The 72,089-nt window shown below is 36.3% G+C and overlaps 1 protein-coding gene across 3 annotated transcripts; it reads left to right on the top strand.

The window, feature by feature from the left end:
- The first annotated feature begins 61,260 nt into the window (after nucleotides 1–61,260).
- On the top strand, nucleotides 61,261–64,515 carry LOC110683829 (coiled-coil domain-containing protein 130-like). Of its 3 annotated transcripts, XM_021860243.1 has the most exons (4): nucleotides 61,450–61,678; nucleotides 61,924–62,021; nucleotides 63,735–63,819; nucleotides 63,910–64,515. In XM_021860243.1, the coding sequence occupies exons 2-4, from the start codon at nucleotides 61,945–61,947 to the stop codon at nucleotides 64,129–64,131; spliced, it is 384 nt and encodes a 127-aa protein (XP_021715935.1). In that variant the 5' UTR covers nucleotides 61,450–61,678; nucleotides 61,924–61,944; the 3' UTR covers nucleotides 64,132–64,515. The 3 variants fall into 3 exon arrangements, 1 of the variants encoding a protein (XP_021715935.1); XR_002503689.1 differs by lacking the exon at nucleotides 63,735–63,819 and having other exon boundaries at nucleotides 61,261–61,678; nucleotides 63,896–64,515; XR_002503688.1 differs by lacking the exon at nucleotides 63,735–63,819 and having other exon boundaries at nucleotides 61,486–61,678.
- The last annotated feature ends 7,574 nt before the right edge of the window (nucleotides 64,516–72,089 follow it).

Below are 72,089 nucleotides of genomic sequence, written 5' to 3'. Positions count from 1 at the left end.
TAGGGTGGTTTGGGCGGTTTCAAGCGACAATTCAAGCTAACACTTCAAGTGGTTTCAGGCAAATATTTGGTCAGATGCTCAGGCGCGCGAGTTGTTCAGGCGAAAATTCAGCCTGTATCTGGCAAAAATTCAGGCTATTCCTTTCGATTATTGGTGTAATTTTTGGGTGTTTCCTGTTGCAATTTTCAGGTCACTTCCAGGGCGTTTAGGCGGGGTTTCCATGCGACCGGTCGGTCCTTGGGTGGGGGAAGAGGGCTGCGTGTAGGGGAGGGGGAGAGGTGGCGGTGGTGGTGGGGAGGTGGTGGCAGGTTGGATTTTTTTTTTATCAAAAAATTAAAAGTTATTAAGTGGAGCGATTTCCGTAAATAATGCTAAAATAAAAAATAATTCCGTGTATACGTTGTTTTAAAAAAATATTTCCCACCAAACCGTCCACGTAGGCTCAGATTTTTGGCTTTTTTTTGCTATTAATAAACCGCTAATAAAGATTGCGGTTCTACACAAATTAAAACCGCTAATTGTATTAAAGGTTCTTCAAATAGAACCTCTAATACCATTAGCGGTTCTATTTGAATAACCTGAAATGGTTAGAGGCTCTTTAAATAGAACCTCTAATGGTATTAGCGGTTCTATTTGAATAACCTGAAATGGTTAGAGGCTCTTTAAATAGAACCTCTAATGGTATTAGCGGTTCTATTTGAATAACCTCTAATACCATTAGCGGTTCTATTTGAAGAACTTGTAATGGTTAGAGGATCTTTAAATGGAACCTCTAATGGTATTAGCGGTTCTATTTGAAGAACCTCTAATACCATTAGCGGTTCTATTTGAAGAATATAAACATTAAGCCTAATAAGTTACTGAGTATTTTAAGTATAAACCGCTAATGTCATTAGCGGCTTTAATAAATGAACCGCTAATGACATTAGCGGTTCTTTTTTAAAATCCGCTATTGTTATTAGCGGTTTATAGCCTTGGATTTTACAACCCTACACTAATACTACGTGTACGGTATCAAGGGAAATAGTTTTAAAAACTGACATACATACGGAATTATTTTTTATTTTAGCATTATTTATGGAAATCGCTCTATTAAGTGTTTAAAATTTTTTATTAAAATTTAAAACCTATTTTTTTTTTTAAATTTAAAACCAATTACATAACAACACGTGTCATGGTAACTGGTTTAACAGGTTACAAGTTTTTTGTCTTGTTAAAATTCAACACCCCCAAAGGTTGTAATATTAAAAAATAAACAAAAGGTAGTATTATTAAAAAAGAACCGGCCAAAGATTGTATTATTTTTTGCAATTTTTCCTATACAATTAGAGTGAAGAAAAGTATTTACTAGGGAATTTTAGTGTTGGGATTTCTGTGTTCAAGACTGGTAAGTTGCTTAGGCTCCGTTCTGTAGAGCTGCTGTGCCCAGCTCTACTATGCTCTAATCTGCTTTGCTCTAGATTAATAATACTCCTTCAGTCCCCGATTGATAGTCACTTTTGCTAAAAAAAAACACGGGAATTAAGGAGAAATACATTGAAAAAGTAAATTTACATTGGGTATGCAAAAAAAAATAGAGAGAGAAAGTAATTAAAGTACATAGGAAAGTTAAATTTGCACAAATATTTTTGCAAATGTTAAAGAATTTTGGTAAAAAAAATAATATTAATGGTACTTGAAAAAAGCAAATGTGACTAACATTTTGAGTCACCAAAAATGGCAAAAGTGACTATCAATCGGGGACGGAGGGAGTAGTTAATAATAGAAGTAAATGGTTAATTCACCACATTGTTAAAATTAAAAAAAAAAAAAGAAGACATATTTAAAAAAATGACATATAATCAAACAATTGACTAGCCTAAACATCATTCTGAGGTTAACATTTTAGAAAAAAAAATTATACTTCGTACTAAATTTTGAGTTAGAGGCTTTGTAGATTTTTGGTCGTAGTAGGTGCAAATAGGTGTGTGGTGATGATCAGATAAATTCATCATGTAATAAAATTAAGGTAGTAAGTGATGGGATCAAAAATATTTTTTAAAAAAAGTTTAATTTCATGTTAAACTTTAAACTTTAAGAGTTTTTATAGGCCATAGAGGAGAAAAAAAAATACGAAATTATTTGTGATATACGAAGTGCAATATATAATGATCATATTGTTATTATAATGGTAAACGTAAATATACTTCGTATTAAGTTAGAGATAGTCAATTAAAAGGCAAATTTTTATGGATGGCCACATCGTGTGGCAGAGGTTACTCGAATTACTTGGTCAAGGGTTACTTGAGGGGTTCGGTGAGAAGTTACTTGAGGGGATCGGTCAGGGGTTAGTTAAATATTCGGTCATGGGTTACTTAAGAGGTTACTCAGTCAGGGGTTACTCGGACATGAGTTACTCGAGTTACTCGGTCGAGGTTTACTCTAGGGGTTCGATCAGGGGTTACTTAAGGGCTCGGTCAGGGGTTAGTTACTCGGTCATGGGTTACTTAAGGGCCGGGATTACTCGGTCAGGTTTTATTCGAGCGGTTACTCGATCAGGGGTTACTCGAGGGGTTACTCGATTAGGGAATACTCGAGTTACTCGATCAAGGGTTTACTCGAGGGTTTAGTCAGGGGTCTCGAGTTACTCAGTCAGGGATTATTTAAGGGTTTACTCGGTCAGAAGTAACTCGGTCAAAGTAACTTGAGTAACCCCTGATTGATTAACTCGAGTAACCCCGAACACATGGTGCGACCAGCCACATAGAAAAAATCCCCCCATTTAAAAATGAGGTGGCCAGTGGCGCAAGTAGAAATGAGGGAAAAAAATATGAGTTAATTAATGTGCGTATTGATTGTTAATTCATTGAGTAGAATTATTTTTCAAATCTTTCCATACAATTTAAGAATTAAAAAAAATGTTGTTTACAAGTAGTATATAAGTAAATCAATTATTACTCATTTTATTTTAAAATTTGATGAAATGAATATGAATATCAAGATTTGTAAGTCGTACGTCGCACAAGTGCTATACTAGTATGTAATAATTTTTGCGTTCGCCACTAAATTTCGTGATTAGTCAATTAATTACATGGTTATGACACACACAAAATGTGAATAATTACAATTCTACATTGGAATTCTTCTTTGACTCAACTCAATCTATGAAAGAGTATTAAATTTACTTACTTTTTCCAATCCATAAATATGAGTGAGAAATAAATATAATCATGTTTCATAAATAATAAATGTAGCTCCTTCTTATAAAATTGAATTAAAATTACATTAATTTTTTCTTGTTACTTATGATTAAATAATTATATGATTCAGTTCACTTTTAATAAATGTATCATGTCATAATTATATTATCAATTCTTATCATGCTTGTAAATAATTCATTAAACAGAATTTATCAAACAATCCAAAAATCATAATCTTCTTACAATGATGTCACTTAATTTTCAAAGTATATATAAAATACCTAATATGATACCATACAAATATTAAAAAATTCATATATGCATACATACCAAATAAAATTATGGTGAATAGTCACAACCACTAAAAATCATCTCACTTGAATTCTTTATATCGTAAAAATAATGATTGTCAAAATAAACTTGCATAAATAAAATATTCTAAGCCTTAAACAAGAAAAAACCATCTCCTGTGAGAAAAAAAAAACTTGTAGAAAAACTTCTGAAACGACTACTATCATCAGTAACACATACACATCTAAATCCCTTCCAATTTAAAGTAGAATCTCGATTTTGATAACTTTGATATATATTAGGAAAAATTAGAAAATAACACCCAAAAATTGTCACAATTTTGATAATAACACCACAAAAAAAAGTCTTTATTATAACACCACAAAAAAAAAACCAAAAAATTGCTTTCACCACCACTTAACTTTGCCATCCAAAAAAAACCGTTAAGTGGGCTGACAAGGTAAAGTCGTATCCCCTAATCAAAAGTAATTCCTAAATCCTCTAACTAATGTAGATAGGGAAGTAGGGTCGAATCCACAGAGAAACGAGTCTTTCTACTTCTAATTAACTAATATAATCTAGATTATAAAGTAACCAATATATAAATTTGAATATGAAACTAAACTACGAAGATTAAGAATAGGGAGAAAACAATGAATAAAAGGATCTAGGGCATAGGTTCACCAATAAATAATATTCCAGGGTAGAATATAATAATCATTCATCAATGCATACATCAATCAGATTATAAAGGGCTTTCGCTACGTATTATAATCACACAATTAATTTACCGGTATTAAATCTCATCTTTCGAATCTCGACCTAACCATTTATAAATTAACATGCCTATTGAAACTAGACCTAAAAATCAATACTCATCTGTCGAATCTCGAATCAATATTGTCAAACTCATGCATAAAAGATCAGGTCTAATCTAGTCACAGAGCATTAAATCAATCAATAGGAAATTAATCTAGCATTGACAATCAACAACAATAAATTACCCCTTCATATTATTTATGGATCCCCTTAAACCCTAGAAAGAAAACTACTCACACATAATAGAAACTAAACTAATCAAAGCAATGAAGTAAGACACAATTAAAGGAATAGAATAAACAACTAAGAAGAAGAGAAGAGAAATAGTTACCAAACAAATCTGGAATTAAGAATGGATTAAGAACAAAGGTTTAAGAGGGAGAGAATCTAAGAAAACAATTAAGAGAGTAAAGAAAGAACAAGAGGAGAGAGAGAGCAAAAATCGTATTACGGAGGAGTATTTATACTCCGTACAAATCCTAAACTAAAACAAACTAAACGACGCTAATCGTCTCCTAATAAAAACACGCGCCCGATCGGGCGAGGCACCGCCCGATCGGGTGCGCCTTTTTGCTCGATGTACTAATCTCGCGCCCGGCAGAGCACGTCACCGGGCCCCAATCTTAGCTTCTCCCGCCCGGCCGGGCGCGCCTTCGGGCGCCAGCCTCTTTGGTCGGGCGACTCTCTTGGGCCACTAACTGGACTATGATTGGGCCCCAATTCTTCGTGCCAATCTGGGTTTCCTCTTCCGATCTTGAATACTCGGTCAAAATGCCCCGGTATCACCTATACCGAGCCCTTAATCACCGGTTCGATGGCTCTAACCGGCCCTGGGCTATAAAATCTGGTCGTGTTTCTCCAATGCTCGTGATTGCTCCAAAATATCTCGAGAAAATACTCCAAAAGCATAAATCCCTGCAAAAGTCAACCAAATCTACGAAAACACTAGAAAACACCAATTAGTAATAACAGTGGCTCTAAAGAGCCAAAAACACTACTAATTACGACCAAGGGACGGGGGTAAAATATTATATAAAATATACACATCATGGGCCCCACACAGTACACTTGTCAATCAACTATTGGATAAAAAATAAAAAAAAAATAAAAAAAAAAGAAAAACCCTATAATCCTAACCCGGCCACCACCACCACCATCGGCGCCCATGGCCGGCACCCCAACCCAGCCCCTAACTCGACCCTACCATGGTCGGCACCCCAACCCAGCCCCTATCACTGTCTCCCAGACATCGCCGAAGCACCAAGACCCCAAACCAGCCATCCCCCATCATCGTCTCACCGCCATTGCCGAACCACCCAGACCCCAACCCAAACCAGCCCAGTCTCCTTTATCGTCTCCCCGCCGTCGCCGAACCACCCAGACCCCAACCCAAACCAGCCCAACCCCTATTATCGTCTCCCTGACTCGAATCCATCGCCAAACCACCCAAATCCAATCCTAACCAGCCAGCCACCGTACTCCTCTACCAAACCCAACCAAAAGTCGTCGCCAAACCGCCGAAACCTCGACCCACCCATACCCAAACCCACTAACCGCCCTACTCCTCTCACCTTCACCTTGAACCAAATCGGGGTTCGGGTTCTTTCGTGGGTACGTTTAGGCTGATTTCGACAGTCAAGGGGTGGTCGGCTGGCTGGTTTTATGGGTCGAGGGTGGTCGGTTGGGATTGGGTGACGGCGGTGAAGGCTGGGTTGGAAACCGGCGGTAGGAATGGCGGCGCCAATGGTGGCTGGGTATTTTAAGGGTTTTCCTTTTTTTTTAATTTTCTTTTTTTTGTTTTTTTATTTATTTTAATCCAATGCACAATTGACACGTGTACAATGTGGGACCCACTAACGGTTTTTTGGATGAAAAGTTAAGTGGTGTTGAAATCAGAATTTTTGGTTTTTTGGTGGTGTTATAATCTAAGGTTGTTTTTTTTTTTTTTTTTTTTTTTTTTTTGTGGTGTTATTATCAAAATCGTGACAATTTTTGGGTGTTATTTTCTAATTTTTCCTATATATTATTAATATAAAAAATAACATTCATTAAGATATCTTTATTTAACTAAAGTTATAATAAATTATTTTATAATAAATCATTTTATAATCTAATCAGACATTTAATGCAACAAAAATAATCCCTTCATTTTTTAAAGTGTGCATCACTTTAATTAGCTTAATTTTTTAGGAGATTGACTTGAATTCTATAAATAATCAGAAAATTTGTAATTATTAATCCCAACTTTTGACGATTTACTTTCACTAATCCCAACTATCGATTATTTTTAAATAATCCCAACTTTGGGGGGCATCTTCTTTCATCAGGCCAAAACCGGTCAACGAAAGTCAATCACTTGTTATACCAGGTTATTGGACACGTGTTAACACTTAATTTGTCCAAAAAAAAATCAAAGTCTAAAAAAATAAAATCATAAAATGAAAAGAAAAAAAAAATCCTCCCTTAGCACCACCAAGAATCCAACCACCTTCATCCCACGTAGCCCCACCACCTCCTCCCTAGCAGCCACCGAAAACCACCATCTCCCTCCCGAAAACCAGGTTGATGGAAGAAGTTGAAAATGAAAATGACGAAGGTGGGCAATGATATCATTAATGTATAGTACTCATATGAACTACCAAAATATGTTAATTATACATATCAATAATAACATAATACTTTCACAGTTAGACATGGGAAATGACACATGTCTAGGGATGTCATTATATCAGTGAGGCGGGTCAAGTAGAAGACCCGCCCCAGCGGGGCGGGAATGAGTCTTGATTTAGCGGGTGATTGGGATTAAAAACCATACCCGCCATAGGTGATGGGGCGGGGTGGATTTTAGGTTGTACCCGCCCCATCCCCGCCCCTGCCCCACTTCGTACCCGTCCCGTCCCCATCTCGTACCCACATCTATAGGTCTTTTAAAACACAATTATATACCTTTATACTATTTTATAAAATATTTATGTAAAATAAAATATTAATTAATAATACTTTGTAATACACTTATATTTATAAACAAAAAATTGTGTAATATTGAGAATTTTTTTTTAATGTTATCTATATTAATTAGGTAGGATGTGTATTTGAAAGGTGGAGATTAGGTGGGTCTTGGATGGGGTTAGACGGGTCTTTGGCGGGGATTAGGTGGGGGTGGATATCCAAGTGAGGGGTGGGGCGGGGATGGTTTTGAAATTGTACCCGCCGGGGCGGAGATATGGATGAAATTAAGACCCACCACGGGGAAAGGGATGGGGATGAAAATGTTAGGATTTTTACATGTTTTTTTAATATCTATTCCGCCCCGCCTCATTATCATTATGAAATTTGTTAAGCTTTTTACATGTTTGTTTTAACCTTATTCCCACGTAGGACTCTTATATAATCCGCCCCTAATGCTTAGTTTGTTCGGCCAAAGGGCATAAATCGTGAAACATGCAATTAAAATTTTGTCACCATTACATGAATTAAGAATGCAAAAATTGACTCCGTAACTCAAAACTAATAGTGTGTTTGGATTACATTAGAGGAAGGAAAAGAAGGGGAGGGAGGAGAAGAGGAGGGGAGGGAAAATGAGGGGAGAGAAGAATTGTGAGTTTTCCTTCTAAGGAGGGACTATTTTCCTACAATTTAATCCATTTCTTCCTCATTTGGATAACATATCACATCTTTCCATTTCCCTCCGCTTCTTTTCCTTCCATTTCCTTCTATCCAAACACACCGTAAAAGATAATTCCATGGAGTTCAATTTACATTTGTTTTAAAAATAGTTTTGTTTGTTGAAAAATTTAAGGTATGTTTAATCATAGTATTAACATTCATAGTTTTGTTAATAATAATGTAATTCCTTATGTTATCTTATGAATGAACAATCTAACATACACCACAACAAACGAATTAACTGTTTAATTAATGACACAAAAACAATCATATTACACATAATGCATGAACCACCAACTCAATTAATCACACAATATAAACGATTGGTCGTAGTAATGGTCGGTATAAAATCAAAACTTTGTTAGCATCATTGTAGGTTCAATTACGCACATTCCTCTTATTGTTTGCTTTATTTTGCCTTATATACAAATAATTACTATTTCTCTACATAATTTAAAATGAATAATAAAAAAAAATTGTATTTGTTAATATTTTTATCATTTTATTAAAATAAATATTTTAACAAATACGATTAAACAAGTTAGCCGAAAAATTTAATGTCTGATCATACTACATGATGTTGATCAATCAATTTTCTAACATACTGTACTTAAAAATTTATTGTATAATATATTATATAAGTCAATAATATGTAATATAATATATATTATATAAGTCAATAATGTGAAATATAATATATATGTAATGTAATTTGTTAATTTATAAATAATTGTAATATAATTTATTTAATTTGAACCCATAGATTCGCCACTGCACTAAAAGTATTGAATGAAAAATGATGATAAAGTGATATTGATGCCAACAAATACGAAAATACGTATGAAAAGAAATGATATTTGTTTGTTTGAATAGAAAATTCTACTAATATTTTGATTTTATACATGTTTTTATTGTGTTCGGCCAAAGGTCATGAATCGTGAAATTTTCACCTAGAATTTTGTCATCATTACATAAATTCAGAATGCAAAAATTGACTCCGTAAGTCAAAACTAAAAGATAATTCCATGGAGGTCGGTTTACATTTATTCTAATAATAGTGCTGTTTGTTGAAAAATTTAAGGTATGTATAATAATAGTTTTAACATTCATAGTTTCGATTATAATAATATGATTCCTTAATTTCTCATATGAATCAACAATCTAACATACACAACAATAAATGAATCAACTATTTAATTAATCATACAAAAACAATTATATTACACATAACATGAATTACCAACTTAATTAATCTCACAAAATAAGCAATTGATCGTAGTAATGGTAAGTATAAAATCAAAACTTTGTTAGCATTATTGTAGGTTCAATTACGCATAATTTTCTTATATATACGTAATGTAATTTGTTAATTTATAAATAATTATAATATAATTTATTTAATTTAAACTTACGTATACAAAATGTTGAAATTTTCTTCCTGGAGGCGGATTCACCTTGCTTGGTGCATCCACCTCCTTTACGGATGGTTTTTCTTTTTTTTCATTTTTTTTAGAAAAAAAGAATCTCTGTTTTTTGTATACTATTAATTACTTGATTTTTGGATCTTGTTTATATATTAGGGGGCTAGAGCGCGCTACGCGCGCTTTTAGTTTGTATATCGATTTGTTTGACGTATTTAGAAATGTGGCAATGTTGGGGGTTTTTTAAATTTAAAATTTAAGTATGTTATGAGTTTGAATTGAAATGCAAAATGTGCAAGCTAGTTTAAGTCGTGTATTATTGTAATGTAAGAAATGAGTTCTCGTTAGAAAAATAAATGTATGTGTTAAATATTGTTTGGGGGTTAGTGAAAATAAATGTGCAAAATGAATACGGCTAATATTATTATTCATAATATAATTTAGGGATTAGGCCCTTATTTTTCATAATATAATTTTTATTTATAATTTCTACTATATAAGTATTGGTTAAATAATGTAAATGTGGTGTTTGTGAGATCAAAGTAAAAAATTGGGGGGGTTTTTTTTTTTGTTTATTAATAACAAAAGATGTTATGTAGACAACCTTAATATTAATACGTAATAAGGTTTGAGAAAGGTCACGCGTAAAAGGCCTATTGTAAAATATTATTAGAAGTAAGTCGAAATTTTAGTTTACCAATTTTTTAGTTTATGTTATATCATATTCGAGCTGAAAATTCGCTAATCATTTAATTAAATGGTCATTAGTTTAAGTGATAATTATAATTAGTTCCTTGTGATAAACAAATATATTTCATATAATCACATCTATTTCATGTTAAATTTGATTAATTCAATAACAAGTGATACAAGTCGGTTCAATTTTGATGGTAGAATTTATATAATTTAGTTTGTTATTTCAGGTAAGGTAATTTACAAAATTGAGAAAATAAACATGATTTTTTTTGTCATTTAACATGATTTAACTTTTAGGTTTTAAATTGAATTGATTACTTAAAATTCTTGGGTTAAATTATTACATGACTTTAGTATAGGTAGTTTTTCGTATGTGTGAAAAAATAAATATTTCTATTTTGGGATTATTCTTATGTAGTCCTTATGTGTAACAAGAAACCGAAGTGTATAGGCGGATTATGTGTATTAAAATGCAAAATTCACAATATGGGTTGCTCTTTCTTTTCTTTAGTGATTTTTTTTCTTGAGTGATTTTTCTTCTTAATTGATATAATTAGGGAGGGGCCTATTGTCACGAAATGCGCATCGAGGGCCAACAAATGTCCCCACAAACCAACACAAGTCCTTCCGGTGCATTTTGTCCTCACTCATGCACACCCCGAGAAAACTTCCCAGGAGGTCACTCATCCCAAGACTACTCCCAGCAAAGCAAGCTTAACTATGGAGTATTCTTAGCGTATGAGCTCCCTAAAAGGAAGATGCATCTTGTTGATATGAGTAGTATATCAAACTTCTTTAAAGCAATCATGAGGGGTATTACACATTAGCTAATCATCCTAATAGGTGATGGACCTTTCTTAAGTTGTCTCTCTCACTCATGGTTTCTTTCTCTCCCTCTCCTAAGCTAATTGCTCTAAGTTTTTCCAAAACTATTTGTTTATAATTACCCTAGTTTTTGAAGTTATCTTTCTTTCTTTAGTGATCTTTTTTCATGAGTGATCTTTCTTTTTCTTGAGTGAGTCTTCTTTCTTAAGTGGTCTCTCTCACTAATGGTTTCTTTCTTTTCCTCTCCTAAACTAAATGCTCTAAGCTTCTCACCTAAACTAATTGCCTTGATTTCTTTATCTTTTTAGGGATTTTTATGCTTAACCATTATTTCTTAAGTGGTCTCTCTTTATTTCTAGCATTTTAGTAACTTTTTTTTCTAACCTAATTTTTCTTATTTTCATAAGTTATCTTTTAAGTGGCTTCCCCCTCTCTTTGTTAAGTGATCTTTCTTAAGTGGTCTTTCTCAAATGAGTTTTCGTATATGTTCTCTCTAGTAGGTCGCTTCCCAAGCTAATTGCACTGATTTTAATTTCTTAAATGGTTTTTCCTCAGTGTTCTCTCTCTCTCTCTCTCTCTCATGTAATAAGTAACCCTTTTTCTAAGCTAATTGTGTTTTTCAAAGCTAATTGCCTCATTTTCCTTAAGTGGTCTTTCTTAAGTGGACCCTTTCTCTCTTTCTTTCTCCCTTATAAGCTAATTGCCTCGCTTTTGTGAATGATCTTTCTTAATTGGTCTTTCATCTCTCCAAAGCCAATTGTCCTTATTTTCAAAAATATTTTATGGTTGTTTTCTCCTTTTCTCTCTTAAAATAGGATATTTCATTTGTTAGTTGTCTATGATATTGCACTCGTGCTAATTAGTGTTGTAGCTTAGTTTCTTTCGATCTACTCAGTAATCAATCATATAGGGATTACGTAGTTAGGTTATAATACGTTGTGTCGAGATACAAGTTTTGTATAATAAATGATATTTAAAATGAAATTTGTGTAAATAATTATGATGAGTCAAATGTCGTTAATTGATTATGTTCTTGTTGTAATCCCCCGTATTTTTAAATATATTATAAATGAAATTATATATTATTTATAATATTTATTTGTATTTTTCCGGAATTTAATTTTAAAAGTTTCAATTTTTAATTTTGGGTCGAAAATTATTTTGGTACGAATTTTTATACATACCTTCATTCTATAATTCATGTCCAAACAACCAAAGTCAATCTCACTTTACATATTTAATTGGCCCATTAATTTTATGAGGCCCAATCTTACAACTTGCCTTACACCATTCTCTCTCCTATAAATACCCCATATACATCCCCAAAATTTTTCCCACACTAAAGGTTAGTCTTATTTTCTCTCCTCTTTATTTTATTTTCTTATTTTCCTTTTCTTTTTCCTTTTATTTTTTTTTATTTTATTTTCTTTTCTTTTCTTTCTTCTTTCTCCTTTCCTTACGTGAGTTTCACTCACACTCACCACCATTGCTGCCCCCACCGACTTCCACCGCCTGTCACTGGCGCTGCCCCCCCCCCGACCACCGGCGCACCACCAGCAGCGCGACCCTCGTGGCTGCTCCCTTCTCTCTTCCCTTTGATTTTCTTATTTTGCTTAAATTATTAATTTTGGTTTATGTTTTGATTTTATAGTATAAATTTTATATTTTTAGTATCAAAATCATATTTTTGATAGCTTAAACCTATAATTTCAGATTTTAATTATGTTATAAAATTTCAGATTTTATATTTTTAAAACCTAGGGTTTCAATTTATTTAAATTGGGATTTTAGGGTTCTTATGACTAATTAAATTAGGGCTTTTATTTTTTTGGATTTCTATTGATTAATTAAGCATAAAAACATGTTTTTAATGAAGTTTTAAGAACTTTTAATCAAATTTATATTGCTGGAAATTTGTTTAAGTGTTAATTTGTGATTATTGGTTGTTTTTCTAGGAGGTGATTATTCCTCAGGAGACTTTTAAGTGATTAAAAGTGGCACAAAGGATTGTTTATACGAGGTACGTAAATGTCTACTTCGTTGTAAGTAGCATCATGTTTAGGTACCAAAGAAAAGAACTTAGTTTCATGATTAGAGAACACTTGGATGAAAATTGTTTGGTTATACATTTAATTAATTCATATGCTTATGTTTATGAGACATGTTTTGGTGAATTGATTATGTTTGTATGGAATTATGGATGCAAACATGTTGAATTATATTGGATTAATTGTTTGTATGGAATGTTGATACAAGCATAATTTTATTGGATTGGTTTGTTAACCACATTTGGATTATTAAAGGGATTGGAATTGAATGGTTTAATTGGAATGAATTTATTAATTATTCCACAAGGTTGTTATTTATTTTATTACTTAATCATGACTTGTTAGTATGTTGAGTAAAGGTGGATTAAGCCGAAATGGCTAGGTGAGTTGACTATGTTCAACAATTTGGATAATTTGGAAGTTTAATGAAATTAAAGGTCAATTTGTGATGTGATCACCATTGTCCTAAATAAGATTAAAAATAAATTGATGTATGATTTTTATGTATGTTTTACTTGATTGAGTCGGCTATTAATTAAATTTGTAATCACGTAAAGTGAAACATGGATGAGCAATAAAACTCTGGAAAGTGTGCACTTCTAGAGTATTGACAATTATGGGTTGGGGTACACGGTGGTAGCCCGTGGCTTTCCGAGGATTGTTTGATCAACATGTCCTCTTCTCCTTTGGTATTTACATTTTTATTTTATAATGAAAGTTAGATGGGATCCTAGACTAACTTTGTGAGTCGCGCCCATTCTTGCATCGCGCTAAACTTTTATTTTAAATGGTCATTTGGGACCAAAATGATTTAGTGGATTGGACAACCTCGTCTATTGCTTACTCCAAATTAAATTAATTAAATTAAATATAAAGAGTCGAGTGTTTGGAAATGGTCAGAAGTATGTTGAGTCAACTGAATTGTTTAAGTGTGGTGTCTTGATTAATTAATTTGTGTTATATGTTTATTTATTTTAATTAATTGAGCATGCTAGGTTTTGTGCGTGCGTTGTATCTTGTATGTACTCAGCTTTGCTGATTGCGTGCTTTTGTGTGTTTTCTTTGGTCATGGCCTTCGCCTTTCAATGACCCTGTGATGATCCAATTATTACACTTGTATTATTGGGGAGCAGTATTGCACAGGTTAGCTTGATGATGTGAAGTTCGGGGATTTGACATATGCATTGTCAAGGAATTGGTGTGATTGAGAGTATTCGTTCTTTGTGTTGAACTTATTTATGTTTTACTACTTTAATTATGTTTTAAGACTTTGATTATTGGTTTGGTTTTAAATAAGGGCCTTTATGGTTCCAATTTGTAAGCTTTGACTTATTGGTTTTCTAAATTATATTATTTTAATATTTAAGTTGGATTTCCGCTGCAATACTTGGATAAAGCCTTAACGTTTTAACACGTGGCGGTAACATGCCAATGGTTCTCCTCTATTTTTATTTAAAGTAAGTGGTTTGGAAAAGGGAGAATTATTGGGGTGTTACACTTGCGGCCTTAGGCAATCTCATATGAAATCCTTGTTTTTTTAGTGCTTTAAGTTAACTTTCTTTCTTCAGTGATCTTTTTTCTTGATTGATCTTTCTTTCTTAAGTAGTCTCTCTCACTAATGGTTTCTTTCTTCTTCTCTCTTAAGCTAATTGCCCTAAGTTTCACACCTAAACTAATTGCCCTGATTTCTAAGTTATCTATCTTTTCTTTAGTGATCTTTCTTCTTGAGTAATTTTTTTTCTTAATTGATATTTCTTGTTCTCTCTTTCTCTCTAGCATTTTAGTAATCTTTCAAGATGCTTCCCTCTTTTTGTTAAGTGATCGATCTTTATAAAATGGTCTCTTTTAAATGATTTTTCGTAAATGCTCTCTTTCTCAAGTGTGGATTTTTCGTAATTGATCTATCCTCTCTCTTTCTCAAGTGTGGATTTTTCGTAATACGTTGTGTCGAGATTCAAGTTTTGTATAATGAAGGATATTTATAATGAAGTTTGTGTAAATAATTATGATGAGTTAAATGTTGTTAATTGATTATGTTCTTACGGCCTTAGGTAATCTCATATGAAATCCTTGTTTTTTTTAGCAGAAATCTGACTTATTTAATTATTCTAAGAATTTTGCTGGAGTAACACATCTATTAGTAATTTTTATGACACAATATTTAGTATCTGAACATTTTATAGTACTTCGTATAAAAGGTTAAGTAATCTCTCTATCACTCTTTCCTTATCCTATTAAAATAATTGTATTAATTTTCTTTTTCTAGCTAACTTTCCTTATTACCCTTTTCTCAAGCGGTCTCTTGATTGTCTTAAGTGATATTTCTTTTCTTAAGTGACCTTTCTTCTTTAGTGATCTTTTTTCTTAAGTAATCTTTCTTTTCTTAAATGAGTGATCTTTCTTCTTGAGTGTTCTTTCTTCTAAATTGTTTTTTTCTTAAGTGGTCACATTCTCTTGATCTCTCTCTCTCTCTCACTCTCAAGTGATCTTTTGTAATTAATCACTCAATCTAGTAGGTTGCTTCCTAAGCTAATTGCACTAATTTTAATTTCTTAAATGGTTTTTCCTCAGTAGTTTCTCTCGATAGCACTTTCTCTCTCTCTCACACACACACACCATTAAGTAGCCCTTTTTCTAAACTAATTGTGTTTTCCTAAGCTAATTGCCTCATTTTTCATCAGTGATATTTCTTAAGTGGACCATTTCTCTCTCTCTTTCTCTCTTCTAAGCTAATTGCCTCGATTTTTGTATATGATCTTTATTAATTGGTCTCTCACTTATTTAAAGCCAATTGACCTTAATTTTCAAGATGATTTTTCTTAAGTGGTTTTTTTTTCTTTTTTCTCTCTTAATTAAGATAGTTGTCTTTATTTTCTTATGTGATCTTTTATGCAGTATTTTTTTCTCTCGCATTTTAGTAAGTCTTTTTCCAAGAATCATAATCTTCTTACAATGATGTCACTTAATTTTCAAAGTATATAAAATACCTAATATGATACCATACAAATATTAAAAAATTCATATATGCATACATACCAAATAAAATTATGGTGAATAGTCACAACCACTAAAAATCATCTCACTCGAATTCTCTATATCGTAAAAATAATGATTGTCAAAATAAACTTGCATAAATAAAATATTCTAAGCCTTAAATAAGAAAAAACCATCTCCTGTGAGAAATAAAAACTTATAGAAAAACTTCTGAAACGACTACTATCATCAGTAACACATACACATCTAAATCCCTTCCAATTTAAAGTAGAATCTCGATTTTGATAACTTTGATATATATTAGGAAAAATTAGAAAATAACACCAAAAAATTGTCATAATTTTGATAATAACACCACAAAAAAAAAGTTTTTATTATAACACCACAGAAAAAAACCAAAAATTTGCTCTCACCACCACTTAACTTTGCCATAAAAAAACCGTTAAGTGGGCCCCACACAGTATACGTGTCAATCAACTATTGGATAAAAAAATTTAAAAAAAAATCAAAAAAAAAAGAAAAACCCTATAATCCTAACCCAGCCACCACCACCACCATCGGCGCCCATGGCCGGCACCCCAACCCAGCCCTTAACTCAACCCTACCATGGCCGGCACCCCAACCCAGCCCCTATCACTGTCTCCCAGACGTCGCCGAACCACCCAGACCCCAAACCAGCCAGCCCCCATCATCGTTTCACCGCCGTCGCCGAACCACCTAGACCCCAACCCAAACCAGCCAGCCCCCATTATCGTCTCCCGACCCGAATCCATCGCCAAACCACCCAAATCCAACCCTAACCAGCCAGCCACCGTACTCCTCTACCAAACCCAACCAAAAGTCGTCGTCAAACCGCCGAAACCCCGACCCACCCATACTCAAACCCACTAACCTCCCTACTCCTCTTACCTTCACCTTGAACCAAATCGGGGTTCGGGTTCTTTCGTGGGTACGTTTGGGCTGATTTCGACAGTCAAGGGGTGGTCGGCTGGCTGGTTTTGTGGGTCGAGGGTGGTCGGTTGGGATTGGGTGAAGGCGGTGGAGGCTGGGTTGGAAACCGACGGTAGGAATGGCGGTTGGGTATTTTAAGGGTTTTCCTTTTTTTTTTTAATTTCCTTTTTTTTTGTTTTTTTATTTATTTTAATCCAATGCACAATTGACACGTGTACAATGTGGGACCCACTAACGGTTTTTTGGATGAAAAAGTTAAGTGGTGTTGAAATCAGAATTTTTGGTTCTTTGGTGGTGTTATAATCTAAGTTTTTTTTTGTGGTGTTATTATCAAAATCATGACAATTTTTGGGTGTTATTTTCTAATTTTTCCTATATATTATTAATATAAAAAATAAAATTCATTAAGATATCTTTATTTAACTAAAGTTATAATAAATTATTTTTTAATAAATCATTTTTTAATCTATTCAGTCATTTAATGCAAGAAAAATAATCCCTCCATTTTTTAAAGTGCGCATCACTTTAATCAACATAATTTTTTATGAGATTGACTTGAATTCTATAAATAATCGAAAAATTTGTAATTATTAATCCCAACTTTTGGCGATTGACTTTCATTAATCCCAACTATCGATTATTTTTAAATAATCCCAACTTTGGGGGGCGTCTTCTTTCATCAGGCCAAAACCGGTCAATGAAAGTCAATCACTTGTTATACCAGGTTATTGGACACGTGTCAACACTTAATTTGTCCAAAAAAATCAAAGTCTAAAAAAATAAAATCAAAAAATGAAAAAAAAATCCTCCCTTAGCACCACCAAGAATCCAACCACCTTCATCCCACGCAGCCCCACCACCACCTCCCTAGCAGCCACCGAAAACCACCATCTCCCTCCCGAAAACCACCGAAAACACCGAAACCTAGCCGAAAACCATCGAAACCCCACCGAAAACCACCGAACCCCTTCCTATTCCCCCATGCAACCACTGAAAGCCCAAAATCCCAGCCACCGAAACCCCAAAACCCAAAAATCGCAGCCATCGAAACCCCAAAATCGCAAATTTAAGGGAGTTTCGCAAATTTAGGGGTGGATTAGGTGTTTTCGAGAGTAAGGGAGGTGGTTTTAAGGGGTTTCGAGTGGAGGAAGAGGTTTTAAGGGTTTTTGAGTGGGGTTTCGAGTGGGTTTCGAGTGTCACCGGAAAACGAGAAACAGAGGGAGGGGGAGGCCGGGAGGGTGAATCAGCGGCGAAAGGGGAGGGGGAATCAACGGCGAAAGGGGAGGGGGAATCAGCGGCGAAAGGGGGAGGGGGATCCGCGGCAAAGGGGGTGGTTGTTCGGATTCTGCTGGTGGCCGGAATTGGGCCGGGAGGGGTTTAGGCTTTTTTTCTAATTTTTTTTTACTAATGAAATTGCGACATGTGGCATTTAAGGAAAAAAATAACCTTTTAAATAGGTCACCAGTCATTTGACCTGATAAAAGAAGACGCCCCCCAAAGTTGGGATTATTTAAAAATAACCGATAGTTGGGATTAATGAAAGTAAATCGCCCAAAGTTGGGATTAATAATTACAAATTTTCCTAAATAATATGCACAAAAAAATTGATACATTGTATAAACTTTCATTTTATTATCAACTAATTATAATAATAAGAGTATGTTCTGATTGACTGAACTGAACTGAATGTTTTACGAGAGAAGGAAATTAAGATAACAACTGAAATGAATTGAACAGAACTGAAAATAAGCTGAAGAGAACATACCCTAAATATACAATCAAAATTATTAAAGGTAAAATAATATTATGTATCAACAAAATGTATATTAAAGTGTTTCAATTACTTTAGTGTTTTTTTTTTTTTTTTTTTTTTTTTTTTTACCACAACTTTAGGATGATTTATTTTGTAGGATACTCCATTTATTTTTATTGGTCATTATTAGATTTTAAATACTATTCATAATACTTCATCCGCTTCTTTTTACTAGTTATGTTTAGATTTTAGACGTTATTCATAATAATCCTTTCGTCCCAAAATATATGAGACATTGGATTTTTTTCACTATTCATGTATTAGTTTTGATCATAATTTTTTACTAACATAATAAAAACATATTTTATCATAATATATGTTGTTAAATAGGTATATATATAAACTTTCAAAATATAATTTTAAAATAACTTTTATTAATATTTAATTATATACAAATAAAGTCAAAATAGTGCATTAACATGTGTGAAATGTTGACTGTTTCATGTTTTTGGGATAGAGGGAGAATTAGATAATCTTCAAATTTACTCACAAAAATAAAAGAGTCATGTGAGATCATGTTTAATTCGTCTCAACGAATATTCTATTAATAGTCAATCGTTATAATTTTAAAAAGTATATAATGAATAATAATCAAATAGGTGTATTGATAAACGTGTAAAAGTAAAAAATTATCCAATAAAAAGGGACGAAGGGAGTACTAGTATTATACTTTAGATATAGGGTAATTTTGTCAAAATTTAAGAAAATTTTACCAACAGCTACCATTATAATGACTACTTTGAGATGAGAACAACTACCATTTATTTTATTTTATTTTTTTGTAAAAAAATCTATAAAATTTACCACAAAAACCTTGAGTAACACAACTACATTTAATTTCTTGGAAATAATCTCCAATTTAGGGAGCTAAAAAATCGGTCGTTTCAACGAGGGAAGGGAGGAGGGGCGGTTTCATCGACATGATAAGGGAGGGGCTAGTTTGGGGATGGGGGAAGGGGGTGGTTTTGATGGTGTAGGTGGGTCGCTTAGTGGTTTTAGGGGTACGGAGAGGTCGACCAGCTGTTATCGGTTGTTAGGGGAGGCAGGCGGATGAATTTCGGTCGGGCTGGGGTTGGGGCTAAGGGGAGGAAGGATGGTGGCTGGCTGGGAAGTTTTTTTTAATTATTTTTCAAAATTTGGACCAATTATGTTGCGACACATTACACATGACTTTTACAAAGTAAAAATCACCCTTTCTTTAAAGTGGAAGAAAATCAACCCAAAAGTTCATTGTGCTCAGCTCCCTAATAAATGTAAGTTTGGATTATTGAGAATAAATCATTGAAAGTTCGAATTAATATATTAAAGTGAATTTTTCTAAAAAATAAAACTTAGATATTGGAAGCACCCAATATAATAGATCGAAAAGCGAAGACAAGTTGAATTCAGGGTTGATTGGAGGATGAAATGGAGTCGTTTGACTCTTGGAATTGCCCTTTTTAATCTCTTTAGTTTTAATAATAAAAATATGTTCCTTTCATGAATTTGGTGTTACTTATGTTTGTTGGGAGATGTAGAAAAATTTCAATTTCAGATTTACATAAACCCTTGTTGAAGGAGGATGGTAGTAGGTGTTGTTAAACCCATTTGTATGTGATAACTGTAAAAGTCATTACAACATCATGACCTTGTATGAGAATATATACTCCCACCTTCCCACAATATATTATATATCTATTTTCCTATTTTAGAGAGCCAAAATGTTGTTCCTTTTTCTATTTTGAATAATATGTAAAGACTATTATACCCTTATTTTTTACTTTATTCATTAAACTTCCTAATTTACCCTTAACTTATCCACTTGCATTGTACTTTTTTCACTTTATCTCTCTAACTTTTGTCTATAATTGTACTTTTCACTTTTTTCCCCTTAAATTATCCATCTGCCTTGTAATTTTGTCTAACTTTTGTCCAGCTTTTTCTACTTCTCCTCCCATTTCTAAATACCGTGAAAAAAACACAATAGGAACTATATTATGGGACGGAGGAAGTATAAGTCTATAAGATATGGTTTTGTTAGATCACAAAGAAATGTGATTGACATGTATGCAGTATAGATATCAAGAGGATTTTATCCATTAGAATTTTTGGGGTCCCTTAGGGTAAAACATACTGATTTTGGTTGTCTCCGTCATTTCAGCAACATTCATAGATTTTTATTTGTATGTTAGAAAATACCTTGCCCAACACGAAACATCATCACCATGTCTATCAATATTCAATAGTCCCATCACATGTTTAAATGTATATTGGTAAACCTTATATGCGGTTGTCCTCTCGTTGTAATAGCTTAAAGGTAAATATCGTTAATGACCTTAATTAGTATTGTGTAAGAGCTTCTTATGCCAATAGTAACTTATGTTACTTTAATGTCCTTTTGTTTGTTGTAATAAGTATTAAAGTTTAACTGGCACATAGTTAGTTTTAGGCAATTCAACTGACTTAAATAAAATAAGAGGTGAGTGGGGTAGTTGGATGATGTGTCTATTTTATATAGTATTTTACCCCCGTCCCTTGGTCATAATTAGTAGTGTTTTTGGCTCTTTAGAGCCACTTTTATTACTAATTGGTGTTTTCGTAGATTTGGTTGACTTTTGCAGGGATTTGCACTTTTGGAGCATTTTCCCGAGATATTATGGAGCAATTACAAGAATTGGAGAAGCACGACCAGTTTTTATAGCCCATGGCCGGTTAGAGCCATCGAACCAGTGATTAAGGGCTCGGTATATGTAATACTGGGGCATTTGGACCTAGTATTTAAGACCCGAAGAGGAAACCCAGATTGGCCCGAAGAATTGGAGCCCAATCGTAGTCCAATTAGTGGCCCAAGAGAGCCGCCCGGCCAAAAAGGCTGGCGCCCAGAGGCGCGCCCGAACGGGGAGGGAAGCAAAGGCTGGCGCCCGAAGTCGCGCCCGGTCGGGCGCAAGATTTATACTGTGAGGAAAAAGGTGCGCCCGATCGAGCGAGGCACCGCCCGATCGGGCGCGTGTTATCGTTAGATGTTAATTATTCGACGTTTAAGTTTGTTTTAGTTTAGGATTCTTACGGAGTATAAATACTTCTCCGTAAAACGAGTTTAATACCTTTCTTTACCTTCTTTTACTCTTTCTTAATTATTTATTAGATTTTCTCTCTCTACTTAGATTTTAAATTAGTTTTCTCTCTTATACTTTGTGCTTAACTCTATTCTTAATTCTAGATTTATTTGGTAACGATTTCTCTTCTCTTAATCTTAGTTGTTTATTTTATTCCTTTAATCATGTCTTGTTTTATTGCTTTGATTAGTTTAGTTTTTAATATGTGTGAGTAGTTCTATTTCTAGGGTTTATGGGGATCCATAAATAATATGAAGGGGTAATTTATGGTTGTTAGTTGTCAATGCTAGATTAATTTTCTATTGATTGATTTAATGCTCTGTGACTAGATTTACGCAGATCTTTTATGCATGAGTTTAACAATATTGATTTGAGATTCGAAAGATGAGAATTAATGTTTAGGTCTAGTTTCAATAGGCAGGTTAATTTATAAATGGTTAAGTCGAGATTCGAAAGATGAGATTCCGGTAAATTAATTGTGTGATTGTAATACGTAGCGAAAGCCCTTTATGATATGATTAATTTATGCATTGATGAATGATTATTGTGTTTTACCCTGGAATATTATTTATTGGTGAGCCTATGCCCTAGATTCTTTTATTCATTGTTTTCTCCTTATTCTTAATCTTTGTAGTTTAGTTTCATATCCAAATTTACATATTGGTTACTTTATAATCTGGATTACTTTATTAATTAGGAATAGAAAGACTCGTTTCTCTGTGGATTCGACCCTACTTCCCTATCTACATTAGTTAGGAATTATTTTTGAGGATTTAAGAATTATTTTTGATAAGTCTATTTTTTATATATATATTTATTTATTTATTCCCGTCCCATAGTCATATTTGTGCTTAATTGAGCTCTACGGAGCTATTTTTATTACTAATATACGTTTTGTAGTGTTTTTGTAGAGTTGGTATTATTTTATAGGAATTTGCAGATTTATGATAATTCCCGAGCTTATTGAGCCACTACGAAGACATTGGAGCCGAATCGTATTTTATGACCGTATATTTAAAGCCCAGGACCGAGATAAAGAAATTTAGTTCGGTGATTCAAGGCTCGATATATGAGGAGGTCCAGGATTTTACAAGATTGTACAAGTTATTATTATGGACCAAGCAAGTGAAGAAACTAAGGCTAATAAACTCTAAAAGCCCAAGTCAAAACCTACAAGGCCTGGTAAATAGATGGGTTCGATCTCCTTGGGCCCTACTCCAGCTGACCCCGTATTTGCTCCAAATTCACGCGGCTTTTGTATTTGGGGATTTATCTTTGTTGGTTAATGGGATCTTTGGGGTTATTTTCCTATATAAAGGAATAGTAGTTATGTAGGATGGTAGGTTAGCTTTTTCATTGTTTAGTTTTAGATTAGTTTTAGTTAGTTTTATTTGTTTTGTGTTTCATTAGTTTAGTTTTAGTTTTATTAATTTGTTATTAGTTTTAGTTTAGTCTTTTTTTCTCTTTCTCTCTCCAGCTTTTCTCTCTCTAAGTCCTTTTAATTAAAACTCTTAATCTTGCTTTCTTTCTTATTTCTCTCTCTACAACTTTTGATTTAATTTCAGTAATTTATTCTCTTTCTTTGATCATGTTTCCTTTAATTGTTTTGTTTAGTTTAGATTTAATTATGTGTGAGTAGTTTTCTTTCTAGAGTTTATGGGGATCTATAAATAATATGAAGGGGTAATTTATTGTTATTGATTGTCAATGCTTAATTAATTTCCTATTGATTGATTTAATACTCTGTGACTAGATTAGGCCTGATCTTTAATTTTATGCATGAGTTTGACAATATTGATTCGAGATTCGAGAGATGAGAATTGATATTTAGGTCTAGTTTCAATAGGCAGATTAATTTATAAATGGTTAAGTCGAGATTCGAGAGATGAGATTTAATACCGGTAGATTAATTATGTGATTGTAATACGTAGCGAAAGCCCTTTATGATCTGATTAATTTATGCATTGATGATTGATTGTTATGTTTTACCCTGGAATATTATTTATTGGTGAACCTATGCCCTAGGTATTTTATTCATTGATTTTCTCTATTCTTATTCTTCCCTACTTTTACTCTTAGTAGTTTAGTTATCCTTCGATTACAATATTTTGGTTATTTAATAATTTAGATTATAATAACTAATTAGGAATAGAAAGACTTGTTTCCCTGTGGATTCAACCCTACTTTCCTATCTACATTAGTTAGAGGATTTAGGAATTATTTTTGTTTAGGTGATACGACTTTAGCCTGTCAAAATTTTGCCGGGGAAACGATTTTATTTTTATTTCTAGTTGTTATTAAAGTATATATTATTATTTTTTTTATTTTATTTTATTTTTCTATGAGTTGAAAATATCCATGCGTACGCCACTACAAGAATTATATGGTTTTTATGCAGCACCTGAATACTGTCTTTGTCAATATCGTCTTTGTCATGAAAATCCTAAATGCCCTTATAGTGAGTTTTTTGTGCGTGCTCCGTATGATTTTAGAGTCTTTCCATATACATATGATCATAATCGGAAACGATTAGTTGCTAATGAAAGTTATTGGAAGGCTCTTGATGAAAAAGTTTACAAACACTATAATAATACGAAATTGAGGATGAAGAACCCGTTATAGAATTTGTGGTTGAAAAATCATTGGTCGATGAATTGGTGATTGGAAAATCATTAGTTGTAGAAACGGTGGTTGATAATTCCTTTGTTGATGATGCTGTTATTTGTGAGGGTAAAATTTTAAAGTCATTATTGGATGATAAAGACAATAACTACCTCCATGTTCGATCTATTAATTCTAAATTTTTAGCGGAGGAAGTAGAAGGTTGTGGTGTATTTTCATCTCTCTCTTTTGATATTTCCTTCTACCTTGAGTTCTCTTTATGTGCTCCTAACCTTTTCTTTGTAGGGATTAATGTGCTTGCAATTAAGCCCTATCTAGTGCTTAATGAAATGTTTGCAGGAGCATTTGATAATTTACTCAAGGCGTTGAATTCTTCCGATTGAGAGAAGGAGTATGGTCGAGCGGGACCTTGATAAACTAGCGCTTTGCGGGAGGCAACCCGTACTTTAATTTGCTTTTTAGTTTAGTTTTTTTCTTCTTTTTATGTGTGTGTGTTTTAGTTTATTTTTTTATTTTTCTCTTTTAGAGAGGTAAGGAGAGTTTAACTTATTCTTGTGGGAGTTTATTTTTGTGCAGATTTTGAGCTAGAGAAGGCTTCATACACGCTGGAACTACACTCGTATTTGATCGGGCAGAGCTCGCCCGATCGGGCGCTCGTAGCGTCAGCAAAATTTGTCAACTTTGATAGGATATAAATTTTGCGTTTCTTATCCAATTTAAGAGTGTGACTTATTGTTGGAAAGCTATTCAAGTATACTTTCCAATGCAATTAGAATCACTGCATTATCACTTATATATCAAAAGTTATGATCGAAAGAGTACGCCTGACTCAAATTTGGACTTTTTCCCACCAACACTTTGTTTCTTTCTTGCCCAAATTTTTTCCAAAGAGATGCATTGCAATCCTCGAGAATTTGGTGACATTATTGTGGTGATGTTGAGGAGTAGTCACCTTGACTACTAGCTTCCCTTTATTAAGACAATGAGAACATTGTCTGATTTAGCTTGGGGGGAGGTTTCCGTATTCGTATGGTATATCTTTCACTCCCTCTTTTTTTTTTCTTGGTGTGATAAGTATTGATTTTATTGCTTTAAAATAAAAAAAAATCCAAAAATACATTCCAATGAATAATAAATCATGCTTCCCTGTGCCCCTTGATTAAAAATTTTCGAAATTGTTTTGATTCTTGGTTATTAATGATAAATATTGTGGATTAGTTGATCATGATTCAATGTTTAATTGTTTGGATGCCTAAACATGCGTCAATTTTGCCAACTACTTGTGAATATAGTGCTTGACTAGTTGATTTGGTTAGGAATGTGTGTTAGTTCCTGGTATATAAATGAATTTGAGTATTGGTTTGCAACTATAAGTAATGTTTATATGATTCATTATTATGCACATTAAGGAGGACGAAGGCATTTGTTCTTTTAGGCGGCCTTTAGATGATTGTAGATACATTTGTTCCCTTCTTGCTACCCATGTTGTTGCCTTGACTTTTTGTTGTTTATCAGCCATATTACAAGCCTATTTTGCCCCATTGGTTACTAGTCCCAAGCTTGGCTTGGGGGAGCTATTAGTGAGTGAGGTGAGGGAGTTTGTAGTGTGCTTATTATTTGCACAATTTGGGTGGGTTTTTGAGAAGTTATTTTGTTTTTTATCATGTTTATTTTTGATGAGTTTGAAAGTTATATCTTCTTGAAAAAATGTAGCATGATGTTATGAAAAAAAAAAGAAGTTCAAAGAAAAAAAAAGAAAGAAAAAAAAAAAGTGAACTTTAATAGAAAAGAAAAAAAAGTGTTCAATGTTCAAATGTTCTAGTTGGAGGTTGATCAAAAGGAAGAGAAAAAAAAAATAGAGCTTCTATGAAAAATTCAAGTTTGGAAAATAAAGTTTGTTTATTCACTCCACTTCTTCATTATTATATTTTTATGAGCGAAATTGTAAGTGTTGGGATTGTTTATATTGTTTGGAGTATGTTTGGTGGATGTTAGAGTTGGTTATGTAGGAGATGTTGATCATTATTTATTTTGATCATGGATTTTACTAGGAGAGCATAGCTTTTCTCTCAATTGTTCCTAAATGATTCCTACCCTTTACCCTAGCCTTAAATTACAAGCTTTAAAGACCTTCCGACCTTTGTGCATAGAGTTGTATGAGTGTGAAAGTGTTGTTTATCAATGCAAGTTATGATTTGACATATTTCGAGGCGACTAGTAGGTTGGGCGTTCCTTGTTTTATACACACGAGAGTGTGAGTTGGGAGAGCATTGTTCACATAAAGGGGTTGGTTGGAGAGCGATCGAGTACATCTTTTACTCGCCACATAAATGAGAGTTGAGTGTGTGAGCACTAGTATTGAATTCTATATGCTCTTGTGGTTTGTTCTATTTGACAATTGTTAGGGAAGAAGGGCAATTGGATGGATTTGATTGGTTGATTTTGAAGCATGTTTATTTGATTTACCCTGAATCGTTTGTGCTTGATTTTTACTTTTTAGGTTGAAGCATATTTATTTATTCATTGATGAGATCTTTGCTTAGGGACAAGCAAAGCTTTGGCTTGGGGGAGTTTGATGTGTCTATTTTATATAGTATTTTACCCCCGTCCCTTGGTCATAATTAGTAGTGTTTTTTTCTCTTTAGAGCCTCTTTTATTACTAAATGGTGTTTTCTAGTGTTTTCGTAGATTTGGTTGACTTTTGCAGGGATTTGCACTTTTGGAGCATTTTCCCGAGATATTATGGAGCAATTACAAGCATTGGAGAAGCACGACCAGTTTTTATAGCCCATGGCCGGTTAGAGCCATCGAACTAGTGATTAAGGGCTCGGTATATGTAATACTGGGGCATTTGGACCTAGTATTCAAGACCCGAAGAGGAAACCCAGATTGGCCCGAAGAATTGGAGCCCAATCGTAGTCCAATTAGTGGCCCAAAAGAGCCGCCCGGCCAAAAAGGCTGGCGCCCGGAGGCGCGCTCGGACGGGGAGGGAAGCAAAGGCTGGCAACCGAAGTCGCGCCCGGCCGGGCGCAAGATTTATACTTGGAGGAAAAAGGTGCGCCCGATCGGGCGAGGCACCGCCCGATCGGGGCGCGTGTTATCGTTAGATGTTAATTATTCGACGTTTAAGTTTGTTTTAGTTTAGGATTCTTACAGAGTATAAATACTTCTCCGTAAAACGAGTTTAATACCTTTCTTTACCTTCTTTTACTCTTTCTTAATTATTTATTAGATTTTCTCTCTACTTAGCTTTTAGATTAGTTTTCTCTCTTATACTTTGTGCTTAACTCTATTCTTAATTCCAGATTTATTTGGTAACGATTTCTCTTTTCTTAATCTTAGTTGTTTATTTTATTCCTTTGATCATGTCTTGTTTTATTTCTTTGATTAGTTTAGTTTTTATTATGTGTGAGTAGTTCTATTTCTAGGGTTTATGGGGATCCATAAATAATATGAAGGGGTAATTTATGGTTGTTAGTTGTCAATGCTAGATTAATTTCCTATTAATTGATTTAATGCTCTGTGACTAGATTTGCGCAGATCTTTTATGCATGAGTTTAACAATATTGATTCGAGATTTGAAAGTTGAGAATTAATGTTTAGGTCTAGTTTCAATAGGCAAGTTAATTTATAAATGGTTAAGTCGAGATTCGAAAGATGAGATTTAATACCGGTAAATTAATTGTGTGATTGTAATACGTAGCGAAAGCCTTTTATGATCTGATTAATGTATGCATTGATGAATGATTATTGTGTTTTACCCTGGAATATTATTTATTGGTGAACCTATGCCCTAGATCCTTTTATTCATTGTTTTCTCCTTATTCTTAATCTTCGTAGTTTAGTTTCATATCCAAATTTACATATTGGTTACTTTATAATTTGGATTACTTTATTTAATTAGAAATATAAAGACTCGTTTCTCTGTAGATTTGACCCTACTTCCCTATCTACATTAGTTAGAGGATTTAGGAATTACTTTTGATTAAGGGTTACGACTTTACCCTGTCAAAATTTGGCGGCGTTATCGGGGAAACGATTTTATTTTTATTTCTGATTATTTTTGTAGTCTAGGTTATTTCTTTTTGTCTCATAGAACGTTAGTTCTTTGAGGCAAGTCTCATATTTTCTTTTAGTTTTTTTTGTTTATGCCCAGGTTTTCCAGATCAGGGTACATCCCATTCGATCCTGAGATCGAACGATCCTTCCATAGACAGAAGAATTTTTACAAGCAAATTCTGGCGAATTCTGGTGATAATAATAATCAACGAGATCCTCCAACTGGTTCTAGCGATTCAGAGGTATCATCAAATCCAGAATTAGAGATGACGGCTCCAAAGAAGCTTAGTGATTACTCACAACCAAAGCTTACAGATCTTCCATATCTCACTCCCACTCCGGCTCTTGATGGAGTACATTTTGAGATTAAACCTCAATTTATAACGATGATAGAGAGGAAGAAATTTAGTGGAGCTAAGGGTGAAGACCCAAATCTTCACATTGCAGACTATTGTCAGTATTGTAATACCATCAGGCAAGCCGGGGTCACACAAGACCAAATCAGGGAGATTCTCTTTCCTTTCTCTTTAACTGGAAAATCCAATTTATGGTTTAATGGATTAAATAGAAATGCACTTGGTGTAACTGAGTGGGAAACTCTTGTTTTGAATTTTTATAACAAGTATTATCCTGCAAAGAGAACATCCGTACTACGGAGTGCAATTCAGAATTTTGCCCAAGAAGCCGATGAAACTTTATATGAGGCTTGGGAGAGGTTCAAGGACCTACAAAGAGAATGCCTTGACCATAATTTGGCACAATGGCAGTTAATCCAAGCCTTTTATAATGGCATTGGAAATTCATCTAGAATAATTTTAGATTCTGCAGCTATTGGGAGGTTTATGAATCTTAATGTTGATGATGCAGGTCAGGTTATTGAAGATATGGCGATACATAATTCCCAATATGGGAATCCTAGAGGCTTTGCTAACAAGGGGAAGCATAGTATTGACTCTGTATCCTTTTTGCAAGCTCAATTAACCTCTATCTGCCAAAAATTAGATAATCTTAGCACTACTCATGTAGCTAATGTTTCTGCAATCAATAATAATGCTAATGAGACTTTCTGTGAAAATTGTGGAATTTTAGGTCATTGGGAACAAGATTGCAGGAGTTCTGTGGAGCAAGTTAATGCCTTTCAAGCTTATAAGCAGAATAACCCATACTCCAACACCTACAATCCTGGGTACCGGAACCATCCGTACCTTTCCTACCGGAGTACCAATGTTCAAAATCCACCACCACAAGAACCACAGGCGCCACAACAACAACAGCAGAAATATTACCACCCTAATGCTGGCCAGAAGAACCAACCACAACAACCCTCCTCATCTTTCGACCCTACTTTGGTAAAAATTAGAGCGATGTTGGTTAATATGCAGAAGCACATGGAGAGTAGAGATACACAAATTGATTCAATTCTAGCACATAATAAAATTGTAGATAATCAAATTGCGCAACTTTCCGCTACTCTACAAGCCCGCCAATAGAGAGCTCTGCCAGCACAGCCGACCAGGCCTACGGATCAAGCCTATGAAATTAATCTAAGGAGTGGTTCAAACTATGAAGGCCCCCCTATGCCTAGAGTTGATGAACCTGTTTTAATAAATAATGCTAATCTTGATTCCGTTAAACCAGACAATGTAGCCAATAGCCCTGCAGGGCTAAAGCATAGTACAAATATATCTAATTCTACATTGCAGGGTACAACTCCAGAAAAGGTGGCCACTCTAGATAAGAGCAATAATGCTCCAAGGCCAATTATCAAAATTCCATTCCCCAATCGTCAACTGAAAACAAATTTGGATAAGCAGTTTGGTAAGTTCCTGGAGATGGTAAAAGATTTGAATGTAACAGTTCCCTTCACTGAATTAATCACACAAATTCCTGCATATGCAAATTTATGAAAGAAATATTGACAAGAAAAAGGTCTATTAGTGTAGACACCCATTTGTGTCTCCCCAAAACCAAACCCAGTGATGAGTACCTTTCACGTCGAGTCATAATCGAATGAAACGAAAATGTGGAAAGGTCTAGTGTTGCGGAAAGTTTTATTTCTTTTCTTTTCTCTTCTCTCTGTTTTTGAAAACTTTATTTTAAGGAAAACAGCCAATCCAGTTTGGTTGGTCCATGATATGGGTCCAATAGTGGTGTAGTTGGATGGGGCTTGCAAAGACCTTTCCAACGATATATTATAAGCCCAATTCCGATGAATATTGAGGAATTTATGGCCAATTTACTAAACTGGGCCCGATTTGAGTTTTAAGTACGGCCCAATTATCTAGGGGAGGGCCTAATATGATTTATCATTCCTAATGTAATTAGGAATGGTTTTGGTCTTCTAGAACATTCTAGAAGGTTCTTATCATTCTTAATTCAATTAGGATTCTTTAGAGTTTTAATTAGATCAAATAGCATTTTCGACTGAAATTATATTATTTTATCTTCCAGTACGGTAAAATTATCAGATTTTCGAAAACGTGTTAAAAGCCGGTTTGGCGTCCAACCCCAGGCCTTGGCGCCTGGAACCAGGATTGGCGCCAGACGCCAGCCATTGGCGCCTGGCGCTAGCCACTGGCGCTGGCGCCAAGTTGTTTTTGCGATCTTCAGACTCTGTTTTGATAAATTATCTTTTTTTGGATGTTTTTCTCTATAAATATCGTATCAAAAACTCCGTTTTGAAGGACGGATTATCATCTATCATTCACCACTTCTTTTATTCTTAAGTTTTAATAAATTTCGTTTTCGTTCATTCATCTACAATCTTCAATCGTCAACAAATTAGTTTATGAATCATTAATCTTTCATTCATTCTTTCTAAACTTTATTCTCAAACACATAATTCCGCATTCACAAGATCTTGATACACCTAGCCATATTCGAAGTTGCCTTCGCCCTAGACGTGAAAGGTTTTAATTTCTGAGGGTTTGGTCCCAAATCTCTCTTTCAATTATTTAATTTAATTGTTTTGTTTATTATTTTTCTTGAAGTTACTGACGTGTGTATTTTTTAATTAGAAAGAGGTACGAGGCATCCAAGTAAGTACTTTATTGATTTTATTGATTTTATGATGTAGACATCGTGTTTATTGTTATTATGATATTCCTAGTATCATGTCTAGGGTGTTTTTAATATTAAGCATGATTAAGAATATGATGCTTCCTATGTTCTTTCTAATATTTATGATTATGATTGATGATGATTATTTATTATGTTGCTTGATATGCATATTATTGTATATTGTTATTGCTTGATCACCTTTTATTGCAGGTTAAAGGGAATTGGTATTTGCAATCACGCTTAATAAGATAATTAATAATCTTGTTAGGTTAATTGTGATTATAATTCAAGTGATCGCCAATAATAGTTTATTTGTGCATTAATATTCAACCAACATAGATTAAACAGGTTTAGGGTTAATCCTATTGATTGCATGTTAGTCAGAAAGCGCACATGAATACGAGCAGAATAAAGTAGAGGCCTATTATTAGGGCAGGTTCAATCTCTTTTAGGTTGGATTTGTACCATCATCCCCGGACCCTTATTTGGTTCATGACCTTATGGAGTTGACGATCTCTTGGATCGTTAAGGGGTGTAACCTTCACCTCGTGAACGGTTTACAAGTTCCTTAAAAACTTGTTGGCGACTCTTTTGCTCTATCTTCTTCCCTTTTGGACGCCACCGTACTTTAGTGTATGATCACAGTGGGGTTCAAGCTAGTGGGATTTTTAAAGGCTTGAAAATATTCCCCACAGTTTTTGGCGACTCAACTGGGGAGGATTTCTATTTTAATTCCTAAATTTGTTTCGGCAATGATTTAGAATGAGTGGATGAGACTCGAAAAGTTCTAAGTATTTCATGTGCGTAATTTTGATTAACATTATTGTCATATGCATAAAAAGGTTCTCATTGGAAAGACCATCCGTAATGAGTAAAAAACATAGGATTTTACACGTAGGAAATTTGAGAAACGTCTTTCACAACTAGGACTGAAATAACACCGCGCGAAACTGGATGATTTTATTGAGCACAGAAAGCTGCTGAGGCATGTGGGAAGTAGCGTCAGGGGCCAGAGCTTGGCGCCACACTTTTTGCCGTAGCGCCAGACGCCAGTATTGGCGCCAAGCGCTACAGTTAAAAGTTGGCGCCAGTCTCTGTTTGCTGGAGCCAATTTCCCCCAATACCGAGCCAGAAATATGCGTTCTAATTTCGACCGTTTTTCATATTGTTTGCTCGATCCTACTTCCTGATTGAATTTTTTCTCACTTTTCTGAAACCCATATGTGTTCTACATATGGACATAACCCTCTGGGAATTCATGCTCTATCTACCCGATTGAACGCTCCTGGCAACAAAGGGTACATCTGAGATGTTGAATTCACCAAACCATGGAAGTGAGTTTTTTCTAAAAAAACTCGCGGTGTTCTATCCACACGCGTTAACCCTTCACGGTTAGGCTTCTACGCGGTGCATCTGAACAATTAACCATGGACCCTATTTGACTAAACCATATCCCGAACTTTAGAGAACTAGCGCCATGGTTAGGTTGCGAACTCATTGCATCATATTGTGCCTACTTGACTAATTGTGCATTATTTGTTGCGCATACATATTCTATGCTCCTCCTAACCGTTTGTTGATTTGTGTTGAGATTATAATCAATGACTTACAGAACTTTGCCTAATTAATTAATTAATTCGAGTCAATAAAATTTTTCTTCTTTTAATCGGAATTGACCTAGTACGACTTTAGGCATACCCAAGTTGACTAATAATATCGAAAACAGTCCCAGACCGAGGTTCCAATGTTGGTGCCAAAATCTGGGCTGTAGCGCCACTGTATGGTGTGTAGCGCCAGACATTTACTAAAAAGTCTGGCGCCAACCACCATATTGTGACGCCAGTCCTGTAGCTTGGCCGACAGTTCGGATTATTTGTCGAGTCATCACCTAATGTCTAATTATTCAGTTTCCTGTTTAATTCGGTTAATTCTGCTTAATTGAATCAATATTCGAGTTTAGGCACTAAGTCCCATGGTCTTACACAAGAGTCTAAGCATGTCACTTACACTCAATACACACACCATTACACATGTCTTGACCATGATTAAGGGAGTCTTGTGTGCGCGCGTTATTTTTTCGTCATTTTTTTTAGGGGGGTAAGTCGGATATTAATCCTCCAACCAATAAATAATAGTACTTAAGTTCCCTAAACACATGTACATTATTGCTCCCTAAAAATATGCATACTTTTTTCTTTTATTTAAACAAAAGCCATAAAGTCAAACTGATTCGAGTCAAGTAATTAAAACGCAAACTGGCTTAATCTACAGCGCGTGGTCAAGAAAGGAAGGACGATTAATCAAAGATAACCTCTTCGTACAAGTCCAACTTTTCGACAAACCTATAGCTCGCAAGAGGAAAGCAAGAGTTATAATGGCAACTCAGGAAGAAGTTAACTATCTCAAGAACCAACTGGCTACTGTAACTAAGACACTAAAGCTTCTCGCACTTCAGATCGAAGATCCCGCGAAGCAACAACAGATGGACCTCATGCAAGAAAGCCTAAGCAAGTTGTCCAGCGACTACAAGTTTCAAGAACTCACATCCCAAGGGGTCTCGGTGGATAAGGATCTTCTTCCGCAGAAGTTCAGTGCCAATGACATCCTAAAGTTTAAGGCAATCGACAACCCCTACTTCCATCTAAGGTCATTTGAAACAATAATGAGTATCAAGGGTATCGATAAGAAAATTTTCCCTTCTCTGTTCTCGCTATCTCTCGAGACCGTTTGCCAACAATGGTTCTTTTCTCTTAAAAAAGAAAATACCTCTACCTGGGAATCCATAGCAAACGCTTTCGTTGATAGGTACAAGTGCAACGTTCAAGTCGAAACTGACCATAGAGAACTTGAAATTCTCAAGCAGAAGGAGAATGAAGGCTTCACATCTTTCTTTAACAAATGGAGAGAAACCTCAGCTAAAATGATTGAGGTACCAAGTGAAAAAGAGTCCGTGAGATTGTTCATTAAAAATCTCCAAGAAAAATATTCAAAACATCTTAAATATCAAAATAACCTTCATACCTTTAAGGTTGTTTATGATATTGGGATTAATATTGAAGATGAATTAGCTAAATCTAAAGCTGTCAACAATAACTCCAACAGTGGCTGGAAAGGAAGGAAGAACGACAATCCTTCTTCTTCTAAAAACGCCCACTCAAATAATTTTAGCGCTTTTAATCTAGGAGAAGTCCTTGCCATGAACAACCAAGGACAAAAGAAACTGTTTAGGAGAAACTTCACTCCTATTGGCATGAGTTATGACACCGCGTTTGATCGGCTAAATGCAAAAGGTCTTATAACTCCCATTGGACCATTCGGAGATCCACCAGTCGAGAAAAGGTCGCCTAATTGGAACCCCAATGCACATTGCAAGTATCATCAAGGTAGGGGCCATTCTACTGAAAGCTGTTGGAAACTTAAGGAAGCTATCCAAGACCTGATTGACAGTAATAAGCTGTCGTTGCCTCCTGCCAGTTAAAAACCGAGTATTGACAATGCACCTCTAGCTCACACATTGGTTATCTCCGATGAAGAAAGCGAAGTTGACCCCTCATCTCTCATTAAGCCTGTCAAAGTGACCAAAGAAGAAGAAGAAGAAGAGATCTTTTTCGATGTCGAGGATAATCCTCCAGAACTAGCAAATGAGGTAGAGATACGAATACTCACACTATATCTGAGGGAGACATCACAACTGTTACATGAAACTCTCAAAATTCTGAATGAACTTCGCAAGGAATATGATCAAGAACCTAAGAGAGAATTCACACTAGTAAAAATGACTTATGAGGAAAAATACTTTCCCTTAAAAGTCACCGAAAGACCCAAGAAGAGTAATAAAATTTATACTCCAATTGGGATCCCGTATGCACAAATGTTTAAAATGCTCTCCGAGAGTGGCAAGGTCAAACCTCTCGAACCGAGACCATTTGAATCATTAAAAAGAACAGATAGATATTACTGTCAATACCATCAGTCAGGAGGACACACCATAGAAAACTGCTTCAAATTCAAGGATTTGGTGCAAAAAATGATTGATAGAAAGGAATTAGTCCAAGTTCAACAAGAAGAGGATATAAATGTTAATGGAGTATGGGACAGTGATGAAGAAGATGTCTATTGATAAGTGTCATTTATGTCGCTATTTTTAGGAGTTTTCTAGTTAGTTTTTCATAATTTTTCTATCTTTTTACTTGGTTTTAATAACGTTTTACTACATTTGTCATGTTTATGTGTGAAATGTCGTTATTGCTCAATTTTGGCTTTTCTTGCATATTTTGGTGGCTTATGACATTAGATTAAATTTTATTGGTTTACTCTTATGTTTAGGAACACTTGGATAAGTTCATTGCTCAAGATTGAAGAAATATAAAGCATAAAAGAACAAGTAATGAAGAAATGTGCACTTGATTTGCAAAGATCATACTTCAAACGCCTATATCTTTTGATCTACAAAACATTTTGGGGCGATTTCAATCAGAGATGAAAGCTTATCTTGAGAGCTTTCCAACGACAGGTCATATGCTCAATTCCGATGTAAAACGTGAGAGATATGCTCATTTGAAGCTGAGCAGTTTGCCCAGTCCGCAGCCAGGAGCGCCCGCTTCTCAAGGCCGCACGCCCGTTCCTCACAGGGTGTGCAATTTTGAAGTTTGGCAGAAGGTTTGGCAGAAAGTTTGGAGCGCCCGCTCCTGAGGGGTGCACGCCCGCTCCTCTACGCGCTGCTCGACTTTTTGCGGAGCTTCCTAGGCAATTTAGTAAGGGCTATAAATAGATTTTTTGCTCATTTTAGAGGAGAGAATTCATATTTTCAGTAGTTTTAGGTTTTTAGAGAGAGAAACTCTCAAATTTGGAGAGAGAAAGTGAGAGAAACAATGGTTTTCATGGATTTTGGATAATCAAAGGAGGAATTTTATGATTTGAAGATCTCCATTTTATATCAATGAGCATTTCTTACTCTCTTCTTTCTTTATGCTTTATTAATTGCTTTGTTAATCATGTTTGAGTAGATTTCATTCTACTAGGTGTTGAGTGAAGCTTTGTTATGGTTAATTGAGTTATTTGAGATAAATTTGATGATAATTGTGTGATTAAATTGATTGAATTGATGATGGCATGTTGTTTGTTTTAGATTGGATTGATCTCCCAAGATAGCAAACTTAATTGCATGTTAGTTCTAGTTTGACAAGGGATTGTGAATTAGAATTTATATATTTGATTGCATTTTGGGTAAATTTCTTCTATGCACCTAGTCAATGAGGGATCTAGGCTAGGAATTTGAGAGATTGCTCTTGATGGTAATTAATTCCCATTTTAATTCTTTCTTTGCATGATTGATTATCAAATCGATTCCCATTAACTTGTTAATTGTTCAAAGTGGATCTTTTCCCCTAGTAGACTTTGTAATATCTTGATCTTTATATGTGTGTTAGTGTAGTTGTAGTGTCCACTATCCATAAACCGACTTCGGCGTAGCTTAAGCATTAGATCGAGAACAATCCAACATTACCGTTCCTTGTGGTTCGACTCCGAACTTACCACTAGACTTGTTTAGTGGTTAGTTTAGGATTATAATAAATTTTGTTTGGCCGTGAGGAGGTTAGTCAACGACATAATTTCCCCGCGCTCATATATCTAAAAGACATATTAGAACCTTCACCTTCCATATCATACACCACAGACGACATTTGGGCTGAAGAAGATGCATCAATAGACGTCCTCACAAGATCCGGGAGAATACAACCTCCTGTTTCAACGCAACCCATGCCTACCGTACAACAAGTTCCCATACCTATCATCGAGGACAATGACATTGTTAAACAATTCAAGAAGACAAAAGTTGAGATGAATGTATGGAAGCTTCTAGCAACATCTCGAGAACATAGGTTGGCTGTGATGAATGCCTTGGATAAAATCGGGATCGATTCTGACACCACTCCTGAGGGACTAGCTAACTTCCTCACGAGTGATCTCCCTAGTCCAATTAATCTAATCACCTTCTCTGAAAAAGATTTACCCCCGGAAGGTGACAAGCACTACAAAGCGTTAAACCTCACAGTAGTCTGCAAAAGAATGAATGTTCCCATGACGCTTGTAGACAATGGATCGGCTATTAACGTCTGTCCACTTAGGACTGCGAGGATGCTCGGCATAAAGAATGAGGATTTAACTCCGTCCACACAAGGAATAAGAGCTTACGATAATACTCGACGTCAAGCTCTTGGCAAAATAACCCTAAATGTGAGGGCAGGAGAAATAGAACATGCTACTACTTTTCAAGTGGTAGACATCAAAGCCTCATTCAATCTGTTGTTAGGACGCCCTTGGCTCCATGATCTAAAGGTCGTCCCTTCATCTCTCCACCAACAAGTGAAAGCTATAGTTGGAGGAATCCCCATCACCATTGATGCTTCGCCAATGAGGATCAAGTCAATAGAGAATCCAATCATCAACGTGGAGCACGACGAAGATGATGAAGACCTATGGGGCTTTAACGAAGTAGTCTCCTTAATCCAAGAGGATGAAAGGACATATCTTTGCCACGACCCCCATTCCAACATGATTATCAACACTATGCTGAAAAAACAAGGACACTTCCCTGGGATGACCTTAGGAAAGAAGAAGGGGATAGCAAAATCGATAGAGTCACCTGGCCTCCCTAAACTAGATACTTTCTGACTTGGTTTCGAACCGACTCGAAAAGATCTCAAGCGAGCCCAGGACAAATTAAAAGCACGTAGGGACGCTCGCATTCAAAAGAAAGCAATTCCAATGGATCAATACCCTCTTACGCTTAATGGTCAGTTTATAAAAGAAGGAGAAGACTATCCATGCTATGAATTTCCTGAACCATTTGTTGTAAATGGCATACGACAACCAGGATTCGAGATTTTCTTGGATTGCTATTTCACTGATGAAATCCCAATTCCCGTCCATAAGGAGAAAGCACCTCCATGCTTTGACTTTAACGTCATGGGATTACTGTTTGGGCGAGAAAAGAATGAGCCAGTTTCTGAGGAAGACAACTCCTCACTCATTCAAACAGTCCTACAAAGCGAAAACTTTGATCCCTCGAAGCTAATTACTCCAGCTGAAGGATTGCTGCAAGGGTGGCGCAAGACTATCAAGGTGATTACTCCGAGTGGGAGGAAAATATCAATCACGACAGGACAAGGGCCAATGTTTGAAGAATCGTCAGGATCAGAGTCAGAGTCTGAGTCAGAGTCTTTCCCTTTAGAATCTTCTAGGTCTTTAGTTATAACGCCTTCCCTTCCTGTTTCTTCTCATAGGATAGTTAGTGATCCAGTCCCTGAGGACATATCACTCTTTGATGTAATGATCTCAGAGTATAATAATATCGCTCATTCTCCTTACTTCTCGTGTTCTTCCCTAACCCAAGGTGACGAACATTGCTTAGCTAACGATGAAAAAAAAAAAAAAATTTAAAGTAATGGAAACACTTGAAAAGAAAACACCAGTAATTGAAGAGACTGAAACAGTTGACATCTCAAATGATTCAACTCATAAAAGAGAAGTTAAAATCGGACTAACATTGAATAAACAAGAAAGAACCGATTTAATTAACTTGCTTAAAGAATTTATCGATGTATTTGCTTGGTCATATGAAGATATGCCAGGCATTAACAGAGAAATAGCTCAACACACTATACCATTAATTCCAGGAATGAAACCTGTAAAACAAAAGCTACGTCGAATGAAACCCGACGTAGCACTTAAAATAAAAGAAGAAGTTCAAAAACAAATAACTGCAGGTTTCATCAAGGTATCCAAATACCCCGAATGGGTCGCTAACGTCGTCCCAGTACCAAAGAAAGATGGAAGGGTAAGGATGTGTGTCGACTATCGAGATCTAAATAAGGCAAGTCCAAAGGACGACTTCCCTCTGCCACACATCGATATTCTGGTAGACAACACAGCAAATCACGCGCTCCTCTCATTCATGGATGGATACGCAGGGTACAATCAGATTCTCATGGCGGAAGAAGAGATGGAGAAAACAACTTTTATCACACCATGGGGCACTTACAGTTACACGGTAATGCCATTTGGGTTGAAAAACGCAGGTGCTACTTACCAACGTGCAGCAACTGCCTTGCTCCATGACATGATGCACAAAGAAGTCGAGGTATATGTAGAAGACATGATTGTGAAATCAAAAGACCGTCCAGGCCATCAAGTAGCCTTAAGGAAATTTTTCGAAAGGCTAAGAAAATATAATATGAGGTTAAATCCCTCAAAATGTGCTTTTGGAGTAACCTCGGGCAAGCTCTTGGGATACGTCATAAGCTCTAGAGGAATAGAGATAGATCCAACCAAGATTAAAGTAATCATGTCAATGCATAAGTAGGTTCATATCAAAACTAACAACGATATGTGAACCAATCTTCAAAAAGCTCAAGAAGAATGTACAAGTAATATGGGATGACGAGTGTCAAAAAGCCTTTGACCGGATCAAAGCCTATCTCGCAAATCCTCCCGTATTAGCGCCAACACTTCCTGGAATACCTCTTAGGTTATATTTGACGGTTACCAAAGAGACAATGGGAGCCATGCTAGCACAAGAGGTAGAAAACAAAGAGAACGCAATCTATTACTTAAGTAAGAAGATGCTCGAATACGAAACACGCTATACACCATTCGAGAAATTGTGCCTCGCTTTGGTGTGGGCCACAACTAAGTTGAGACATTACAAGTTGGTGCATACCGTTTTCGTGGTATCACGATTGGATCCACTCAAGTACTTGTTCGAGAAATCAACGCTCAATGGACGTATTTCAAGATGGATAGTCAACTTAGCCCAGTTCGATGTACGGTTTATGCCACAAAAAGCTATTAAAGGATCCGTGGTGTCAGACTTTCTGGCAGACTTTCCAATAGAAGATTCGACACCAATACAGGACAGTGAATTTCCAGATGAAGATTTGATGGTCACCGAAGATGATACTTGGACCTTGTACTTTGACGGAGCCTCAAACCAAAAGGGATGTGGTGTCGGAGTGCTACTAGTATCACCTAAAGAAGAACACGTCCCAATCTCAATAAACCTTGATTTCGACGTTACCAACAATGCTGCTGAATATGAAGCATGTGTGGTAGGCCTTGAAATAGCCCTGGCATTGGGAGTAAAGAAGTTAAGGATATTCGGAGATTCCTCTCTAATCATCAATCAAATATCTAAAAGGTGGAAAGTAAGGAGTGAAAGCCTAGCCCCTTACCAAACTTATCTGGAAACTCTTACCGATCAGTTAGAGAAGGTAGAATACACATATCTACCAAGAGAAGAAAACCAATTCGCTGATGCCTTGGCAAGACTAGGCTCAATGGTTAGGATTCCCACGGATATCGAGCAAATGCCTCTAACTATCAAAAAAGGCACAAACCAGCATATATACAGGCTATAGAAGACGACAACCCAGTCCAAGACGAAGATGAAGAACAAGAAGAAGAACCATGGTACACAGACATTCTCAACTATGCCACCAACGGAGAATACCCTCCTCATGCTGACAAAAGAGCTAAGTGAGCCTTGAGACTTTTGGCTTCTCAATATGTACTCATAGATAACGAGCTACATAAAAGGGTACCTAAAGGTCAAGCCCTCCTATGTGTAGGGAAGGTGGACGCACAAAGAATAATGAGAATAGTCCACGAAGGAATATGTGGAACTCATATAAATAGCAAAATGTTAGTCCAGAAAATAATGCGAGAAGGGTATTATTGGACTACCATGAATAGGGATTGCCATCAATATGTAAAAAGATGCCCTAAGTGTCAAATTTATGCCAATTTACAGCACGTTCCTCCATCTTTGCTCTACACCTACACATCACAATGGCCATTCTCTACATGGGGAATTGACATAATTAGTAAGATCGCTCCTCCAGGGACAGGAGGCCATGAATTTATTCTAGTAGCGATTGGTTACTTTACGAAGTGGGTTGAAGCACAATCATATGCTAAACTCACCGCAAAACATGTAGCACTTTCTATCGAGAGAAATATCATTTGTCGATATGGAGTCCCACATGAAATGATAAGTGACAATGGAACTCACTTTCAAGCCGAATGTGAAGAATTGCTACATAAATATGGTATCCAACATCATCATTCGTCCCCTTATAGACCTCAAGCAAACGGAGCAGTCGAGGCAACTAATAAAAATTTAAAGACTATCATCGAGAAAATGACAGAAAACTACAAGGATTGGCCTGACAAGCTTCACTTTGCATTGTGGGGCTATCGTACGTCAATCCGTACGTCAACAGGAAATACACCATTTTCTTTGGCATATGGAATGGATGTCGTACAACCTGTCGAACTAGAAATACCATCTCTACGTATTTCGCTAGAAAGTAAACTCGACGAAGTCGAATGGACTAGGACACGATATGAAGAATTGATCCTACTCGACCAAAAACGACTAGAAGCTCTACATCACACTCAGTGTTATCAAACTCGTATGGCTAGACATTTTAATAAGAAGGTCAAGACAAGAAATATCAAAATAGGAGATTTGGTATTAAAGGCATTAAGAAAAAATGTTTTAGATCCAAGGGGAAAGTTTAGACCTAATTGGTCTGGCCCCTACATTGTCAAAACAATCCTGTCAGGTGGTGCAGCAAAATTAACTGACATGGATGGCAATGAATTCTCAAACTTGACCAATCTTGACCAACTTAAAAAATACTACCCATAATTACTTGAGTAGGACACTCAAGAGAGCTACGTTCGGCCTGATTCCTTAGGAAAGGATACGTAGGCAACCCATTACGGGTGCGGCCACTTTATTTTTCGACATATCCGCATTCCAGAATTAACAAAAAGTCAACAAAAGTCGGAAAAGCAACTGGCGTCGCAGAACAGAGCCTAGCGCCAGCAAAAGGCCATCAGCGCTAGACGAGAGTATTGGCGCCTGGCGCCAGACCTCAATATCTGGCGCCAATTCGCAATTATTGACGCCAATTCAGTAATAAAATCTGGGCAAATTTCGGCGTTTTTCGAAAAATTTTCGACTTCTGTACTCGAAGAATTTCTGGAAAATCAATTTTTTCGGTTTTTCATTGCTTTAATAAAATAAATTTAAAGTAACAATTTAATTGAAAGCTGAAATTTCATTAATAAAATAAAATTGCATTGTTAATGGAATTTAAATAAAGCTGAAATAAATTAACTTTAAATAAAAACTAAGAATCTAATAAATCGAAAGCTAAGCAATGTTCTAATCTTTCTTCTCCTTCTTTGCTCTTTTCCAATTCTTTTCTGTCTCCTACTCTTCATCCATTACTTTAGCTAGTAGGCATCCTTTAGAAGACCTAAATTCAATCTTGGAATGGATTGTTTCCCCTTCCGCTAGTACCCCATGCTTCTTTTCCACCCAAACCTTTTTGTCTGTAGTGGTAGCTTTCCTTTTCCCCTTGTCTTTAGTAAAATTCTTCTTCTTAGGCATTATAGGTGTCTTGAACTCAATTCTTGCACCTAAGCGTTCCTTGGCCGGTGTCACCCTGTCACCTAGACGATTCTTCACATCAGTTCTACCCTGATCAATTGAAGACTTCTTCAGCAACCACTTCTTTACATCATTAGGCAAAGAAGGGGGAACCTTTTGGGTAATCACTTCCCATAAAGGTCTAGCGCTCCAATACGTGTCAAATTTATCTACTTCTTGAGATATGAGATACTCATAGGGAGGACGAAGATCCCCGGAAGGAATATTTTGAAGCAAGCCATATGGTCTCTTTACTCTGCAGGGATAATAATATGTCATGAGAGACAAACTTGGAAGACGGCAGAAAGGTTGCTTGTTAACACCAACCATCCTTTTTATTTTCCACCATGGGATGACCCACTTGATAGCAAAGTCACGTGATTCAAAGACTTTCTTCCACCCATGGCGCCCAATTTTAGGGATGCGCTTCTTTCTTCTTACAAAGCAAGTGGGCGTATAACTTTCAATGTCGTCCGGAGGGCTAATTAATCCTAGCCTTTCCATTAGCCACATCTGAAAAAAAGAAAAAAAAAATTCAATGCAAATAAATCAATATTACAATACAAAAATATATTTTTTAATTTCTATAATTAAAAATATTATTTTTCTACCTGTAATAAAATTGGAGAACCGCGAAGAGGTGCTTTTGGGTCCCTTTTCAACTCATCTAGACTAATCATAGTCTCTCCAACTATTAAAGGCATCGGATTTCTCCCTGATTCAATTTGTTCTAGCACAGTGGTTATAATTGATCGACCCTCATTAATTTTACCACTACTAAGACAATATTGATTAAGCATGCAGAATAAGAACGCCCTTCTTCTATATATGTGAAGAGATTTAGAAAGCGGTTTATCAAAATAATAGCGTGCGAATTCTTTTAAGTTCACCACGTTGCCATTCACTACCCTTGATAAATCCCTTTCCTTCAAATTAAAGAAGCGCTCAAAGTCCTTATAGTAATATGCATCTACTCTAGGGATCACTACCAGGTCTATTGCAGGAAAGCCTAAAATAGCACCAAATTCCTCTGGCAAAGGGCTAATTTCATCATACCCTATTCTAAAACAATGTGTGTCAATGTTCCAATATTCTAAAGCGGTATGAATGAAGTCTATGTCTAGATCTACCCCTTTAATGCCATATATTCCCCCCAAGTGAAATAAATCCAATTCTTTTCTTTCTCTAGCATTGAGAGATCGACACCATTCATGAGAATATTGGGTGAAGGTTTTAGTGGCTAAAGACATGATTATTATTTTTTCTAAAGAGAAGAATAATTTTTTCGCTGGAATTATTGAATAATCGGCTGAGCAGGGGGCTATTTATGCACAAATTGCGAGGAATTTCAACCTGACTGGAATACGTAGTCAGCGTCAATTGGCGTCACACACCCGAAATTGGCGCCACACAGCAGCTCTTGGCGCCACACGCTAGCAATAGCGCTTGGCGCCACGCGCCACAGGCTGGCGCCAGCTGGCGCCAAGTCAGCAGGACAGCCGCGTGCGCTCAGTTTGCGTTTTGATATTAAATCGGAGTCGGTTAATGACTTTATGGCCCCGTTTTAATTTCTTCTAAATATCTTTCTATCCTTTTCTTAATTAATTAAATATAGCAATTATGTTTAGTTAATTTTTTTTATTCTTTTTTTTTTGGATTATATATTAAAATTCAAAAATCAGCCTTTCTCTCCGTTTTATTTTCCCTTTTTATTTTTTCCTTTTGGGGGAGAGAGTCGGATAATACCCTCCATCAATAATAAAAATGACGGAATTTTTGCGCAAAATTGTTATCACATTTTCACACACTGACATACACTAACATAATAATAATACATAATAATAGATTTACAGAACAAAGTGTCTAAATAACAAGTCAAAGGCAAAGTTCTATAAAAAGTCAAAATAAAATGCATATACAGAAATAAACTACGGCGCCGGAGGACGCAGGCCCATCATGCCATAAAACTGCGCCGTCCGAGGAGTCACCTCTCCACCAGCTCCAGCCTCAGCACTAGTTCCAGTCTCCGTAGGAGGAGGGAAACTCAAAACAGGACCGCTCCAGCCAAGGCCAACCTGAGGCTGAGACCGCAAAGGCTGCTGCGATGACGAGCCAACCTCGTACATCCCACCACCTCTGAAAGCCGAGGTAGCCTCTCCTAAAGGTGCAGCCGGAACCTCCTCAGAAGAAGACCCTGAGCCCTCAGCAACGTCGGCTCGAGCAGCATCGGAACGGCCACCTCTACCTCCCGACGAAGTGCGACGACGTCTCGAGCTAGACCTCGCCGACTCTCTTCGCCCCTCAGGCCTCGTACGGGTGTGAGAAGCAATCGGCTGACCCTGCAAAAAGAAATAAATCAGAAACAAGGTGAAAACTGAAGCATAGTGCAGAAACAATAAGTAAAGAAAAATTACCTCTCGAACAGCGCCGTCTCGACAGGTAGCTGCATTCCTCATCCGGACGATTTGGCTCCGGAAGGCATCTATGCATCGTGCCATAGCCGAAACCACCTCGCGTGAGAACTGTCAAGGAAAGTTAAGTCAGTAAAAATGCATGATAACTGAATACAAGATTCTGAATTAGAGCTAGACTTACCCTGGTCTGGTGACGAGGAATCGACCGCTCCACGAAGCGCTCGCCCTCAGGAGCCGGAGAAATCATCTCCTCGATCGGCCCGTACATCCCCTGGTAGTGGATGGACATACGGGGTGGCACAAACTCAGTGGGACCATCCTGATAAAACAAAAAGAAATCAGTAAGGTGTTACTTGGGGCTACTCAGCGAAAAACAAAAGCCAAGAATCTTACCCTCACATCCTCGGCCGGCACGGGGGCTGGAGCTAACAAAGGAAGTAGCTCCTCAGCATAACTCCGCCCAAGGATCACATGGGACCGCCAAAGAGAACCAGGCTCCTCAGCCATGCTCGACAACTCTCTCTCGTCGAACATGTGGCGTGGTGGAGGAACAGGAACGACAAAGACATCGGAAGAGTGCTGTCTAGCAACTATCTCTCCTAAATACGCAACTGCTCCGTAGGTCCCCAGAAAATAACGGCGCTCAGCAAAGTACTGTGCGGCTAATCCAAGGACTGTCCAACCACCCCATGGCCGGTATACTACCTCAGGTCCCTATAAAAATATCAATCGGGTAAGAACATGTATAAAACGTCGCAGAAGAGCAAGATAAGCACCAAAAAACGCAACGAGATGATCCGACTCCGGACACGTGCAGTAGACAGGTCCACATGGTGGCCGCCCCAAGAGGCGCTCACCGGATACCCCCTCGGCGATGGTCTCGCCGGCGCAATGGAAGGAAAGTATTCATAGAACCAGATTTACAAAAGGCTAAAGCATGAGTAAATTCTAACTAAACATATAGGGCTAAATTTTATAGGGAATAATGTTTACCTCTACAACTTTCCAGAAAGCGGACAAAGCGACATTCGCCCTAAGAGACCGGTGGCGACACGAGTCCCTCAGTACGCGAACGAAGTCAGTATAGGCCAAGCTGGCCCAGTCATAAGTCCCGATCCGCCGGAGATCGCGAACAGCAGGGAGATAGTAAAGCAATGCCCTACTACACCTATCAGCGGAGAATGTCCCTGACAATAACATCAGCACAAAGATGTGCACCCGCTGCTCTCGAGTGGTCGCACCGTCATCAAGAGTCGCTGCCAGCGTCGAGCGGCGAATCCCTCTAGCACTAAACTGAGTCGTCTCGACCTCAGCTCGGGCCCGAACAGCAATCGACCCCAGTAGTTCCTCGACCTCTGGAGAAAAGACGTCGATACCGCCGTCGAATGGCAGCAGCACAGAAGAGAACTCCAGTCCTGTGATGAGACTGAAGTCTGTAGGAGTGACCATCATCTCACCCCATGGAAAATGAAATGTGTTGGTGGTGTCCCAAAACAACTCCACCAGAGCGCGTACTACGTGGTGACCCCCGCTGGAGGCGACCATAGCCTCGGAGGTCTCAAACAAGGCAACCAACCCGCAAGACTCCCATAGGAGTCTCGTCTCTCGATCTTTGGCGATATGCATCCTATACAAATCGCCGAGACCATCGCAGCCAGAGTCGTGATGTCGCGTCCTTCCCGGCTCGGTTCCCCGTCTCACCCTCTCAGAAATGTGGTGGACAGGGGCAAAGAACAAGGTCCGCTCATCCCACTCTGGGAACTGTCTAAGAGAAGTAGACGGTGTAGTGTCGTCCTCCACGGGCTCATGCTCCCGTCTAGTGTTTCGGGACCGTGAACCGGAGCCTCGTTGTCTAGCCATGCTACATTGTGCAGAATCATCATAAATCAAGGTTCTATAGTATCTAAAGGTTTGCCTAGCCGCATGATACTATGTTCGCAAAAACAGAGTACGTAGTACTAAAACAGAGCACAAGTTCGAATTGAGCATGATAAGCATTTTTCAAGAAATCAAACAATTTCTTGCAACACTGTAGTGATTATTGTGACAAATTGAACAAGAATTGCTAGCAAAAACATCAAGAACGAGCCACATTGTTTTTCACGACCTTAGGAGGTCCAACAATGGCGGATTGCTCATTTCTTCGCCAAATTGAGTCAAACAAGTCTCAAATTACTCCTAAGGCAATATACAAACATAAACAAGCAATTTCATGGCATAAAATTTGATAAATAAAGCAAATTGAGCATTATAAGTTTTGAATTTTCATGAAATTCGTGAATGAATATGCCAATAATTCATAAAAACCGGTGTGAGTTGGAAGGAAACTTACATAGATCGGGAATATGGATGAAAAGAGCTTTGATTTGCAACAAATTTGAGCGAATTCGGTTGAGAAACGAATGAGGAACGATCAATTGAAGTTTCGATTTCTTTCGAGCAGCGTTCGCAACAAACCAGAGCACGAAATGGACTGAAAACGGGAATATAAAGTGATTTTCGTGCTGGCGCCAGTCCCTAGGCATTGGCGTCACATTCTATGCTTGGCGCCAGACGCCAATTTCAGCGCATGGCGCTAATACCATAAAGCTGGCGCTGATCGATTTTCAGCGACGCCAAAGCAGCCAGCCACCTTTTGGGGTAATGCTAGCCTTCTGCAATATATTTTGGGTTCCTTGGTACGCCAGTTAGCCCTCTGAGCAATTTGACATGGTTAGGTAATCGGCTTGATTACATGAAGTGATCGACCTGATGAAAAGATCGTCTCACTAAGCTTAAAGCGCCTAAGCATTGGATCATTAGCAAAAGGCACCGACATACAGGTTCATTGGCAAAAAAGGGCACCGACATATAGGTTCAAGAGCAAAGAACGCCGACATACAGGCATAGAAAAAAGCAAAGTTCAGGCGAACTTTTAAAGATCGACGGGCGTGGATCTTCGGTATTTTCCTTTGGGAGATTATCGCACCAAATGAGGATGCTTCAAGAGAAGATGTCTTCGACGTCATTCCCTAGCTTGTGGAAAGTTGTCACAAACAACTGAAGGTAATTTCGGGCGAAATTGTCTTCGATCATAGTTCCTGAGGCATGGAACGTGATCATAACGCGGATGAGAATTATTTCAAGAGAAATAATTTTCGATTGTATTCTCTTGGACGTAGAATATTATAATGGCGGAGAGGATAGTTTCAGGCGAAGCAATCTTCTAATTTGGAAGCAGTTACAAGGCGTAGCGGTTTTCAAGCGGGATGGCATTATCTAGCTTGCAGGAGGTCGTCAAAACAACAGCAACAACAATAAGTCGGTTACTTTCAGAGACGTGTGCTCGACGGTGCAAGATACGCGTTTCTTAACTCTTTTATATGTTTAACTAATGCTAGTTTTGCAGGTATCGGCGTTATAAGATTGATTTAGGATCGCAGAACGTTCTGAATCATTCTCCGTCCCTATCGATACTTTGACTTTCGTTTTTTCGAAACTTGCGTTTCTTCAAACTCAGTCAAAGTGGGGGCTTCTGTAGACACCCATTTGTGTCTCCCCAAAACCAAACCCAGTGATGAGTACCTTTTACATCGAGTCATAATCGAATGAAACGAAAGTGTGGAAAGGTCTAGTGTTGCGGAAAGTTTTATTTCTTTTCTTTTCTCTTCTCTCTGTTTTTGAAAACTTTATTTTAAGGAAAACAGCCAATCCAGTTTGGTTGGTCCATGATATGGGTCCAATAGTGGTGTAGTTGGATGGGGCTTGCAAAGACCTTTACAACGATATATTATAAGCCCAATTCCGATGAATATTGAGGAATTTATGGCCAATTTACTAAACTGGGCCCGGTTTGAGTTTTAAGTACGGCCCAATGATCTAGGGGAGGGCCTAATATGATTTATCATTCCTAATGTAATTAGGAATGGTTTTGGTCTTCTAGAACATTCTAGAAGGTTCTTATCATTCTTAATTCAATTAGGATTCTTTAGAGTTTTAATTAGATCAAATAGCATTTTCGACTGAAATTATATTATTTTATCTTCCAGTACGGTAAAATTATCATATTTTCGAAAACATGTTAAAAGCCGGTTTGGCGTCCAACCCCAGGCCTTAGCGCCTGGAACCAGGATTGGCGCCAAACGCCAGCCATTGGCGCCTGGCGCTAGCCACTGGTCCTGGCGCCAATGAGCCAGGGCTGGCGCCAAGTTGTTTTTGCGATCTTCAGACTCTGTTTTGATAAATTATCTTTTTTTGGATGTTTTTCTCTATAAATATCGTATCAAAAACTCCGTTTTGAAGGACGGATTATCATCTATCATTCACCACTTCTTTTATTCTTAAGTTTTAATAAATTTCGTTTTCGTTCATTCATCTACAATCTTCAATCGTCAACAAATTAGTTTATGAATCATTAATCTTTCATTCATTCTTTCTAAACTTTATTCTCAAACACATAATTCCGCATTCACAAGATCTTGATACACCTAGCCATATTCGAAGTTGCCTTCGCCCTAGACGTGAAAGGTTTTAATTTCTGAGGGTTTGGTCCCAAATCTCTCTTTCAATTATTTAATTTAATTGTTTTGTTTATTATTTTTCTTGAAGTTACTGACGTGTGTATTTTTTAATTAGAAAGAGGTACGAGGCATCCAAGTAAGTACTTTATTGATTTTATTGATTTTATGATGTAGACATCGTGTTTATTGTTATTATGATATTCCTAGTATCATGTCTAGGGTGTTTTTAATATTAAGCATGATTAAGAATATGATGCTTCCTATGTTCTTTCTAATATTTATGATTATGATTGATGATGATTATTTATTATGTTGCTTGATATGCATATTATTGTATATTGTTATTGCTTGATCACCTTTTATTGCAGGTTAAAGGGAATTGGTATTTGCAATCACGCTTAATAAGATAATTAATAATCTTGTTAGGTTAATTGTGATTATAATTCAAGTGATCGCCAATAATAGTTTATTTGTGCATTAATATTCAACCAACATAGATTAAACAGGTTTAGGGTTAATCCTATTGATTGCATGTTAGTCAGAAAGCGCACATGAATACGAGCAGAATAAAGTAGAGGCCTATTATTAGGGCAGGTTCAATCTCTTTTAGGTTGGATTTGTACCATCATCCCCGGACCCTTATTTGGTTCATGACCTTATGGAGTTGACGATCTCTTGGATCGTTAAGGGGTGTAACCTTTACCTCGTGAACGGTTTACAAGTTCCTTAAAAACTTGTTGGCGACTCTTTTGATCTATCTTCTTCCCTTTTGGACGCCACCGTAATTTAGTGTATGATCACAGTGGGGTTCAAGCTAGTGGGATTTTTAAAGGCTTGAAAATATTCCCCACAATTAGTGAGGTAGAGACAGTAGCTTTCACTGCAGAGTGTAGTGCCGTACTTCAAAATAAATCTCCACCTAAATTAAAAGATCCGGGTAGCTTTTCTATCCCTTGTCATATTGGCAATCTAATGATTGATAATGCATTGTGTGATTTGGGTGCTAGTGTTAGTGTTATGCCATTATCTGTGTGTTCCAAGTTAAATATGGGTAAATTAAAAGCTACTAATATTACTGTACAAATGGTCGACCATTCTTTCAAATACCCCTTAGGTGTTTTAGAGGATGTTCCCGTTAGAGTAGGTAAATTTTATATACCTGTTGATTTTTGTTGTTCTTGATATGGCTGAGGATATGAAAACCCCAATCATTTTGGGTAGACCATTCCTTAACACTGCAGGAGCAATTATAGATGTGAGAAGTGGCAAATTAACACTATCAGTAGGGGACGATAAAATTATTTTTAATCTTAATAATACCCCTAAAAGCCCCATGACAGTGGAGAAGTGCTTTAGTGTTAATGTGGTTCAAAGTTATTCTAACAAGCCCCAAGCTCTTGTAAAAGATCCCTTGGAGGCGGTATCTTGTGTTGCACCCCTTTCAGATGAGATAGACAAATGGCAGAAGGAAGTTGATGCAATAGAAACAGCCCTCTACACTGTCGGTCTTGGTTTTGAGGACGAAAAGGTGGAATCAATCAAGCAAGTTGTGGAATTTGAGCCTAAGGTGAATGTTCCGCCGGATCGATTTGCAAGTGCTAAATGCAATGACAATTTGAAACAATCCTCGATCAAAGAGGGATCTTTAGTGTGTAGCATTGAAGAACCTCCAATCCAAGTCAAGGAGGATACACCAGACAAAGTGAATTAGCGTCCCACAGGGTATGTCAGGAAGCCGCGTCGGGGCCTAAACACCGCTTGACCGGGTGAGAAACCACCCGACCAAGCGTTAGTCCAAGGATCCTAGTTCTTAAACTTGGTAAGAAGATCGTGCGGCACCAAGATAAACCAGCGCATTGCAGGAGGCAACTCGTATTTTAACGCTTTTTTAGACTAGTTTTTCTTTCTTGTTCTTATGAGAGGAGGGATGAGGGAATTTAATGAGTTTTATGAGTTTTTGTACAGGTTTGAAGGAAAAGAGTCAGCCAAAAATTGAAGAAAAGAAGAGAGTAAAGATTTCGTCAAATTAGCCTCAGGCCCGACCGGGCGCGAGAGCTGGGTTAAAAAAAATCGAGTGTTTTAGCCCGACCGGGGGCGAAACTCGTCGTATACGGACATCTTCGATCGCCCGATCGGGCGCGCGAAGAGACAAAAATTACAGCATCAGATCGCCCGATCGGGTGAAGGGCGCCTGGCCGGGCGCGAGAGTAGATGAAATCGGGTATTTTAGATCGCCCGACCGGGCGCGAGAGTAGATGAAATCGGGTGTTTTAGATCGCCCGACCGGGCAAAGTGCCGCCCAACCGGGCGCGAGAGCATAGCAGAAAAATAAAATCAGATCGCCCGATCGGGCGAACACCCGCCCGACCGGGCGCGACACACCCGACCTTCTTCTTCTTCTTCTTCTTCTTCTTCTTCTTCTTCTTTCTTTGTTCTTTTCTCATTTATACCTCTTTCTTCCATAACTTTCTCTCTCTAAAAACTTAAAACCTCTAACTTCTCTCTAAGTTTTCTCTTCATTTCTCACCCAAATCCAAATATTTTTACATATTATTAATCCTCTCTTTATCCTCTACATTTCTATATATAAATTTTCGAATTCCATTCAAATTTATTTTCATACCCATTTTTTACCATGGCTTCAAAGAGGGCTCGATTTATTTTTGGTAGGAGTTCTAGCTCGAGGGAGGAGTATGACCCGGATTTACAACTCCCGTACTGGCCAATTATCCGTATTGCTAGCCAGGAGCAAAAAGAGCGGCTATAACACCTAGTCGGGCGCGAGGTAATTCCTTCACAGTGGTTACACCGCCCTACTTTATAATCGTATGGTTTGTTTGATTTTGTTAAACGATTTTTAAATGGCATAGGCATGAGAAAATTCGTTGATATGTATTATCCTACATATCATGAATTAACTTGTGAATTCTTGTCTTCTTTGAAAGTTGTAAATAGTAGAAATGGACCGAATTTATTTTTTAGATTGAACAATAGAAATACTAGTTTAACTTATGTGGAATTTTGTAAATTGTTTGAATTAAATTCTGAACTACCATACCAATGGCATGCTGAATATAAAATGGGTGACATTTATCATGCTCATACTAGTTTGCCTACCCCCGACCTCCAACATGCTGGTACCAAACCTATTCATCACCCTATCCCAAAAATTTGGCAAAGATTTGCGGGTTTGTGTTTTTTGGGTAGGAATGAGCCCCATAACGCCAAAACTAATGAACTAGCTGTTATAGGACACTATGTGTTTGGGTTTGGGAAATTGAACATGGGTAGGTACATCATCCACCATTTGAGCAGACATGCCACAGCCAGTACCCAGTCTCGCACCCCCATTCGTATATGAGGCCTTATCACTAGAATAGCAGTGAAAAAGGCCGATTTTGTTGAGGGTGGACCCCACCAACTGACCAACTGTGGCCCGGATACCTATATGACTGCTAGGTATTTTGAGGAGTTGGGGTGGGTACGACTGGACAGTAAGAATACTCCCCACTAGTGTATTAGGACTGGGACATAGCAGCCTTTGCCCATCTTTTCCCTACCTAGTCCTGACTTGACCGCTTCTCCCCCCGGCGGGCAACCATCCTACACGTATGACCTTTTAGTTGCCAACGCTAGGGGGCAAACACCACCAGTAACACCACCAGTTCCACCACCCCAGCCTCAGCCTCAGCCCGAGGTAGCATTTTCTCCACCTCGCATGTCTCACTCCGTCCCCCATGTTGACTCTGACCCAGTTTGGGACCTTCAGAGTATAGGTCAGGCTATAGGTCGTATCGAGCATTCCCACACTGACCTTAGGAGGATGGTAGGCTCTATAGACCAGAGGTTAGGGTACCTGGAGAGGAACCAGGGTAGAGCTCTCTACCCTATGTACGATGATTATGTTCGTCGGGGCAACATTCCCGACAATGCTATTTACCCTGACTGGTTCAGCCTCCACCCCAGGGATACGATAGGGATACCACTGCCCATGACATTTATACTGACTACTTTGCCTTCCATGGATACGGCCAAGACATTCCTTTCGGGGGACCGGCGGGGGAGAGTTTTCATGCTGACTATTTTGGTGGTAGCTCTTCTGGTGCAGGTGGTGCAGGTGGCAGTGGAGGTGCAGGGTTCAAATCCATGGATGAGGATGATCGGGAAAAGCTACTGGGCTAGTTCCCGAGCCAATGAGGACATTGTCTGATTCTGGCTTGGGGGAGATTTTGGATTTGGTATCTTTCTTTTTCTCTTTTCTTTTATTTTTGATGTGTTTTCTTAGTTTAGATTTATTTCTTTCTAGGTTAGTTTTATTTCTTTCTTATATATGGAAAAAATAAAAAAAAAAGTTGAAAAATAAAAAAATCCAAAAATTCGTTCCAATGAATTATAAATCATGCTTCCCTGAGCCCCATACTTGAGAAAATTTGTTTTGATTCTTGGTATATGATGATAAATATTGTGGATTAGTTGATCATGATTTGATGTTTGATTGCCTTGAAACCTTAACATGCGTCAATTTTGCCAACTACTTGTGAATATAGTGCTTGACTAGTTGATTTGGTTAGAAATGTGTGTTAGTTCCTGGTATGTCAATGAATTTGAGTATTGGTTTGTAACTATAAGTAATGTTTATATGATTCATTATTATGCACATTGAGGAGGACGAAGGTATTTGTTCTTTTAGGTGGCCTTTAGATGATTGTAGATACATTTGTTCCCTTCTTGCTACCCATGTTGTTGCCTTGACTTTTTATTGTTTATCATCCACATTACAAGCCTATTTTTCCTCATTGGTTACTAGTCCCAAGCTTGGCGTGGGGGAGCTATTAGTGAGTGAGGTGAGGGAGTTTGTAGTGTGCTTATTATTTGCGCAATTTGGGTGGGTTTTTGAGAAGTTATTTTGTTTTTGATCATGTTTATTTTTGATGAGTTTGAAAGTAATATCTTCTTGAAAAAATGTAGCATGATGTTATGAAAAAAAAGAAGTTCAAAGAAAAAAAAAATAAGAAAAAAAAAATAAGTGAACTTCAATAGAAAAGAAAAAAAAGTGTTCAATGTTCAAATGTTCTAGTTGGAGGTTGATCAAAAGGAAGAGAAAAAAAAATAGAGCTTCTATGAAAAATTCAAGTTTGGAAAATAAAGTTTGTTTATTCACTCTACTTCTTCATTATTATATTTTTATGAGCGAAATTGTAAGTGTTGGGATTGTTTATATTGTTTGGAGTATGTTTGGTGGATGTTAGAGTTGGTTATGTAGGAGATGTTGATCATTATTTATTTTGATCATGGATTTTACTAGGAGAGCATAGCTTTTCTCTCAATTGTTCCTAAATGATTCCTACCCTTTACCCTAGCCTTACATTACAAGCTTTAAAGACCTTCCGACCTTTGTGCATAGAGTTGTATGAATGTGAAAGTGTTGTTTATCAATGCAAGTTATGATTTGACATATTTCGAGGAGACTAGTAGGTTGGGCGTTCATTGTTTTATACACACGAGAGTGTGAGTTGGGAGAGCATTGTTCACATAAAGGGGTTGGTTGGAGAGCGATCGAGTACATCTTTTACTCGCCACATAAATGAGAGTTGAGTGTGTGAGCACTAGTCTTGAATTCTATATGCTCTTGTGGTTTGTTCTATTTGACAATTGTTAGGGAAGAAGGGCAATTGGATGGATTTGATTGGTTGATTTTGAAGCATGTTTATTTGATTTACCCTGAATCGTTTGTGCTTGATTTTTACTTTTTGGGGTGAAGCATATTTATTTATTCATTGATGAGATCTTTGCTTAGGGACAAGCAAAGGTTTGGCTTGGGGGAGTTTGATGTGTCTATTTTATGTATTATTTTACCCCTGTCCCTTGGTCATAATTAGTAGTGTTTTTTTCTCTTTAGAGCCACTTTTATTACTAAATGGTGTTTTCTAGTGTTTTCGTAGATTTGGTTGACTTTTGCAGGGATTTGCACTTTTGGAGCATTTTCCCGAGATATTATGGAGCAATTACGAGCATTGGAGAAGCACGACCAGTTTTTATAGCCCAGGGCCGGTTAGAGCCATCGAACCGGTGATTAATGGCTCGGTATATGTGATATCAGGGCATTTTGACCGAGTATTCAAGACCCGAAGAGGAAACCCAGATTGGCCCGAAGAATTGGAGCTCAATCGTAGTCCAATTAGTGGCCCAAGAGAGCCGCCCGGCCAAAAAGGCTGGCGCCCGGAGGCGCGCCCGGCCGGGCAAGGGAAGCAAAGGCTGGCGCCCGCTTGGAGAAAAAAGGCGCGCCCGATCGAGCGAGGCACCGCCCGATCAGGCGCGTGTTATCGTTAGATGTTAATTATTCGACGTTTAAGTATGTTTTAGTTTAGGATTCTTACGGAGTATAAATACTTCTCCGTAAAACGAGTTTAGTACCTTTCTTTACCTTCTTTTACTCTTTATTAATTATTTCTTAGATTTTCTCTCTTTACTTAGCTTTTAGATTAGTTTTCTCTCTTATACTTTGTGCTTAACTCTATTCTTAATTCCAGATTTATTTGGTAACAATTTCTCTTCTCTTAATCTTAGTTGTTTATTTTATTCCTTTGATCATGTCTTGTTTTATTGCTTTGATTAGTTTAGTTTTTATTATGTGTGAGTAGTTCTATTTCTAGGGTTTATGGGGATCCATAAGTAATATGAAGGGGTAATTTATGGTTGTTAGTTGTCAATGCTAGATTAATTTCCTATTAATTGATTTAATGCTCTGTGACTAGATTTGCGCAGATCTTTTATGCATGAGTTTAACAATATTGATTCAAGATTCGAAAGATGAGAATTAATGTTTAGGTCTAGTTTCAATAGGCAGGTTAATTTATAAATGGTTAAGTCGAGATTCGAAAGATGAGATTTAATACCGGTGAATTAATTGTGTGATTGTAATACGTAGCGAAAGCCCCTTATGATCTGATTAATGTATGCATTGATGAATGATTATTGTGTTTTACCCTGGAATATTTTTTATTGATGAACCTATGCCCTAGATCCTTTTATTCATTGTTTTCTCCTTATTCTTAATCTTCGTAGTTTAGTTTCATATCCAAGTTTACATATTGGTTACTTTATAATTTGGATTACTTTATTTAATTAGGAATAGAAAGACTCGTTTCTCTGTGGATTCGATCCTAGTTCCCTATCTACATTAGTTAGAGGATTTAGTTATTACTTTTGATTAGGGGATACGACTTTACCCTGTCATTGGAGTATTAAAAAATTGTAAAAGAAAGATAGTGGGGTTAATAATTTATTAAAAAATAATGAATGTGAGTGAAAATATATAATAAAAAAGTAATAGTGGGTTTGAGTGAGGACCGTGAGAGGAGAGAGATATAATATTTAAAAGTATTTTTTAGTTGTTTTTTTTATTAAAAAAAAAATATAAAAGACTTACAAAGAATTGATATTTGATGTATGGAAATATTTAAAAACATTTAAAACATGTTTACTTAAAACCTTTAAAGTTCACCTGTCTCATAATTAGTCGATCACTAGGTTAGATTCCGTGCTATGCACCTCTACCATTTATCATTAGTTTAATATTGTGTCTAATTAAAAAAAATTAAATGTAATTGCAAAATAAAATAAAAGTTTTGTAATTACAAAATAAAAAGAAAATTATATCATACTAATAAATACACTTAAACTTAAGGAGTATTACATACACAAATAATAAAAATAATTATGAATTACACACATAAAAAAGTTATATATAGAAAATTATTATTGTATTATATAGTACTTGTATTAAATAAAAGAGTAATATATTTGTGGAATGTGTACAAATAAAATTAAATGTACTTACTTCATAGGAAGGGATTAATTACAGTATAATACTCCATATTAAATATTCTCTGGGAAAAACAAAATAACTTGTCACCAAAAAAAAAAAAAAAAAAAAAAAAAAAAAAAAAAAAGATTAGGAGGAAATTTTGTTAACAAATGGATAATTATTGTTAAAAATCTTATGTTGATAATCTATATGATATTTTCCTAAAGATGTGATTGTTTTTTATTTTTCGGAAAAATACACTTTAATAATCCCAACTTTGCCCAATTTACTTTAAATAATCCCAACTTTTTCTTTTGAATAGAAATAATCCCAACTTTTGATTATTCTGCAATGATCCCAACTTTCATATGCATTTTCTTTCTTCAATCCCAAACCGGTCAACAAAAGTCAACAACCCATTATTCTAGGTTACCCAACACGTGCGATTGGTTTATAAATTTTAAAAAAAAAATTAAAAGAAAAAAAATCAAAAAATCCAAAACAATTCAACCAGCCACCACGTCTATGAGCCACCAACGGTGGCCTTTCTTCCCAGCCTACCCCCGAACCACCACCTCCTCGCCCCTAGCCCAACCACCATAACACCGAAAATCGGTCCCTCCAACCCAAACCCACCTCGGAAAAAGGCGCCCCCTCCCTCCCACACCACCGAAACTGGTCGTTCCTCCCTTCCCTAAACTCAAAATCGAACTTCTCCCTTCCCTAAACCCAGAACACCGACCTTCTCCCTTCCCACACCGTTGAAATCAGCGCCCCCTCAATTCCCACACCATCGAAACCGACTTTCTTCATTCTCCCCATCTTTGAAATTCGAATCCGTCCAAAGCTCCCAAGTCCCAACATTTCTTACGGTTTCAGGGCTATGTTAATCGGGGTGGAGCCGTGGAGGTATCGAAAGTTGGTGGTGGGTGCCGAAAAACGGAAATCAGAGTCGGAAATAGGGATGGGTGGGGAGGTTGTGGCCACCGGTGGGCGGTGGTGGTCATGGCAGTTTGGGATTTGATATTTTTTTTAATTTTCTTTTTTTAAAAAAACTTATTAATTTTTTATGAACCAATAAACAAGTGATACGTGACATTTATATTTTTCTAACAAAAAACTAACCCTTTCTCAAGGTTAACGGTAAATGGGATTGAAGAAAAAAATATGAAAGTTGGGATCATTGCAGAATAAACGAAAGTTGGGATTGTATTATTTAAAGTAAATTGGGTAGGTGTAAAAGTTCGGTTTTCGGTTTGGATTATGTCCCAAACCGAAACAGAACCGAAATAATTCGGTTTTTTCTTTTTTCAATCCAAATCCACACCGAATTGAATTTCGGTCCAATCCCAACCGAACCGATTTTCAAATGTATAAACCGAATCCAATCCATACACCGAAATTTTACTTGTTTTTTTATTTTAGATCTGCGATATTATTAAGCAAAATTTATAATTGTAATGACAAAAAGATAAGATCTAATTCAGTCTTTAGATCCTTCTTCAAATTACCCAAAATAATAGAATTAAATAAATTTACATTCATTAAAAGCATATGAATATACCGTGAAAGAAAATAAATGAAACCAAGAAATTACATAAACTATTTGTGACATTCCTTGTTGTCATTCACCTCTAGCTTGCATTTACATCATCTGTGGTGTGAAAACCAAATTCTTGAGCCATGAGAGAGGATGAGATGAGACAAGAAAGAACACAGATGAGAAAAGATTGTAAGAAGGCGGATGAAAGAGAAAGGGGCATTTAGATACTTAGGGTTTCTGAGGGAGTACAAACACTGGATCTGAGGGGGTAGTGGAGTACTGAAGGAAGGTGGTGGTCAGGGCCGCAACCAGGCCTACTGCACAGGGCCCCAAACACAAAAGGGCCAATTTTTTTTTTAATAGGTTAATTTTTAAATTACCACCCAAACATGTATCCATTTTCAAAATAACTACCCGTTAAATTTTTATTTTTATTTTACCACCGCTTAAATTCAAAAACTACTCAGCTTACCACCCATTTTAAAATTCCTGTGGATTTCTCTTATGTGGGCCCCACCTAATGACTCTTAATGGTAACAGGAAGAAGATAATCAGTAGTAGTGGCAATTCAGATAACAAGCTCTTGGTTTTTTTATTTGTTTTCTTTAGGTTTTAGGTTGTCTTGTACTTAATAAACTGGTTTAAAGGGGAGGTGGAGTGAAGACATGGTTGATTGTAATGCTTAGACATAGTCGTTACTAGCCATTGGGTAGGTCCACATGTCAGAAATCCACCAAAATTTTGCAATGGGTGGTAATTTGAGTAGTTTTTTAATTTAAGAGGTGGTAAAATAAAATAAAAAATTAAACGGGTGGTTATTTTAAAAATGAATACATAATTGGGTGGTAATTTAAAAATTTTCCTTTTTAATATTAAAATTAGAACCCATGAAACTTCTCTCTTCCCTTTATTGCAGTCAACAGCTCCTAATAATGTACAGATGTACAATAATAAAATTGAAACTCTAATTAACTTCCTTCCTTTTTTTTTTGGGAAAGGGAAGTAATTAACTTCCTAGTTTTTAACGAAAAGATTTAGTTTTCCATATTTCAAAATCCAAATCTTTAACTTTCTTTAATTTCTCCATTAAAAAAAATCCCTTTAATTACTCAATAATTCCCACAAATTATTTTTTTAGTAAATGTGTCAATTTAATAAATCAGATTTTTTTTTTAATTAGTGCAATTTCTTGTATTGTAGCCTATATAATACGGAGTACTCCGTATGAAGATTGGTGGATGAATTTGCTTCAAAAAAGTGTTATAGCTTGTGTCAAAAAAAAAAATGTTATAGCTCTTTTTTGACAGGGATTTTCATTTGAATTTTTTATGGAGATGCAATTTAACAATCAAATAAAAGAGTTTAATTTATCTTTTCAAAAAAAAAAGTTTAATTTATTTTATATTTGCTTTTTTTTTTCTGGTATTATGGTGATAAGAAAGATTTGTAATCATTAAACCTACATTTTTTATTTTTTTTTTACATTAGGGCCCATTTTTAAGATTAGAACAGGGCAACTAAAATATTTAAGACGACCCTGGTGGTGGTGAGATACGGAGACGGTGGCCGGAGTGAGGTGAGGAGTGATGAAGGAGAATAAGGGTTTTGGTGAGGAACTAAGGAATGAAGGTGGAGATGTTGGGCGCAAGTCATATTAGATGGAGGAATATTAGGGTTTTACTATATATAAGTAGGGGAATTGGGCTGGAAATCTATGGGCTTAAACATTTCGGTTTGGATTTCGGTTTTCGGTTTTTTGGGACCCCAAACTGAAATAATTCGGTTTCAGTTTTTTGGAACCGAATCCAAACCGAAAACCGAAAAAACCGAATAATTCGGTTTAGTTTGGATCGGTTTTCAGTTTTTGTCCAAACCACTTTCACCCCTAAAATTGGGCAAAGTTGGGATAATTAAAGTGTATTTTTCCTTATTTTTTCTATAGTTAAAGATTTGAACAATAATTAATTTATTACAATTCAGGTTGTTATTTATATTTAAGTTTTTTTTTTTTAACCTCTTTAAACTTTGCTTATAAAAGAGTTTTTAAAAGGAAATAAAAAAAATTATTAAAAGACACACCAAGGTAAAAAATATTTTCTTGTCAAAAAAAATAAAAAATAAAAAATATTTAAGTCAACTTTTTATATTTATTGATTGATGATTATTGATGATATAAAGACCCCGCCGATTTATTTATAAGACGGATCTAACCCATACGGCGGGTCATGGGTTTCAAAGGCCTCCGTTCTTATTTCCTACCTCTCTCAGACTCTCAGTTATTCGTTGAAGCGCACTCAACGTTCTCCATTGAAGCGTACTCAACGTTCTCCATTGAATCTTATCCTTGTATCCCCCATTGAAGCAGCTTCTAAGGTAACTTGTTTGTTGTTGTCATCATCACATCAATTTCACAATCTAGGGTTTATATTTTAATTTAATTATCAGTGCTTTAAGTTTAGGGTTCGTAAATTCTTAAATTATGAAACATCATATCCAAAAGATAAGAAATTTATGAGGGTTCTTTGATTATTGAATCAAATATCCCTAAAATTATGTATTTTTCGAGATAATTCAATATGAAATCAAATCTCTTTACTCTGGATTTTGGTTTTGTGCAGAGTGAATCTTCGGGTGGATCTATGGACACATATACTCGGGCTATGCAAAGAGCCGAGCTGAAGCGGAAACTTTCAGCTGGACCTGCGATTGGTGAATTGTATGTCTCAACCCTTGTGTTTGTTTGACTGAATGACTTAAAATTCTAATATGATAGATACTATCATAGGTTATGCTAGGTTTAGGATTTCAATGTGATAGGCCCTTTTATTATTATCGGTGAAATTTAAATGTAGGGATCAGTCCTCTGTTTGGATTTCATAGGTAGGAAGGGAAGGGAAGGGAAATGTGAGGATTCATATTTCTCCTTTTTACAGTGTGTTGGATAGTGAAGAATGATTAGTTTGCCTTCCAAATCTTTCAATTGTTGGAGAGATTAAGTGTTTGGTTATAGAAAAGGGAAAGAAAAGAAAGGGGAGGAGAAGAGGAGGGGAGGGAAAGGAAGAATGGTGAGTTTTACTTCCAAATCTCTTCATTGTTGGAAGGATCAATTTCATACAATTTAATCCCTCCATATCTCTCCCCTCCAATTCCATTCCTTTCTCATTTGTTATCCAAATGAAAAAAAAAAAACTCAATCTCTCCATTTCCCTTCCCTTCCCTTCCTTTCCCTCCATTTCCTTCAATCCGAACACACCGTAAATTTTTTAGAATTTAATCCATCAACTTCTTTTTCCTTCAATCTCCTTCCTTACTCAATTGCTATCCAAATGAAAGATACTTACAATATGTTTGGATAAAGAAAGGGGAAGGAAAAGAAAGGGAGGGGAGGGAAGAATGGTGAGTTTTCCTTCCAAATCTCTCCATTGTTGGAGGGATCAATTTCCTACAATTTAATCCCTCTATTTCTCTCCCCTCCAATTTCCTTCCTTCCTCATTTGTTATTCAAATGAAAGATACCTCATCTCTCCATTTCCTTTCCCTTCCTTTTTTTTCCTTATATCCAAACACACCATTAATTCCTCTTCCCCCCCCCCCTTTGTTTTTCCTCTGTTTCCTTTCCCTCCTACATAGTTATCCAAACAAAGACACATCAAAAATGCAATAATGATATTATTTTTATTCTTTTCGCTTTGTTTGGGTAGCAAAGAAGGAAGGAAAGGAAGGGGAGAGAAAATGGAGGAAGGGAATGGAAAAGATAGGAAGAGGGAGGTGAGCTCTATTTTCTCTCCAAATCTCTCCAATTTTGGAGGGATTATGCTTATTAAAGAGAGGGAAAATGGCTCCCTCCCTTCCCCCAATCCTTTACCCAAACAAGAGAATTTGTCCCCCTCCTTTTCTCTTCTCTTCTTTTCCTTCCATTTCTTTCTATCCAAACAAAGTGGAACTTGTATATATGTTACAATACTGTAAGTTCTACCCTATGCCATTATGCATTGATAGACTCCAACTTTTTATTATATCTGCTCGTATGTTACATAAGTAAGACACAACTAGTAAGCTAGTTTTAACTAGATAGTTTCATTATGTAGACGTTTGCCTCTAATCACCTAAAATGCAATGCACATTTTTGATTGGAAACTAGACCCCTAATTCATCTTTTAGACTCTGTTCCTATGTTTGACAACTAAAGCAACCTAATGTTACATTATGTCTTCTCTTTATTCATGACACTAACTCTTGCATCTTCTCTTGTGTTCTACCTTGAGCTCGTGTTATTTGTCGTCAAAACCATTAGTTAGTTCTTTAGTTTTTGGTTGGTTGTTTCTGGGATTATAATGTTGATTTAGGTTTTAAGCTCAGATGTTTTATTACAGCAGCAACTTTTGACCCTTTCAATTATCAATTGATTTCCTCCCTTTCCACCATTTAGGTTAACTCTACCGTATAATATGAAGTGCAAAGGATGTACCTCTGTTATTGCCGCGGGTGTGAAGTTGAATTATGAGCGAGAAAGAGTTGACTCTTATATTGCATTTTGTATTGATCTTCGTGATTTTTTTGTGTGACCATTTATTTGAGTTTTGCTTATAGTCTACTTTGATCAGGTATGGAGATTTACTGTGAAGTGCCCTTGTTGTGGATTTGAAATTGTTATCGAGACCTGTTACTGCAGTCCATGGTACATAATTGTCAAGGGAGCTGAGGGAACTCCTAAGCTAGGTTGGAAACTACCTTCAGAAAGATGGTCAAGGTTGATAAAGCCACCTCGGCTTGCTGGGTGTAAAGCCAAGAAGAGATATCATGTTGCTAAAGAAAACAATGCATAAGATCATCGTCAGGACTGTTGGGTCCTGATTGCATAAAACCAGTAATTTCCAATATCATGCTTTTGCACTCTTTGTCCTAAACATTGTGTGAGGGGTTTGTTATATTTGTCACTATTATAATAGACTATGTAAATGGGTAAGCCCTTTTGGGAACAAAAGGGTATATGTGAACTTTTTGTACTTTGTTCTCTTTAGCCATGCTCCTCTGCTATAGTAAAGATGTGAACTTTTTGTACTTTGTTCTCTTTAGCCATGCTCCTCTGCTATAGTAAAGAGTGAATCATAGTTATGTTTTACGTTCTTATTTCGTCGTTGCAATGGTTCGATGTTTGCACTATTGACACTTCCACTTTGACTCAATGGAATGATTTATACTTGGAAAAATATAGTCATGTGATGATTTCTTGTTGGATTCAATGGAAAAAAAAAAATAGAGTAATTTTTACAATAGTAACATTATTCACCTATTTTTCATTATTTAACTAGTATTCAATTTCTTATCCCTTCATAAGTTCATAGCATAGTAGTTCGCTCTTCTGCAAGAACTTGGTTACTATTATCATCTTAGTAATAATTACTCTGTATTAACATTAATATAGAGAGAAATTTAGATGAGAGAAGTTCTCATGGCCTTGAAGCCCCTTGCCCTTTCCAATAGATTTTTCCTTCAACATTCCATACCATAAGCAATTCAATGGTTGTTCATTCCAGTTTTTTCTTCCATGATTCTATATCAATATCTCAATTGTTTTCTTGTCAAAAAAAAAAAAAAAAAAAAAAAAAAAAAAAAAAAAAAAAAAAAAAAGAAAACTTATTCGGTTATATTTGCACCATTTCTAATCTACTGCTCACAACCTACCCACAACACAAAAATGCAGCAACTACTAACAAAGTACTACGTAGCAACTACAGCCAAATTACCCATCTTCTGAAATGCTCAAAATTCAATTATAAAAGTATCAATATACCTTAAAATTTCTCAATTGAAGAATAGTAGGCAACACCTTCACTTTATTAAGGTTAAAATTATAATGAAAATATGGAAATTTGCTCCACATCAAGATGAAAACCCAGTAATAGATTCTGCTTCAAACAAGATTGATGAGAAAGCAAAGAATAATGATATTTTTTAGTCATCTTAAAATCCAATTTAGACTAACCAAATTGTTTCAGTTTAGCAATCGTTAGTTCCTACAAACGCCTGTACGGTGCATTGTACAGTTGTTTGAAGGAAAGCACATGATATAGAAAAGTAATGGACATATATTTATAGTGAAAAGAACATACTATCAAAATATAATGAAGATATACCTAGAGTGAAAAGAAACATATTTGCACCAAAAAAGAGTGAAAAAAACATATGTCTATCTTCTTTCATTGCCAGTGTAATGTACTTTTATTTGTAACATAATATTCATTGCTTATTGTGAAATATTCATTGAATTTTGTCTTCAAATTATGGTCGGTATACATAAATTATGTTCATTGCATAATATTTTTTTTTTTACTTTTACCACCAAATCCTTATTCTAAATATTATTGATCACGTCTAGCAACAGATAATTACGACTCACAATAATGAATTAATTATCTCCATTGTTTGATCCATTAATATATCTAGTAATTGCACTTGATGAAGACACATTTCCTTCACAATTCATAGCAATGAGTTCAAATAACTCTCCCCCGTGTCCTCTAATCATCCCTCCATGCAGCAGCCTCTCCCGGGTTGCCTTTAATTAGTTATTTATTAAATGCCACAATTAACTTTTTAAAATGGTCAAAATTAGAGATAGTTTTCAATAAGATAAGAGCTTTTCAAAAAGCTTTTTACCAAACAAGGCCAAAATATACATTAAGACAATTCAAACAAGATCTCTTGTAACTTTTTATCGTATCTAATAATCACAAAAGCAAGTCAAAATGTAGTGTTTGATAGTGTAAAAGTCAAATGGTATCAACTAAAAAAATGGAACAAGTATAAATCTGTAGAAATTTGTTCAAATATTCAACCTTTTCTATCAAGACATCACAAATTACTAGGGTATATCTTATGAACTCTCCAGAAGATATAGAGAGAACGAAGCATCAGAAATAAATTTTGGTGGTTGGGAATGTGAGTAAATGAAGAGAGAAGGGGGGAATTGGAAGATAAAAGGAGGGAATAATTAGATTAGGTGAATCTGATTAGTTAGGTTAAATTAGATTAGGTTATAATAAGGGTATTGATTTAAAAAAAAATTAAGTAAGGGCAAAATTGTAATTTCGCCCTTATTTTTTTTTACTAAAAATAGAAAGAAAATGAAAAGTTGCACATAACCCCGAGCGGACAAAAATAGCAAAAGTTACACATAACTATTAACGGAGGTAATATAAAGCATTCCAAGACAATCCATAACAAATAATCCAACATTTTCAAAAATTTATTGCCTCGCACCAAAACTTAGCAAGAACACCAGATAGGCGGAGACTCATATAGTCATATGATGTATGGAAAATTAGCAATCTCCTGTTCCTCTCTGCCTTACTGTATGCTTCATTATTCAAAAAGAGACATAGGTCCCTGGTATATACAACATTTTAAGAGAAGCATCTCTTAAATACAACCCAAAAGAAAAAGAACTATAATGTAAGTATTTGATGCAAGAGATCCACCTTTCGATCAAGTAAACCTGTAGATTGTGCCAGAAGTTAAATGTCATTGAAGCGATATCAAACTCTGAGTGTGAAGCAACTTCAAGCAAAGCTTGCACCATCATCATTGACTCATCCAAACCTAGGAGAGTATTTAAGAGGTAAGTTTATGAAAACAGAACAGAGCAACCTGCAATCAAAAATAAGTCCATGTCCCAAAGTCTGCTGTCTAGGTAAGCGTAAGCTTGCAGGTACATCCAAGACGTTATTAAAGACACACAAGGCTTGCCTTTTTTGCCTGCCATATGGCCTCCATTCAATCTAATTACATAATATTATAGATAAATACCTACACCTCAGGGCCCTCACCCTGAAAAAACACTCGAAAACAAGGAGACTTTAGGGCAAGGGACCAGAACTCACTTCCGCTCATCTTGTAGCTTGTCTCTTTGCCCCTTGGAGATGATATGACTGATTAATGTTGCTTTCAAGCGCTGCTAATTTAGCTTTTCGGGATATAATAAAATCGTTTATATCCCTGAGCTGAGCATTAAGGTTATCAAATTCACCCTGGAGCTTCTGTTCCTGTAGATATCACAAGCCAAGAGTCCAAGACAGCAGAAAGAATAAACTCCAAATTCAAAAGAAGCTGATAATAGAGCAAAAAAGTATTTTCGGCAAATCAAATGTATACAGTTCACAATGCAACGTAAAAATTGAGCACACCATAATTTCAAGGCTAAACAAGATAAAGTGGCACGTTCTAGCAATGCAGTGCTTGATCAGAATTAAGGTTTCTTTTTACCTTCATAATTGCCATAAAAGATGACAGCATTTTCAATGAACCAATATATAAATTATAGAAACCAAGTTGTATCTCAACAATAAGCCTTACAAACATATGCAAAGAAGCAGACCATATGCTTCCACCAGAACCAGCATACCAGAAGGTCACTGCTGACAGAAGACAATATATATTCCGATTATTCCCATACTTCATGGTTTCTATTCAGTTAAAGCTGCAATGCTTTATAGTTTCTTCTCCACTTAACAGCATGATTCCCCTCTAGGATTCTATTTACACGACTTTCTAACAGTCATTTGTAACAATCAATTGCCAGTGTCTCGGATGGGCATTTGGTAGTAAAGACTCCTTTTTTTTTTTAATTCAGGCATAATGCATAAAGTACACCAACCAAAGTAAGGTATAATCGAACAGCTGAAGATAATGCCTATTGGTATACTTTGGTTGAAGATTGCTAATACAATAAGGCATAATCGAACAGCTGAAGATGCTCACTCCATCTTCTTTCTCTAACAACAGAGCAGCACATGAGCACAAAATCCAAACAATGCTTGAGTTGAACAATCAATATATGAGGAGGTTAGTTATTGGATTGGACAGACGAAAAGGACTAAATTACAACAAACAGATGCATATTATTGTACTCAAATCATTATTTAACAATCAAAATAAAATGTCTTACCACAAGATAATCCAATCTACCTCTGTCCCCACCCCCACCCCCTTATCAATCCATATATATAATTGCTAACCATTCCGCTGCCAGACAATTGCCACTGCTTGCTTCCAAGCTGGAAATTAACCAAAAGTAAAGCAAGTTCCAGACCCAACATCCAATGGTACAAAGCTGCAAGACACCATTTTTTTTCCAAGCATGCTTGGTTTGAGGAAAATGTATTATTAGGGTAATAAAAGTCAGACTAAGCAAAATAAAAGTGAATATAGGGAAGGACGAGATAGTAATGGTGTGACTGTAAGGAATATTATTAGTGATGGTGTGGTATGAAGTGAAGAAAGGAGAAATAATAGTTACACTAGGGGGAGGGTGGGGTAACTATTACCCTCATTGTGAGGGTAATAATTCCTCTATCTCTCTCCTTTCCTCATGGCACAACTACCTTACTTCATTTGTAAACACCTTACCTGCTATACCACCACCTCTAATTACTTATGTTTTTCAAGTTTGATTTTTATTACCCCTTAATATATTACCCCCATTCCAAGTGTGGTCTCAATTTATTTTTTTCCCTCTCCGCTAGTAGTCTAGTATTGTCATTCCTATCGTGTATCCCTATCCCCTATTCAATCCATTAGCGTTACTCCCAATCTCCCATGGTTCTGGACAGATCAGAGAAACCGTGAAAACTTGCTTGAAATTTAAGTGATATACAAAGGCACACCAATTTTATTTGAACACAAAATTCTTCTCATTAACAAGATTTATGTTAATTACTCCCTCTATCCCAAATTAGTTCGAACACTTACCACTGCAAATACTCCCTCAGTTTATCACAACAAAGAGTTATAGGAGATAACTTGTCATTGAAGAATCTATTGTTATTATGAATAGTAAAGTGTATAAGAGTAGATGGGAATGCAATCAAGACAAAATCATTATAGAGCAGAATATATGTTCCAAGATTTTTTATTTTATTTTTTATTTATTAAAGAACGTTCAAGATTATTATAAACTAAAGCAATAAGGTAAGTTTTCCAAAATGGAGGTCACGCAATGGGATAGGAGACTCGGCCTTATAAATAATGAATAGCAATCATTGCAAGTACCAAGGATTTTCCCACATTACCTCTTGAGTTAAATCTAAGTGCATTGAATTATTGGATGGCTAAGACTACATAAAGTTAATATTAGTTTTCTTTATAAAGCCAGCTAGCATAAAATCTGCAATGTATTACCTGTAACTGGTTTGAAGAAAGAACTCGCTCAAGTTCATCTATTTCCTTTTGAAGCCACTGATTACGAGCTGAATTACTAGGAAACTGAGTGGCCCGACCTTGATTCTGATAAAGGATACTGAAGTTCTTTTCACGCTCCATTATCTTGCAAGTTACAAAAGGGGAGAAAAGTAATCCAATCAGTTATGTCATAGTGCCATTCATCTCCGGCATCATATAAAGGCTTAATATCCAAGGCCTTTAATCATACCCTTTAGTCATCTCATTCTCCTGCATCTTTTAGGCACATATGATGGCTTAATTACTTTAATCTCATAAGTTGACTCCAAGTTTTAAACAATAAAACAGTCAACCCTCTACAACCTTGGCACGTTAACTTCTGGAAATTCTCTCTTTCAAGTCTCTGCAATCAAGCTCAAGTTGTGTCTTCCTTTTAATTGCTTCTGTACGACAATTCTCAACTGCCACTAAGTTGTGTCTTACTTTTAATTGCTTCTGCATGACAATTTTCAGCTGCCACTTTCTTCTTTCTCAACACTTGAAGCTCTTTGGAAAGCCCTTTCAAATCCTTGTCTAAGACCTTGCATTTTTCTTCAGACTCCAGAACAGTGTTGTAAGTTGAAGTCGACTTATCAGAAACTTTGTCCCGCTCTTCTTCAACCTGAAAAGGAGCATACATTTAACAGACCCAGCAATAATCAAATTTAGAAATGAGAAACAACCAAACAATAATAGAAGGATTAGATGAGAAAAGGTCTTTGTATTCAAACTCATACAAAACTGTATATTGACGACAATAATTCATCATCACACACCAATACATCATCGAAGAAGTGAATTATTTTCTCAGTTTTAACAGGATTATAAACTATTGATACCATCACAACAACAATTTTCTCAAATATTAATTACATCCATTACATGTGTACAATGTTGATCAAATTACTATTGTGTATCCTTGTCATATATCTACTTCAGGCAAAATGCTGACCTTTGCTAACTTTTGTCGAGCATATCTTGGAGCTCCTTATCATAGATGGTGTACTCCAGGGATTATCTCTGCCTGTCAAGCTGCTGATATTTTCTCAGATCCTCACTCTCCTCATCCAGCTCCTTCAACCGCTTATCCAAGTATTTGTCTACTTAAATAATCTGTTTTTGTTTATTACCCGTCTACCCGATAGCCAGAGGTAAAATCTCAAAGAATTGGCAACATGGACAAATCAAATCAAAAGAGACATGACGCTTACTAAAGCAATTGACTTCCTCAAGCCTAAACCTGAGATGAGAAACAAGGTTACATGCTTATGGAAATTACACATATTATATATGAAAAATAGAGTAACAATTTTGAATCACAGAAGATCTAAAAGCTACAATTTTGTTACATGCTTCTATTTTTTCTCCAGATTTAGGGGGCCCCAATTGCACTTCTATAACATCAATCTACCTAGGTCCACATGAAGATGATAATTTCTGCTTCTAGCACCTGAATGCCTCAGGTATTACCTCATCATGCCATCTTTATCATACAATGGACAGTTATGCTAAAGGTGATTCATTCAGTTGTGACTTACCAGATTCATGTACGATTTTCAAACTCTCTCGCCGCCTCTCCTCATAAACTTGAGCAGATCTAGTCATTCTGCGTCCTTCATAAGTGTCAATGATGCAATCTACAGAACAGCCAGTTCAGAAAGTAATATCAAGCCACTGTAAAGAGATAAATTTTCTGGCTTGTTTTAACCTTTACATAAACATATTAGCACAGGACAAGCAAGTCGACAGTCACCTTTCCTTGCCGTACAGCATAGTATGGATTTGAGCAAGAAAATCCTGCACTTTCTAGAAGGTTCATGACCTCTGTCTTCCTATACACAACAGTATAACATTTAATTCAACAAGGATTAACAAAATCGGCGAAAGGGCAATGAAACATATAAGGAAATGAAACAAGGAGATACTGTAAATAGGATGTGTTCTCGTGTGATATGTTTTCCATCCAAAAAGTATTCATATTGTCCACCGCAAGCGGACTTCATCTTTATCAACCTGGAGAAGGGTAAAACAATGGGCAAATTTATGAACCAGCATCCACTAATGAGCTTAAGTATAATGTAACGGCTCAAAAAATGTGTTCATGGATGATGAATTTCAATCCACACCCCTGGCCAAAAAAAGTGCAGAGCCAAGTGAGGAAGAGTTACGAGATATGCAGATCACTTGAATGTAGTAGTTGTAAGAAGCACCAACAAATACTACATATTTCTACTGGACTGAGCACAACATGCAGGCTAAGCAAGTTCAACTAACAGCAATATTCTAATTAGCCATCCAATGATTGTATTTTCCACCAGAAAAAGCCTTCATACACTACCATAGAACCACAATACATACACCTCGATCTTACCCAACTCAAACTATTGCATTTCAGAAATTGATGTCATAGCCCACCAACAAAGTGCAAGCTGCACAGATTAATAACTTATGCACTGCTTTGTGAAGCCAATACCAAACTAGAACAGGATTGGACTAAAGGAACAAGAAAACAAAATAGAAGAGAAAAAAAGAAAGGGATTTAATTTCAATTAAGGAAGATAAATTC

The sequence above is a fragment of the Chenopodium quinoa genome, unplaced genomic scaffold, assembly GCF_001683475.1.
Source record: "Chenopodium quinoa cultivar QQ74 unplaced genomic scaffold, ASM168347v1, whole genome shotgun sequence".
Taxonomy (NCBI): domain Eukaryota; kingdom Viridiplantae; phylum Streptophyta; class Magnoliopsida; order Caryophyllales; family Amaranthaceae; genus Chenopodium; species Chenopodium quinoa.
Note: the sequence above shows the minus strand (reverse complement) of the source record. Positions and strands in the feature narration are given on the sequence as shown.

Excerpts from the sequence above, each read along its gene's own strand:
- LOC110683829 (XM_021860243.1), top strand. The coding sequence starts at position 61,945 with ATGGACACATATACTCGGGCTATGCAAAGAGCCGAGCTGAAGCGGAAA. Across the intron at positions 62,022-63,734 it reads GGACCTGCGATTGGTGAATT|GTTAACTCTACCGTATAATA; the intron begins GTATGTCTCAAC and ends TCCACCATTTAG. Across the intron at positions 63,820-63,909 it reads TGAATTATGAGCGAGAAAGA|GTATGGAGATTTACTGTGAA; the intron begins GTTGACTCTTAT and ends TACTTTGATCAG.